The 72089-nt window shown below is 40.0% G+C and overlaps 1 protein-coding gene across 2 annotated transcripts; it reads left to right on the plus strand.

Moving 5' to 3' along the window:
• Window positions 1–11490: 11490 nt before the first annotated feature.
• LOC105035390 (uncharacterized) lies at window positions 11491–52754 on the plus strand. 2 transcript variants are annotated; one of them, XM_010910937.4, is made up of 7 exons: window positions 11491–11882; window positions 12495–12587; window positions 23066–23299; window positions 23457–23559; window positions 27805–28034; window positions 52055–52263; window positions 52378–52754. In XM_010910937.4, exons 1-7 carry the CDS (start codon window positions 11569–11571, stop codon window positions 52395–52397), a joined length of 1203 nt encoding a protein of 400 aa, XP_010909239.1. In that variant the 5' UTR covers window positions 11491–11568; the 3' UTR covers window positions 52398–52754. The 2 variants fall into 2 exon arrangements, with proteins under 2 accessions (XP_010909239.1, XP_010909240.1); XM_010910938.4 differs by having other exon boundaries at window positions 27805–28009; window positions 52055–52754.
• Window positions 52755–72089: the final 19335 nt, after the last annotated feature.

A 72089-nucleotide genomic window follows, 5' to 3' on the forward strand; every position in this document is an offset into this window, starting at 1 on the left:
CAGGTTTTGAAAACCATGCTTTTCCTAATCATGTTTTTAAATTAAATAAAGCTCTATATGGTTTGAAACAAGCACCTAGGGCTTGGTATGATAGGCTAAGCAAATTTTTACTAAATAATAATTTTTCAAGAGGTAATATAGACACAACCCTTTTCATTAAAAGAAATCAAAATGATATATTAATTATACAAATATATGTTGATGACATTATTTTTGGGTCTACTAATGAATCTCTTTGTCAAGACTTTGCTAAGCTCATGCAGGGGGAGTTCGAGATGAGCATGATGGAAGAACTTACATTCTTCCTCGGACTCCAAATCAAGCAAACAAAAGAAGGAATCTCCATCACCCAAAGCAAGTACACAAAAGAATTACTCAAAAGATTTGGAATGGAGAACTCCAAAGCAATTGGCACACCCATGAGCCCTTCATGTAAGCTTGACAAGGATGAAGAAGGTAAAAGTGTAGACTTAAAATATTATAGAGGTATGATTGGCTCTCTATTATATTTAACTGCAAGTAGACCTGATATCATATTTATTGTTTGTCTGTGTGCTAGATTTCAATCTAATCCTAAAGAATCTCACTTGAATGCTGTTAAAAGAATCCTTAGATATTTAAATGGTACTCAAACTCTAGGATTATGGTACTCTAAGGACTCATTAATTGATTTAATAGGATATTCAGATACTGACTTTGCTGGATGTAGATTAGATAGAAAAAGCACTAGTGAAACTTGCCAATTTCTTGGAGTTAACCTAATCTTCTGGTTTAGCAAGAAACAAAATTCGATAGCACTGTCTACGGCCGAGGCCGAATACATTGCAGCCAGAAATTGTTGTGCTCAAATCTTGTGGATTAAACAACAACTCGAAGATTTTGGTATCAAACTTAATGAAACACCTATAAGATGTGATAACACTAGTGCCATAAATCTTACTAAAAATCTAATTCAGCATTCTAGGTCTAAACATATTGAAATCAGACATCATTTTATAAAAGAACATGTTCAAAACAAAGATATAATTCTTGACTATATTTGTACTGAAAAATAATTAGCCGATATTTTTACAAAGGCCCTAAGTGAAGATAGATTCTGTGAAATTAGGAGAGAGCTAGGAATTCTTGATCCATCTGCTTAAATATCTCTCTAATTCCAAAGAATCAATGTCAAAAATTCTTTGAACTCAATTTCCATCATTTCTCTTGGACCTAAAAGCTCAAGATTATCATTCTCACAACTTTACATAGAGCAAAAATTCCTCTCCCAAAGTTCTGAATTTTTTCAGAATTTATTCATAATTTTTCTGAAATTTTGTGAATCATGAGTCGACCCCCTAGGGTCGACCCAATGGTATACTTGCAATTTTCGGCCAACATCCCACGGGTTCATCTCTTTTTGATTAAAAATCCCGTTCATGAGCCGACCCTCTCCATCTTCATCTTTCTCCCTCCAAAACCCATAGTCCTCTTCTTCTTTTTCTCCAAATCCAAGGTCTAAGCCCAAGATCCTTCTCCCATCACCTCTGCACCTCAAATCGTCCCTTGGGAAAGGAGCTATTCCCATTTTTCTCCCTTGATTGGAGCGATTGGAGCATGCCCTAGCTTCCACCATTCTCCTCCAAATCGGGGTTTCTCTCCTCCAAAAATCCCTTTCCATCCCCTAATAACCCTCTATCTCCTCACACATTTGATCTTCCAAGTCTCCTTGCTTGTTCTGGTGGTGAGAATGGCTCCAAAAATGAAACTCCCCAAAGAAGGAAATCGGTCCGTGAGTTGGAAGAGGGCGTGCGCAGGAAAAGGCAAGCTTCTCAGATCTCTTCTGCTTCCATTCCTGCTTCGGCATCTGCTCCAGGTTTCGCTCAGTCTCCTCTAAGCCCTAGTAAAATTTCTCTATCTGTCAGAAAGGTAGAACCCGGGAAAAATGTTGACTTCAGATTTTTTGAAAATGAGGGGTTCTCCATTGGTTCAAAGATCAAAAACCAAGGTTGGGGATTTTACTGTTTTCTTAAAGAAGTTACATATGTAGATTTGGTTAGAGAGTTTTATCTGAATCTGTGCTATGGGAATGGAACAGTAACATCTACTGTTAAGGGTGTTGATATCTGTTTAGATCCTGTTATTTTGGGAGAGATTCTTCATTTGCCCTGTGAGGGATATTCAAACATGGAACTCCCAGTGAAGGAAGAAGGGATTAATGTGATTTTAGGAGGAACCTACTCGGAAAGCCTGAATAAACTAGAAGCCAAGATCCTGTCCATTGAAATGAGGATTTTACATCAGTTGGTAACAAAGCTTTTCTTCCCAAGAAGTGGTAGACATGACCTCCTTTCAGGCCGAGACATCTGTATTATGTTTCATGTGATTACCCAAACCCCCTTAAACCTCCCAGCATTAATGATTGAGGCCATGAGAGAAACACTGAATAGATCCAAGGCTCGTCTGTCTTTTGGTATGGCCCTCACCCTGGTATTCAGGAGGTTTGGAGTTAGTTTTGAGGGAGAGGCATCTGCTAGGCTTTCTCACTCTGACACCATCAACCAACACACTTTGCACCGCATGGGATTCACTAGGACTGATGGTGGATGGATTAAGGGTGCAAAAGAGAGAGTTGAGGACAGAGCTGAGGAAGAAGGTCCTTCATCACCTCTCCATGACATCAGGGCAGCATCTCCAGACATCCAGTTTGTTTTAGATCCAGAGGCTGGCCCTTCAGAGTCCACTAGGAGGCACACCCCAGTCCAGCAGTCGGACAGCAGAGTATTTCCCTCAAAGATCAGATTGGCTGATGACCAGATTGAGCTGATTTCTCAGCGTGTGGCTTCCTTGCTTTCTCGACAGTGGGGCACTTCAGCTTTTGCACCGGGATCCACATCATTAGATGCATCTGATCAGACTTTGATCCCCCACATCTCCACTGTATTTCAGATGATCTCAGATCAGTCAGTTCGGATTCAGCAGCTCGAGGGTTACATTTTGAGACTGATTGGGAGGGTACTTGACTTACAGGGGCAAGTGTTAGCTCTGGCCCATCCACAGCCACAGGAGTGCACTACTGAGGTCTCAGACCTATCTATGGAGGCAGCCAGACTTAGAGGAGTATTGGAGAGTAGATTTGATTTCCTGAGGAGAGAGATCAGAGGCTCTAGTGAGCATGCATCCACATAGTTCACAGCACTGTTTCAGTCTGTTTCGAGAGCTCTGAACCTTCTTGACACCATCAGGCTCTCTCTTGCAGTTCAGTCTATTGCTTCTCAGCCTTCAGGATCATCTCGCCCACCTACTCGTGCCAGCACCTCCACTCGTGGCAGAGACAGATGGGGTAGAGGACGAGTTCTTGGTCGTGATCCATCATCTCCCCACCCTATCTCCGATACATCTGATTCTGATCCATCCAGTCATGAGCTCTACTAGATCCTTGTAGTTAGTCTTGTCTTTTGTCTCTTTCTAGGATCTATCTTTTGGGCCATGTAATGATGTTGACTGATTAACTTTTATATTTTGGTGTTTATATTGGAACCACTATGTGGTATCAGTCACTTTTTGATTATATATCTACTCCTTGACTTTTAATGTATGACCTTCAAATTGGGTCACTTTCAATTGTATGCATGCTTAAAATACTATGAATTGCTATTTCATATCTATGATATCCAATGGTATATTCTTTTATGATTGTTGTATTCAGGGGGAGTAAACATTAATGCTAGTAAAATTACTGTTAGTAAAAGAAGCTAAAGAAGTAATATTAGTAAAATTATTTCCATCAAAAGAAAGAAAAAGAGAAAATATATTCAAAGAAAAAGGGAGAGTAAACAATCTTTTGTTGATGATGTCAAAAAGGGGGAGAAATGCTATACCAAAATGAAAGAATCAAAAGCAAATTGATGAAAGAATCAAAAGTAGATTAATAAAAGAATTAAAAGCAAAATGAGTAAATTGATGAAAGAATCAAAAGCAGATTAATAAAAGAATTAAAAGCAAAATGAGTAAATTGTTTAAGCAAAAGCAAATGAGCAAACTTTAAAATTAATTTCTAGACATGCTCTGGTACCAAATTAAATAATCAAATGAGAATGAATAAATTTTCAAGATGCTAAGCAACTTGAAAAACAAGCAAATGAGCAAATGAGATATTTTCAAATGAGTAATTTTCAAAATCCTTAGATAAATTCTGCTTTGCTCTGATAACAAAAATAAATTTTCTGCTCTGATACCAAAATCACATAATCAGATAAGCAAATTTTTAAATTATTAAGCAATAGGCAAATTGTTATGGGAACATGTATCGCATGCCAAAAGAATCAATCTTCTTTTCAAGCAAATGCATTTATAAGTAATTTTTAAGTTGGTTGTAAATTTTCTATTTATCTTCAAACTACCTATAATGCATTTCATTCCTTTGAAATTCATGCTCATTGATTCATATATATGCTTTTGTTCAAGTATTTTATCATCATCAAAAAGGGAGAGATTGTTGCTCCTTGGATTGATTTTGATGATTACAAAGTATTTGTAGGGATACTAATGATTTTCGCTTGAAAAAGACTTATTGCTTTTCAGGAGTAAAATCGTAATTTTATCAAAACTCTGATTTGAAAGCATCAAGTGATAGTACAAAAGATTTGTGATTCATTGATAAAAATTTTATTATTTTTAGACTTGTATTTTGAAAGATATTCATGTTTGAAAATCATGAGTCGACCCATGAGTCAACTCATGGCACAATGAGCTGTTTGGCATGCAGATTTTTTGGCTTGGCACAACCTGTGAGTCGACCCATGAGTCGACCTCCAAGGCATGAGTCGACCTATAAGTCGACCCCTGCTGTTTTTTAGGCCAAAAATCACAGAACCTTGTCTTCTGGTTGTTTTATGATGTTTTTCCACAGAGATCGACCCATGAGTCGACCCCCAAGCATGAGTCGACCCCTGTGACGAGATTATTCCGCAACGGCTAGTTTTTAACCTGTTTTAAGTACTTTTAATGCTCATTTAATGTGGTCTAACGGCTCTATTTCAGTCTAGAATATTTTTCACCATTTCTTAAAGCTATAAAAGGGACAAAAAGGTGGGAATCAAAAAACAGAATCAAGAAGAGAGTTTTTGAAAAAAGAATTTCAAGCAAACTTTTCAGCCCTAAGTAAGAGCTCACTCAAAGCATTCAAGAAGCCTTTAATCCTCACCAACTCTTCAAGTGCACATTCAAGTCTCCAACCACCTTGAAAAAATTAAAAAGGATCTTCTTCTTCTTGAGTAAAGTGTATTTAAAGTCTCATACGCTCATTAAAGGAGCTTTCTTTGTACTTACTTGTGCTATTCATTGTTATACTTTGTTTGAGTTACTGTTTTTATTTTGGAAGGGTTCCAAAATAAGGAAAGGTTGATCCGAATCTTGAATCGGAGTGTATAGGATTGGCTTGTGCCCGAGAAACAAGTGGACTAGCTTGGGATAGCTAGAGTCAGAGTTTCCGACGTTTGTATTCGGGTTGAATACAAGATTAGTAGATTGGAATTCCCAAGTAGGAGCTTGGAGAGTGGATGTAGGTGCAAGGTTGGCACCGAACCACTATAAATCCTTTTGTTTGTGTTGTGCCTAATTGCTCTTCTTTAACTCTTCATTATTCTCTTGCATTCTTGATTTAGTCATTAGCCTTGAATTAACTTTACTCTCTCTATTTATTTAGCTATTGTCAAATATTTTTCATAAGACATAAGTTAAGCTTAAAATTTTTTAGAAATCCAATTCACCCCCCCTCTTGGGTTGCATAGCTGGACAACAGTTTGGATTTAATTGGATTAAGTCTAATTGATTTATTGGATAAGCCAGTTGCAAGGGAGAATAAGTCCCTATTTGACTAGGACTTGTATGCACCTAATTCTTAATTAAGTTAAAAATTAAATTAAATATAATTTAATTTGATTTAATTAAACTTCTAGATGGACTAGAATTACCATTAATTAGGTTGCATTTAATTTAAATTAGGTTCAAAGTATTTGACCTAATCTAAATAAGAATCCTAGTTAGACTAGGATTCCATCTTCTCTTGTGCCACTTAAGAAAATCAAAGCCCACGCCCACTAATTAATTTCAGATAATTTTTTTAAGATTTTTACATCTAAGAAAAGTAATCTCACACCACTTATTCTAGAGATTTGAATCAGATTTGATCTGATTCAATATGAAAATTAATTTGATTCATTGTGGAAAGTGGTTTAGCCTATTTCTCTTTTTGAAAGAGTCTCTCTTCACAAGGACTCTTCCCTCCCTCTCTTGTGCCAACTTCCCCCATGTTTATCCTCCTTTTTGTTGCCCCTTTTGTGGTTATTTTCATGCTATCCATGAAATAAATGAGATAGGGGGCATCCAAGAGTTGGACGCCCCAAGGACTCCTTGTTAGACTAGGTCTTATGACCTAGTCTGCTATATAAAAAGAGGCCGCCCCATATGCCATGATATAGGAGTCAAAAATTTATGAAAAATTGAGAGAATTACTAGAGGAGAATGAGGAAGACCTAGGAGGTTTTAGATACCAAAATTCATGGAGGAGAGTCCTTTAACAAGAGATCAAAAGTTGATGTCTTGTAGAGAAGAAAGGTAAGAGAGAAGATTGTCTTCTCTTATTGGTTTTCTTTCATATTTTTCGTCTTTGTTTTTTATGTTTTTATGTGATAAAAATATGAGAGAGAAAGAAGGATTACATGGGTGGTTTGAGGTACCAAAATTCTTGGAGAAAAGTCTTCAATCAAGAGATCAAAGGTTGATGTCTTGTAGAGAGAAAGGTAAGAGAGAAGATTGTCTTCTCCTATTATTTTTTCCTTTCATATTAATATCTTTTTGTTTTATATCTTTTTATATGATAAAAATTTGAAAGAGAAAGAGGGATGACATGGTAAATTCATACTCCAAAGAGTTGGAGCATGGTGATCTCATTTTGGACATGATATGATCATGTTCTGATGGAAGAAGAAGAAGAAAAGAAGGTCTTTTCTTAAGATTTCTTTTAGAATCTTTCTTCTCCATAAATCTTGAGACTTTTTTATGAAAAAAATCAGATATCATAAGATCTAAAAACTAAAAAAATATCAAGAGAAGAAGGTCTTCTCAAGTCCTAGCATAGAGATGTTTTCAGGATATCAATTGTTGATGTACTGAAGGAGAAGATCTATCTTCTCTTAGGATCCTTTTCTATTAAATATTAATTTTGATTTTAGGAAGGTCAAAAAGTTTGACTTCTCTCTTATTCCTTCTCATATTCTTCATCTCTTGGAATGTCCAAGAGATCCGAAGAATATTTTTAGATTAACCATCCGGAGGGATCTGCAAGAAGCTAGCACTTCGAGCGAATCTTCGTTTGACGAACCTCTGATTTTGTTGCAGCCTCGTGTGGATCACCTGTAGAGGCTGGACGTATATGCGGTTCCAAAGGTAACAAAAAAAATCAATCGTGGAGTTTTCGACCCGCATGAAGGTAAGAGATCTAAACTCTTCTTTTATCTAGATGTGATCTAGGTTTTAGATCTAAAAATATTTTAGATCTAGGGTATTGATTTGATCAATACCAAATCTTTTATTTTCTGATTTATAAATATAATATGACATGTTACAGATCCTAATTGTAGGGTTTAGAAATTTGATTACATGTATTTATAGATTAAATTATTTAATTTACATGTTCCGCTGCGTTATATTTCAAAAAGAAATTTTGAAATTCATGCATGAAACCCTGCACCTTTTCCAACACCGAGCTCTGATATCATTTGTTGCCCAGCTATGCAACCCAAGAGGGGGGGTGAATTGAGTTTTTAAAAATTTAAAATTTATCTAGAACCACAAGGATTAAGTAATAAAAGGCAAGTTGGTTGAAGTGAGCGATTTAAGCAAAGTGAAGATATTAGATGCAAGAGTGCAAGAAGAAAAAGAAAATAAGATAGAAAATAAGTAAGCACACCACAAACAATCAAAATTTATAGTAGTTCGATGTCAACCTTGCACCTACATCCACTCTCCAAGCTCCTACTTGAAAATTCAAATCCACTAAACCATATTCAACAAGATTACAACGTCGGTACCTCCGACTCTAGCTATCTCAAGCTAGAATACTTATTTTTCGGGTACAAACTAATCCAATATAATCCGATTCAGGGTTCGGATCAACCTTTCCATGTTTTGAAACCCTTCTAAAACTAAAGATCAACTCAAAAATAAAGTATAACAGTTAATCACACGAAAATACAAATGTAACTCCTTTAATGAGCAAATAAAGCTTTAAATACACTTTATACAACAATGAAGTAGCTTTTCTGATTCTCCTCAAGATTGTTGAAGACTTGAATGAGCTCTTGAGGGGTTGGTGAACTTGAAATGAAAGCTTTTTTAACTTCAAGAAAGCTCTTTGCTTAGGACTGAAATGAATGCTTGAAAAATCTTCTTTATTCCCTCCTTTAAGTACCTTTTATAGCTTCAAATGATGGTAGAGAGTGATCTGGATTGTTTTAGAGCCGTTGGAGATCATTAAATGAGCATTAAATACATCAAAACGAGCTGAAAAACTATCCGTTACGGAGTTTTTCCATCGTAGGGGTCGACTCATACACATGAGTCGACTCATGGGGTCGACTTCTGTGGTACCGAACAGAAAATGATCGTTCTGTAATTTTAACGTGCACACCAACAGGCGTCGACTCATAGGATCGACTCATGCACAGGGGTCGACTCATGGGGTCGACTTAATTGGGTGTGCCAGCCAAAAAATAGCATGCCATTCAGTCCCATTTGACATGAGTCGACTCATGGAGTCGACTTAATTTTATAAATATTATTTTCTTTCAAAATATACATCCAAAAATTATGAAATTTTCTCCAATAGATCACAAATCTTCTGTTCTTGCTCTTGAGGCTTTCGAGTTAGGACTTGATGAAATTATGATTTTGCTCCTGAAAAATAATAAATCTTTTTTCAAGTCAAAATCATTAGTAACCCCCTCAAATACTTTGTAATCATCAAAATCAATTCAAGGAGCAACAAGTATGTAGTGGCAACCCAGTAGAACTGAAATAAATCTCTAGGTGTAGTTAATGTGTAATTTAGTCCCTCTATCGTGAGTCCCGACTAGATGGCAGGTTATAGATAAATCGTCAAACCTCAACATCAGTCATATGATAGATTGATTAGCTCAAGTCCAGTTGTGACTTCTATGAAAATTCTTTTCCATCAATCACACTGCTGTGGCCACAGACTCTTGGACTTAGCCTCTCAAATTTTATAGGACTACTCCTCTCTATCAAGATCGATAGATCTTATCTTGATGCACACTCTACTTCTACAGTGGACCAACTGTCGCCAACATCTACTACAAGGACTCATTGAGACCCATATTTATATGTTAATCAAACTCCAGTAGCCTTACTATGAGTAGCAGTACCATTTCAAGTCAAAGGATCAGTCACACAACTACAGCATTGAGACAATCATTGACGATTGAATAGAAATATAAGTGATCTCTCGTATGGTCACGTTCAGTGCCAATTATTCTCTAACAACCACCCGTGCTTATCGTCCTGTATCTCTACACAGTAGATTAGAGATCCATCTATCCCGAAGGAAGTGATTTGTGCGTCAGTCTATCCGGATCTATCATCGCCCTCATGATGATCCTATGATCGGGAGCCTTTAGAAATTAAATACATGTCTCTAATTCTCAACACTTTGAGAATATTTATCGAAACTAATTCTATGGATGATTCAAAGACACATTACACTTGAATGAAAAGAACTTGCCCCTTTTATTGATCATATCAATATATTAAGTATAAATTTGTGCCCTAGATATATTACAATATGTTAGCCATATTGGCTTCTAGGACATACATCTAACAGGTCTAGGATTTTTGATAGCTCTAGTTTTATGAGAGAAATACATAAGAGAGTCTTGTCTTCTTTCTTTCACACCATCTCCTCCTCGAAAAGCTCCATCTTCTGATCCGGAGGTGTCTGGGTGATCTGAAGAAAGGTGTCTTTATTAGCCATTCAGAGCCTTCTACGCGAGCTAGCACTCTCGGGAAGGAAGATCTGTTCGGGGCTTCAAGTGGACTACCTGTAGAGGCCGAATGCGCTGTGCGGCTGTCTGGCATTAGAAAAGATCTCGTACCATATTCATCAGCTGTGGTGATTATCGACCCACGATAACATATGAGTTTTGAACTCATCTGATCAGATCTAATTGTTAGATCTTATTCAGAGCATCGATATGATTGATGCAGTCTTTTCTATTAAATCAGATTTTATGTATTATTTTCATGTCATAGATCTTTAGAAAGGTAGTTTAGATATGATCTAAAGCACATGTAGGAGATTAAATTATTTAATCTACTATTTCTATTGTAATTTTTTTTTTAAAAATGCATGCTTTGAACTGCCTGTTTCTTCCTTCACGTGGAGCACGGTGATTGTGCTTGGATGGCACTATGTGCACCGCCGGCTCCTCTGCCATTTATTGCTGTTGTTGCCGTATCTGTTGCTGTTGGAGATTATGCACCGCCTCCGTCAGCATTTTTATTTACTGCACTAAAGCAATGATTTGGACATCCGCAGTGATAACAGGACACGAAGAATTGGGTTTTGCCATTGGAGGTAGAGGAGGGAGGTCCTCCCAATGGGAAGATTGCCTGGAGAAGCTAGTGGAGTTATTTTGAGCTCTTGTTTTTGGCATAATTTTTTGTTTCACTAGTCCTTCCTCTACCTGGTGCGTTAATCTGTTGCGGCTAATCCCCTGTTGCACCTAGCTTTAGTGAAGAGCAACCTGCAAAAGAAATCCATAGATCCGAATTGTGTCTGACGGAGATCCTCCGATGCTTAAGTCAGTGAGAAGTGGTGAACAGCACATAGAATATTCAAAGTAACAATGTGTTAGCCCAGAAGTGTCTTATTCAAACTGTTCGTTTACCTCCCTTTTATAGATAATTTGTTGATAATATTTTGTAACGGTTAGACACGTGGATCCCGCTTATTCCAGATAGTTAAGGCCTTCTGATGATCATGGTATTTGCCCGTTATGTGTTTTTTGTGTTGGTGATTTTTAATATACCGATTGTATGTTGGTAATCTTGACGTACCGATTGTATGTTGGTATACATGGTACATCAGCTGATCGTCGATTGATTATTCTAATGTATCCTGGTTGATTCGGTTTCGAAAAGAAATTGATCGAAAATCTTTGACTATGTGTCGGTGTAATCGATTGATAGTTAGAGGTTCTATTTGTTTCATCGACTGAGAGTCGGATTCATCGACTATAAATCGAAAGGCGTACGTCCAATTGCCCCCCCCTCCCCACGCCCCCCCCCCCCCGCCCCCCCAACAAATAGTTATTAAACTTAATTTAAATATTTTAAACATATTTAACGAATCGAACACGAGTCAAATGCGAACGTTTCATTTTCTTAGCGAGCCAAGCTCGAACAAAATGTCTAATTATTTGTCGAACGCGAGTCTTATGTGTTCGAGACCACCTCCCGTGAAAGAAAGTAGAGCCGAGACCACCTCTGTTCCCTACTCTTCGCCGCTCCATGGCGATTTATCGGATACCCAAGAGTAAGCAGAGGCCCAGATCCCCCATTCTTCTGCTTGCGATCTGCGCCGTAGCCCTTGTTCTCTTCTTTGTCCTCTTCTCGTCCTCGATCCCCACCTTAGGGCTTTCCTTCTACTCTCCCGGTGCGTCGGATGCGGCGGAGAGGGAGAGCACGAATGGGCTGGAGAGGAAGTATTTATACTGGGGGAGCCGGATCGACTGCCCCGGGAAGCATTGTGACTCGTGCGCCGGCTTGGGACATCAGGAGTCCAGCCTCAGATGCGCCCTCGAAGAGGCCCTCTTCCTTCAAAGGTGAAATCTTTTTCGTTTTTGACTCTTACAGTTAGATGGTTTTTCGGCATTGTTAAGGTTGTCAGTTCTTGCGGTTGATTTCCTCACACATATTGATCATCTTTTTTGCTTTTCTTTTTCCTCTTTTTTTTGAGAAAAATTCTTTTTTGCTTTCTAAATTCAAATTCACTTTTTTCTTTTTATTGCTTATGATTTCTTCTGCCATTTTCTTTGTTACTGTTATATTCTGGAGCTAATTCTGTTCTGTTCTTGTTTAATTACTTCAATTCATTAACCAATTTTTTTTTGGTACCTTTAGGAAAAAACGACATCTTTGTCTCCCGTTGCAAATTTTTTCTTCCGGTTTACCTGAAAGCTTCTGCTCGTTCAGCATTTAAAATCTGGTCCTTTTTTCTTTCTTAATTTGCTTAATCGAATTCAAGTTTTGAGCTTTATATTGGAAGATCTCCTTCCAACTGTGGCAATGCCGTTTGACTGATGAGTGTATCTCAAATTGCTTTGAGCTTATTATGTTAGTTACTTTAATGTCATTGTCTGGTGCTGAAAACTTCTATATCTGATGATCTGTTTAGATTGGGCAATGGTATAAGATAATAGTTTCCTTTTTTCCAGAGTTTTCGTGATGCCTTCAAGGATGTGCATTAACCCGACACATAATAAGAAGGGGATACTCCACCACTCTAGCAATGAAAGTTCAGAGGACAGGTATTCACAGCTAATTGACCTGTACAAGTATGGATACTGAATAAACTCTGTTTTTTGGGGTCATTTGGGATCACCCAAGTTGGCTATCCATTTTCTAGAAGATGTGCTCTCTGTTGGTTAATGATTTGGCTCCTGGAGTCTTAAATTACTACTTCCTTTTATAGTAATCTCTCAATTGCTTCTATAAAATTCCTTTTAGTACCTTAATTGCAGTCACCATGATCATTCCTATTCTTTTCTGGTTATTAATCAGATGGAAGAACCTGATACTTTGTTTTGGTGCAATCATCTCAAGCATTATGTATATGTTTAATTTCGTTTCACTTATTTAAGCTAATGTTGTGAATAAATTTGAAGCCAAGGACTACACCATTGGATAAGTTGAACAAGCTTATAAACTTGTTGAGATCATCTCTATAGAGTTTGAACTATAGTTGTATGGCTTTAATCACTGCAAGCTGTCAGTGCTGAGTGCTGACATTTTTCTGTTGCTTTATGTTTTTGGTAATTGGCCATGGAGAATATTAGTTTTTGTTCACGGGAGCCCACATTACTTGTTGGTCTTATGATATATCCAGCTTGGTACAAGGTGGGATGTGCTATTTTAAGCAAGAGTCAAGCTTTTAAGCATTCAGTTGTCATAGTCAAGCTTTTAAGCATTCAGTTGTCATTCTGTTTATTTCAATTATCGCAATTGAGAGATTGGAACAAACTAGTTCTTGTTAATTTCCCTTGTTTCTTGTAATATTCTTTTCTCTACCTATTTGGCCTTGCTTCACTTCAGTTAATCATAAGATAATCTTGAACTAACCACCATATTCTATCCTGACATTGTTGGTTTTTACATATCCTACCATGTCATTGTCCCCTATGAATTTTCGATTTATTATCATGCAAAGTATCTTTGATGTCTGTTTTATACATAATGAAGCAAAACAAAATTATATATTTCCAGCTTTATTGATTCATTGTATAAGTCCATCATCATCATTCATGTTACTTGCTAAAAATTCCATTTGATATTCTTTTCTTTCCTCCTCCAACTGTGACAATATCCATCAAAGTATTGTCAGATCTTTACTCCTTGTGTTATTAGGCCTGGCATTATCTTCATGCAAATGACCAAATATATTATTTCTTCTTTATACAAACTCACATCCCTATTATCATCCATAGTACAACTTTTCATCTTTTCTTATTATGTTCTCTTTCAACACCATCCTTCCAAGTTGCCTACCTACTTGTGCACACTTGAATTCATGCACTATGTTTTTCTGCCAATATATCATTGTTGTAACCATTATGGAATTATTACTGTCTTGTGAAACTTCATCTTAAAGCTGGGGTCTCTCTAGCAAACAACAATTAGGAAAAACTTGAAAAGCATATCCTTAACTCATTTTCTTTCTCTTATTTTACTGGAGCATATCCATATGCCTTTTCTTTTCTGGTAATAATAGATTAGAAATAACAAAAATATGACCAACATAAAGAAAAATTTCTATCATTCAAAATTTCAGATCTTCTCTTTGTACTTCTAGCTTAGCATTGATGCAATTTTCAGTCCCATTAGATACCATTTCATCGAGGGTGAGCCTTGGCACAACAGGAGGGTCTCTCCATTGTGAGTTGGTGGTAAAACACAAAAACAGGCTCTAGATACAAGGGTAAGGCAGTGTATATCTGACTCTCCCTAGACTCTGCAATGGCAAGAGCCTTGTGCATTGGGCTACTCTTTTAATCATATAGTATCTGATCACCCACAAATATATATGATGGAGCTTCGAACTGAATATTAGTAGTTCATGGTTTGTAAAAGGAGACTATGTTTGTGGGTGACAGAGCACTCATCACCCACATATACATGTGATGGACCTTAGGTTGATTGGTGTAATTTTTAGTGATAGAGACCCTGCTGATTTAAGAGACTGCTAGGAAAGCAAGTCATAGTGTTACGGTTGTTACCAAAAACTTGAGCACAGACATATATACACAAACCTAATCATTTTGCTTAAAGGGGATCAAGATTTTAGACTTGCAATATGCTCATGAAAGCCATTTGTAATGTTTGTTTTTAACTTCTGTGAAATTTCTCAAGTAGTCATAAAATTTGATTATGTGCCATGCATTGACCTTAGAAAGGGATAGTGTTGAAATGCATTTTATTCTCTATAGCATCAAATCTACTGGGGTCTCATGTAGTTATAATAATATTCTCTAGAGTATAGAGCATTGATCCATTTTAATTACACCTTTGAGGAGGGAGCTCTGTGGAAGGGAGTCTTATCTTAAAGCTCAAGTCAGGAATAGTCCATCTAGTCGGAGGAAAGAAGAGATTCTCCCTTGTCAAATTTTTGATGGTCGTAGGACATCTAAGAGAGAGCTAGAAAGTAGGGGTAGAAAGACAGTTAAAGAGAGAGACTGCTGGCAGTTCAGCACCCATCGTCTCAATTGTTTGAGTTGTAGAGGTGGAGACAGAGAGAGGTAATGCTAGTGACTTGCAGATGGCTGCCTGGTTCATAATTAGACTCAAAGTGAGGACAAGATGACCAAAAGGGCACATTCTTGAGAGAGATAAGATACTGATATTGTGGTGCAAGGACGACATTTCATGAGATTTGGAGAATTCTGCACAACTGTAAGTTCCATCACTTTTCCTTGTTCTTTTTTTTTTCCTCAGTTTTTGGTTGATTCATGAGTGGGCTAAGAAGGCATGATGGAATAGCTTGGGGTTTGATAGTTTGTTCAACAGGTCGAGCACATTTAGAGGATGAGAAAATGAGAAGAATTTGATCTTTTAGTGATAGTGGGAAGCTTTTATAAGAGTTACCCGGTGCATGCGTAAACATAGGGTAGCTCTTTTAGGCCTTCATGGCGGTAAGAGGCATGTGCCCACTCTAGCACCCCTAGCCTCCTTCGCTGGACCTAGAGCACATAATGGCTATCTCCATCTTGGTGTTATAATGCAGCATTGGATGAAGGATCTATGGTCACAACATTTTTATAAGCTTTAACAGTTCCTTGATGTCCACGGTCATAGCTTGAGGTTTTTTTGTTTATCACTATTCCAAAATCTCAGTTCAACATCCAAGAAAGAAGACTTTGCTCTATAGTTGAATATATGTTGTTCCTAGGTGTTGATGACTATGTATGATGCAGTGGAATGATAGACTGCTAGGTTTCAAGAAAGAGTTGTATTATATTTTTGTGTGTTTTAATGGTTTAAGTTGGGCCTTAGGCTTGGAAAAGCTTGGAGAGTGAGGTACTTAGCTTGAGTCGTACTCGAGACTAGGTGGCCAATACCAGCACATTGATAACCATACTTGTAGGTGCTCTAATGATAGCTGTCTTGAAATCTGTTTGTAGATAGATTTGGACCAAGGTTTTACATATGGGACCATGGTTATCTATACCAGGCATATCCTACTATATGAATAGTGGACCAATACGATATAGAGGCTTGATATGGTAACATACTAACCAAGATTTTAAATCTTGTGGGATGGTGGTGTCCCTGTATCTCCATGGAATGAAACGTCCCGCTGTCCCGTCCTATCTCGATAGCCGTTCCGATCATGCATCTCGATAGATATCCTCAATCTCTCTCCCTTCTTTTTTTCTTTCTTTCCTTTTTTTTCCTTTCTTTTTGTCATTCCTTCCTTTCTTTCTTTTTTTCCTTTTTTTTCTTCTTTCTCTTTTCTTTTTCTTTTTTCCTTCTTTCCTTCTTTCCTTTTTCCTTCTTGCCTTCCTTTCTTTTTCTTCTCTCTTCCCTTCTTTCGTTTTTCTTCTTCTTCTTTTCTTTTACTTTTTTCTATTTTCATCTTCCTTTCTTTCTTTCCTCTTTCTTCTTTTTTCTTTGTATGGATGGATTTCAGAGTCCCGACCCTATTCTGATCCCATTTTCTCATCGAAAAGGGATGGGGCAGTTGGACGCCCCCCTTCCTGCTGGGATGTAAAACCTTGATACTAACCCATGCTATGGTTGATGTTTTGACTTGGCACCTTTACCATATGTTGGTACAGGAGCTTACCATACTAGGCCTTATTGTACCAATAAGGTGTCACATGGAACTTGGTGCTTAGATGTAAAATCTTGATTCGGAAAACTTACAGCTTTTGTTTTAAGAGCAAGAACATCTATATTGTTTAATTATGGGTCATGGTGGATAACAAGTGGAACTAAAGTTTCCAGATTTTCTTATATAGGTGTTGGGAAGTGTTTGTTTCTAGATTAGATCCTAGTTTGGCAAATTAGTGATATCATGACTAGTATCTTAAGATAGGATAAGCTGGAAGAGGGGAACAAGTACAAGAATAGAGGAAGAAAAGTCAAATGGAGAGGAGATGACAAATAGTCAAGCCAAATGTCAAAGACAACATTGTGCTAAATCCAAATATGCTTACATGATAGCTAGTCTTGCCTTACCTTTATATTTAAAAGGTACATACTCCTTATGACGAGGACTTGCAAAAAGTGTTATTTGTCAATCTCTTCTAAATCTAACTAAAGATGGAAAAACAGAGAGAAGATCACACATTATTTGACGCAGACGTCATAGCCATCAGATACTTGGATCTAAGGGATAGGACTCGAAAGGGTGCGATTCGACTTGACAACCATTATATGTGCCAGGATATTGACTAATTCGAGGTATTCATGGTGCATCCGGGGTATACATTGAGCTATTTGAGGTATACACTGAGGTATTTGAGGTATACACTGAGCTATTCGAGGTATATACTGAAGTATCCGAGGTATATCTAAGGTACCACTGATTTCTGCAGAGTTTTGACACAGTCTCAGTAAAAAGATTATAACTTTGTCATCTGATGTCAGAATACCTCAGTTGATCCCATTTCGGAAAGCTCTTTTCAAGCTCTACAAGACTGACGCTTTGCCGCCACTGCGAATTTTGAAGCCTAATTCAATCATCTGATAAGTCTACGGGAGCGCACAAGAGTCCTAGTCCGATATGGAGTCTGTGTTTTGATTTGTTTAGTATCTTATTTTCTTTCAAATTCCTTTTTTTAGTTGAGTTAGGACTTTTACACTATATATAAGGCCCTTGGCTATTATTATAATCAGTTTTATTTTGGAGATTATTGGGTATAAAATATCCCCCGACCGAAGTTTGTAAAAGACCGACCCTTCTAGGGCTTCTCCGGCTTCCGATCTTGTGTGGTGTCTCTCTGACCCCCCCCGACCGTCCGAGCTTTCGGACTTCTCCGACAATGAGCTTCTCCATCTGTCTACCGTGCCGCTCCAAAGGCTCTCTAGGCCTCACTGTCAGCCGACCTTCTATGGTGCTCAACTGTTCTCCGAACTCCTTCCGGACTTCGTCAATATCCGAGCTTCTTCGACAACGAGGTTTCTACAGTAATCGGACTCCGTCCGAGTTTCTACGGTGGTCGACTGCCTTCAGGATTCTAACCGGGCTCCTGTGAGAGCCGAACTTCTACTACGAGCGGTCTACTCCGGATCTCTACTGTATGCAAATTCCATTTGAACCCCTACTGTAAACACGTCTCTTCCGAACTTCCATTACAGGTAGACTTCAGCCGAGCTTCTTCGTAGCCGGATCCCAGACTAGCTTCTACAGCGGGACAGGACCCACCGGCCAGATCGCTACGTCGAGCTCCCACGACAACCGATCTTCGATCGAGCTTCTACAATAAGCGGTCTCCTTTCAGTCTTCTGCAAGAACCAGACCTCGACCGAACTTCCATAGCGGATGGATATTGGACGAGCTTCTACGATGGATGAACTTCGGCAGCTGGATTCTTACAACGACCGATCACCTCCGACGTTTGTCGAACCTCCCCAGCGCCATCCGAAGTCCATCGCTGGTCGACCCTCCGCTAGATTCTTCATGAAACCGAACTTCTCCGGCGGATCATCTTCAGACGAGCTTCCACATCAGGCGAATCCCAGACGGACTTCTCTAGTAATCGGACTCCTACCGGGCTTCACTAATGGAAAGTCTCCATTCGAGCTTCTACAGCAGATGACTCCCACCTGTAGTATCAGCGCCTAAGGTATCCGACAACAGTAGACTCGTCAGCAGCTTCGGAGATATCCGAGCTTCTCCCAGATCGACGGGATAGAGAGCCATTCCGCTCCATCAGATGTCCCAGCCGAGCTCCAGCCAACAGATCCGAACTCTCTGGCAAGTCACGACAATGGCCACTACCCTGCTCCACTCTCTGTAACGAATTTCGCGTGGCTCCATTACTCCCTGGCAAGTCACGACAACGGCCACTACCCTGCTCCACTCTCTGCAACGAATTCCGTGAGGCTTCACTATTCTCTGGCAAGTCGCGACAATGGACACCACTCTACTCTCCGTAATAAACTTCACGTGGCCCTGAACGACCCCTGACGCCACTACTCTCCGTAACAAACTCCGGGCGGCTCTGAACAGCCCACTACTAGGCGGTTACAAACGTCGCTGTCAATTAATTACACACTCCGTCTATAAAAAGGGATCCCAGATACGTTCTTCTCTAAGCTCAAAAAACTCTATCTCAAAACTCTGCTAAAATTTTTACTCGAGCACTCCATTTCTGTTGAAGCAGAGTACTGACTTGAGCGTCAGAGGGTCTTATCGGAGCATCCCCAACTCCGGTTTAGACTTCCCTTGCAGGTCCCGACGGCGGCCACGGTCATCTCGACTCCAGCAACTCCGGCTTTGGCGGAATTCTGCACCAACAGAGATTATTGAATCAAAACTAGTAAGAAGAGAGTTTCTTCTTCTTTTCACTGTCTTTCTTTGTTTCATGCGTCTTCCATCATTCTTTTCCAACGATCGCCGTGCTATAGGCTGCATCAGTTGGTATCAGAGCCCTTTTAGATCTGCGAGTGTTGATTCTTTCCTGCAGTTCAGATAACGGGTGGTGGTCGTAAGAAGAACCAACCTGTGAATTAAGCAGTAGCCCATGAAGAAATCACGCAAGGGAAACGGGATCTGATGTTGGAGTGCGAAAATTTGAGACAAGTGGTGGATCTGACTGCGCGTCTTATGCAGTTAGAAACCTGGGATGTGAGATCTGGCGGAACCTGATGATCATAGATTGGAAGGGAAGTTTTCAGATTTCAAAAACCCTTTTCATGGGGGTCTTCCCACAAGCCGATGAGAGTGTCGCAGAGAATTGTTTGAGCGATCAATCCATTGGTTCGACTCTATCAGAGTAGACTTATCTGAATATTCAGACAGTCTACAAATGGGGGTGTTCCTTGATTGGTCGGATTAGATCGAATGCATCTTCGAATACAAGGAGGTACCTGATGATAAAAAGATAAAACTTGTTGCCTTAAAATTGACAGGTTGAGCTTCTGCATGGTGGCAACAGTTGAAGAAAACTAGGGAGCGCAGAGGCAAACCAAAGATCCAGGATTGGGAGAAGATAAAGAAAGCGTTAAGAGAACAGTTTTTACCCTTCAATTATATGCAATCTTTGTACCAGCATTTACAGAACCTGCGACAAGGTTCTAGATCCGTGGATGATTACACGAAAGAGTTTTACCAACTCGTGGCTAGGAATGATCTGGCAGAGAGCGAGGAGCAGATGGTTGTGCGATACCTTGGAGGTCTACGATAGCAGATCCAAGACATCCTAAGGCTTCACACCATGTGGACAGTCAAAGAGGCATATCATCGAGCTGTTGTGGCTGAGGATCAGCTACGGTGCAGACCTATACCCAGATCTGATCCGTCCCAATGAAGCAATCTAGCAACGAGAAATCAGGGTGATATGCAATGCAATACTACTAACCCTTCTGTTCGTATTGCTAATACAAGATCCTCAAATCCAATTTCGGCTGGTTCATCAAATCTGCGGTGTTATAATTATGGTGAGATTGGACACACGCAGAACAATTGTAAAAAGTCCGTGGATCGTCTTGGGAAACAATTGTTGATTGAAGAAGGAGAACCATCTGAAGAAGAACAAGAGCTTGTTTATGATGAAACGGCTAACGAAGAGGACGACTTCTTACTAGGCAATAGCGGGGCGGCTCTAGTTATTTGAAAGAGCTTGCTTGCTCCCAAAAGAGAGGAAAAAGAGGACTGGAGGTGGACCAATATTTTTCATACCTGTTACACCATTGAGAAGGTCTGCAAGGTCATCATAGATGGTGAAAGTTGTGAAAACATCATCTTCCAAGAAGCTGTTACAAAATTGAATCTAGCCATTGAAAAGCATCCGCAACCATACAAGAAGTCTTGATTTCAAACAAGGAGTGAGGTGATTGTTGACAGTCGCTATCTTGTTTCGTTCTCTATTGGGCAGAAGTACTATGACAAGGTATGGTGTGATGTTGTTGCAATGGACATTTGTTATCTACTTTTTGAAAGGCCGTGGCAGTGTGACTGTGGTGTTATTCATGATGGCCGTTGGAATACCTATACCTTCTGGAAGGATAATCAAAAGATCACTTTGGCGTCGATAAAAGAAGAGGACTTACCCAAACCTAAAGTAGAGACCAGCATTAACCTTCTGATAAAGCACACTTGTTTAAAGGAGGCAATGAAGGCTGACTACCTGCTGGCGGTGATGGAGAAGGGCGAGTCAGCTAAGCATGACATTCCACCTCTAGTACGTTCTATACTTCAAAAATTTGGTGATGTATTTCCTAAAGACTTGCCTGCAAGATTACTATCAGAAAGGAACATACAACACATCGATTTTGTTCCTGGGGCGAGTTTACCAAACAAACCGGCATACCGTATGAGTCTAACTGAACATAAGGAGTTGTAACGGCAGGTCTAGGAGTTGTTGGACAAATGATACATCCGTCTGAGCATGAGTCCGTGTGCAGTACCTTCTCTGCTAGTTCCAAGGACGGTTTGTGGTGCATGTGCATAGACCGTCGAGCCATCAATTGGATCACCATCAAATATCGATTTTCGAATTCGAGATTGGACGACATGCTTGATCAACTTGCTGGGCCAAGGTGTTCACCAAATTTGACTTGAAGAGTGGCTACCATCAGTTGTGTATCAGATCTGGAGATGAGTGGAAGACAGCCTTCAAGATGAGGGAGTGATGTGGGACGATTCAGATCTAGAGGAAGCAAGCATTCAAATTTATTAACAATTAATAGATAGCCAGCAAATTAAAGACTAAGAAAATGATTATGCTAAAATCGGAAAAAGATCATTGATGTGCATGCATGTTGATTTGTCCCTAGACTTAGATTCGGACCACAGACGATTGAGAAACCGTCTAAGATTAGGGCATCAGATCATGATTAAAAGAATTCAGATCTAATTAATAAAGAAACAAAGAATTAATTCTCTACAATAACGATCTACTCAGAAATCTATTTAGAAGCAAGAGATCTCACAACATGCTGATGAAGACTTCTAGATGAGGGAGGATTCGAACATTGAATCAGATTGTGGTTGTCGGCAAATCTTTCCGTTATCCAAGGTCGTGGGATTCGATCCGAAGTTGCAAAGAACTGTCCTACAATAATGAAGGTAAGTTTCAATTTCAACAATCTTAAAAGGGTTGAATCTATCAAAGGATGATAGTAATATGGGAGAATAGAAAATAAGGGGTGCTGAAATTGGATCCTTGGAGGGCTGATGGCGGCATAGGGAGGATGTAACCGTAGGGAAGGGAGATGTTGGTTGGAATCCTGCGGGTTTTGATGGGATTCGTCGAGAAGTCGTCGTTCTTCACCTTCAAACCTTGGAGGCTGTAGCCCTTTCTCCGGCCGTCACTGGCCTACACGCCCTTTCTCCGGCCTTCACCGGCCTTGGCAAGGGTGTAGTGGCCTTGCCAGACCTTTGGAGGCTTGCGGCAGCATCCTCCCTCTCCCTCTGCCTCTCCTTCCCTCCTGCCCTCCTTTGGCTTCGACCAAGCTCGGCAGCAACACAATGAGTTCGGCTGCCTTTCGATGGCCTCTGAAGGCCCTCTCTCCTTTTCCCTCTCCTCCCTCCCCTCTTTCTCTTTCTCTCTTTCCGTCTCCCTTTTCGCTAGTTTCTCATTTCGAATGTCAGAACCATCTTGGTCAGCCACCAGTACAGTTCGGCATATCCCGAATCGAGTAGTTCGGGATGGTTTGGCGAACCCTGGTTGTTATTATATTTTCTATTTTTTGTTCTTTGGCTTTACTTTATAGCTGGCTCATCAATTCAGTTACTATGATATTAATTGTGATTTGTTCATTATCTTGCAATTTGAACAAAACCAATATCAACTACTATAACTATCAATTTATTTGTAGATATCTCATATATCTCATATTTATTTATTCGAGCTAAATTAAATTGGCAAAGTTCTATACGATTATGTGTTATTTTCTTTTTCTTATTTGCTTTTCAATGATAACCAAATTATATTATCCTGACTTTTGGAGCTCATAAAGCATCTTGGTATATTTAACTGATTTTCATATAGTGTTTCATCCTGTTGAAACAGACATTTTTTGTTAAAATTTGTAATCTGAAGTTCTTTCAAATCTTCAATAGATGGGCAGCAAATTCTTGTCAGATGGACTCTTTGTATGACTTGGATCTCATTTCAAACACAATACCAGTTATTATGGACAATTCAAAGATGTGGCACAGGATACTGTCAACAAGCATGAAGTTAGGTGTGAGGGGGCTGGCCCATGTTCATGGAGTAAGCAGGGTTGATCTCAGAGAAAATAGTCTTTACTCAAATGCCTTGCTAATAAACCGCACTGCTAGTCCTCTTTCATGGTAAATTTATCATGTTTCCCTTGAGGGTCCATGTATCTTTGTTCTATCTGAGCTTGTGTGGAACTTTTGTTTCATGATGTTGCAATGGAAAAAAATGCAGAATTTTACTAGGTGTTGTTTGAATTGAAGCGCTAGTCTTGATGTGATAAACATCCAGGTTTATGGAGTGCAAGGCTCGAACCAATCGCAGCTCTGTTATGCTGCCATATTCATTTCTCCCAGTGATGGCAGCCAGAAAATTAAGAGATGCAGCAGATATGGTATTGTTTCTCTAAACTTGTGTCTCAGTTCAAACTGGAAAACGAAAATAGAAACTCAGTTTTACCTGTCCTATAGCATGCGGGACCTGATTCTGATTATTGTGTCATTTTACAATTGGTTGCTGAATTTGATGATTTTATCTGTGGATTATCAAGTGAACTGAAGCTGAATATTCTCATTGTCTAGGACATTGTTATAACGACAGCAACATTGCTGTTTTGGATTCCCTGAGTGACTTTTGATTTAGAACAACACTCAACAGTTAATACTTCTCATGCTTCAGAATCTTTCTCACTGCAGGATGGCTTTGTTCCTGGTTTTTCCTGACTTCCACTATAAAAACCATCACAGCAAATTATTGCCCATGTAAAGCAGTACATGACAAATAACTGGCAAGTACCAACTATGAATGATTAACGTCCTGCATGATATACATGTCTGGAGGTCGGAAAAATATCATTGTGCTTTTAAGAATGACAAACACTGGGAAATATGAGGGGGTTGCTTGTTCTTTATTATTGCAATCATGCATACTTACCTGGTTACTTATTTCTCAATGGGCCTATTGCTTTAAGGTCATCCAGGTCACAAGCTCAAAATACAAGAATTGTTTTCCAGGAAGTGAACTGGAGAAATGCAACATGCCTGGAAGCAGCACTTCCAATCATGTATTGAAGTCATATTGCAAGCTTTCAGAAGCTGCTGATTCTGGATGAAACCAAATGTGTTAAGCTTTGGCATATATACCCTGAAGATATCCTTATTATTTGATTGGATATTTCTAAAATTAGACACTATTGGGAGGTCAAAATGCTTGTTCCTCAAGATTTTGTCGAATGAAGATTCATGACAAATGATGATCCTTTTAAAAGATAATTACTTTTATGTAAAGGTAAAAAGATAATTTCTTTGATGTGGAGTATTATATTACATGTTATTGAATTCTACGTCATGTCCCATAAAAGTAGAGCTTAGTTGTTTAGTTGTGAGTTATTGTAAGTTTATTACAAAAGCAATTACAAAAGAAGCACTTGTTGCTTTGTGTTCAGAATATGAGTAGTTGGATACTTGGAATTACACATTATCAATGGTGGATGTGATGCATTTGCTGTTAACTTAGTCAATGATCACTTGATCTGTTTCATGTGAAAGATCAATTGAAGGAACAAAAGAGTTTGATGGTTGATTAGGACTTGAGAGTCAGTTTTGATTTGGCTGATGCAAATGAAGCAATTGATCTCACAAATTTGATGATGTAATGCTGACATGACTTGATATGGTGAAACATGCAATAGAATATTTGGAGAGAATCCGACAGCAGAATAAGTCAAAGATGCCATCAAATCCCCATGATTGCTGACTCATATCATGAAGGATTTTCTTACAATTCCCTTTTCAGATTGTTAGATATTGTTCTATTTAGATATGGATGAGTATAAACATGTTCAAGAGTGGGTTCATAATGGCTCTACATCCATAAATAGAGGTGCCTGGAAAATGTAAAAGCCATTCTGTGTTGAATTAAGTTCTAAGTTCCTTTTGCTATCTCTCTGTGATCTGTTAATTAATCTCTTCCTTGTTCCTCCTATAATGCTACTCTGACATAGTTGGGTAGATCTTCTTCCTCTACTGGGAGTTTGCTGCGAGCAGTTTTTTGGTATCAAAATGAAAAATATTGCAGGCTTATACTGAAATGTATTTGGGAATGAAAGATTTTCATCAATGTGATGAATTCCAAGTTTGACCCTATAGCAGAAGTGTTTACAGCAGTATTGGTATCATCAGAAGTCAGGTTCCATCTAAATATTCAGTTCAGTTATCTTTTGAACTTTCTCCCCTTACAGTTGTGAGAAGCCGCGTGCTGCAAGGATTTTTTTTTTTTTTTTTTAAACCTGAGATAACACTTGAATCGCTCAATTATATTTCTTCTTTTTTATTTAAAGATGAAAAGGAATCTAGTCCTTCTAAAATTAGAGATTCATTCTTTTTCAAAATTTTTTGATTTAGCTTTTAGAGTTGATTTTGTTTCTAAAGATGCAAATAAAAACATGATTCATAAAGTTGGAAAATTTTCATTTGTAACAGTACTTGAAAGTAATCATGTTTCAAATGAAAAATGTGCAAACTCTAATAGTGGTTCAGTGTGCAATTATAATTTTGAGACTTGAGAAAGCTGTGGTAGAAGTTATGTTATACAATTGTTGATAAGGGAATTACTATGAGTAAAGTTTTAACCAAAGTGATTAAGAAACACATTTTGAAGACTGCTGAATTTGCCATAACAGCTAACGTTCCCCCGTGAAGATGAAAAGATCATAATGTAACATTACTGTCTTGTTTCTTGCTCCATCAGATATAAAGTGCATCCCAGTGCATGAGGTTCTCATGACTGTAGGTCTGGAAGGGTTTTATGTATGTAACCTTACCCCAGCATGTAGAAAAGCTGTTACATGTTTCGAACCAATGGAGCAACCTTACTGTTGCTCATGAAAGTAAAAAAAGGTTAGATAACGTGGGATCTTTTTCCAATGTCTTTTGTTCATTTTATTTTTTGCAACTAGGGTTAGTTGACATGAAGTCACAATGGATGACTTCATATTTATTCAAATATGAAGGACAGAAAATTATACTTGCACCAGGGACATTTGATGAAGATGATACTTGAAGAATTTTAGGTATAACGAGAAGACTAGTATGCATGAATCATCTTAAATAATTCTTGGTTCATATGAAGATTCGAATGAAGAGCAGCAATACAAATCATCTATGAACTCAACAACAAGTTCTCAACAAAGAGAGAGTCTAATGTAGCATGGATCTGAAGTTCAGCCAAATCAAACATCCAAAACCTGCTGCAGTTTATATTGAACTAGCAAGCTTTCAGAATTCAGAAGCATAACATTTTGCACATATACTGGACTCCAGTGATCTTGGACTTGTCAGAAGGGACTCTTTGAGATCTATGATAATTCACTGTCCTTGGCAAAATTCTAATGTTTTCTGGCTCAAAAAGTGACCAAAGACTTCAACTGTAATTTAGTGATGATTTTCATCTGATTTGAATTTTTGTTATATTAGGAATCCTTTATGTAGATGCATGTCTGCATTAGTTGTCTAATGTTAGTATGGGTCTATTGTGGTTCTATTTTGCATTGCTTGCAAACAGTTGTGATAGAGGCTTTTACATTTGATAGTAATGAGGTATTATATTTATTGCGGTGGATTTGACAACTTTCCTTCTCTTCTTCTTTTTTTGAATCTCTCTTCACATTATCTTTGACCTTGATGCCTTATCACCTGGAGGGTTTTTAACTCGTTTTGTTTTCTAAAGAGAATCAATTCAGAGATATTATATGTCCATGCTCCACAACTGAAGTCAGTTTAGAGGTTCCCTTACTTTGTCTTAAACAATCTGAAATACCTCGACTTTTTCAGACATGTTTGAGTCAAAAATAAGAATTTTTTAGAAAACTTCTTTTCACATTACACTTTTTTGAAGACCTAAGGATGCTGCAGACTGTGAAGTTTTCAGGCTTTCCATCAGAGACAAGTAATGGTTTTGTTCTGTCTAGGGTTGTTTCCAGATCAATGGCCTACTAAAGCCAACAATAATCATTTCTTTTTTCATGCGCACTGACCTATTGCTATTCTAACTCTGTAGATGGTTCAAATAAGATGAATTAGTAAGCTTCTGTCCCATATCAGGTTTCGTCGCAATATTGTAGCCAATGTTACATATGAAATAAAGGAGATGGGCAACTCCCTAATGGTTTGGAATCATGCGGACATATAGGAGCTCTTGCTACTAGTGTAATGAAATAGTTAAAAGAGAATGTGATGATAAAATATTTCTTGAATAGATGCTCCATGACAACCATGTCATATACAGGAGATGTCTTATGAAATGTGGATTTAGGTTTAGCTATAGACTATATTGAGGTTGAATTTCTGACTGATTAGAATGATGCATCTTTAATCAAAGGGAAGCTGAAGCATAAAACCATCACTGTAGAAGGCTTTTTGAAGGTGTGCATCAGCATCAGACAAATTATGACTATATTATTTCTTTTTTCTTGTTTCTTTATGTGAGATGTTTTCCTATAATTGGTTCCGATTTCTGATGCAAATATGATAAAATTTCTTAAAAGGGTTGATCTTTTGATATTGTATATACATTTTAAATGTGAGATTATCTTGGTTATGAATTGCGTTTTGTAATTATTTAAGCAAAATTCTCTATACAGATTAAAGGGCTACTTGGTGACTATGATGCTATTCATGTGCGCCGAGGGGATAAGATAAAGACCAGAAAAGACAGACATGGAGTGGAGCGAAGCCTTCATCCACATCTTGACAGAGACACTCGCCCTGAATTTATTCAACAGAGAATTGCAGAATGGATTCCACCAGGACACACTCTCTTCATTGCTTCAAATGAGAGATTACCTGGTTTCTTTTCGCCTCTTTCTACCAAGTATAACTTACAAAATACTAAATTCTCATTTGATACTTTTCAAAACATCTGTTAAAGGCCAAGAATAGCATAACTTTTAACTGGCTGTCAATTTAAGCTAATTTTTAAAATATTCTTCCATTTCTGAAATAAGGAATATTAGTTTCTAATTGCTAAATTAGTTTGTGAAGGAAAATATTTCGACAACCTAAACAGTTGTTTTCTTTGAACTGTACAGTTATATCATTTATTGCATGCGATATGTATCTTGGCTCTATTTTAAATGTTAGTGTTTGCATGGTTGGTTCGAAGGCTCAGTTCTACTGATGCAAAATCAATCATTGGCTTTTTTAATTAGAGGAACTGTTCCATTAATTGTGATCGTTATTTAAATCCATAGTTTGGCTGAGGATTCTAGATTGTTTTAATGGTGCTAAAATTCACTTTTTTGAGTATTCAGCACGTCTACTTCTCACTGAATGCAGCTGTGGTTTACTAGTTTGCTATCTCTTCGAAAATGTCTTGTATGTCATTACGCTAGTATGCAGTGTGTATGCTAGTATGCAGTGTGTTCACTTGGTATCATCCAATATGTTTGCCTTGTCCACCCCTCAACAATAATAGAAACAAATTATACTCAATCTTTCCACTGAGTTTGCAATGCAAAGTAGGCTGACGATCTCAAGAATAAAATCATCTTATGCAATCTAGTATGAGGCAGCGGACAGAATTTTCTGCATCTTGTTGAGCATTAGTATTAGCAGCACATGGTGTTTTCAGAGATGTAATTCCTGAATCAACAGTTTCTTTGAATTTATTGGCACCAAAAGTTTCCTTAATCATGTTAGTAGTTTAATGCAAGGTAACCTTAGGAAAGCTTCATGTGGCTGTATGTGCTAAATGTGTAGGTTGGATAGGGGTAAGAAATAGGGTTTATAGTAATGTAACTATTGTTGGATAATTCCATAAATATAAATATAGTTTTGAGTTTGGCATGAAGCAATGTGTACACTTCTAGTCTACCACCATACTATTCATATGCCTATTGATTCTGGGGATTGATGTTAGTTTCTGAGGACCAAAGTAAATGGATTTCTCCTGGATGACCATACCTTTCACAAATGAAAGCCTGCATATACAAGGCAGGGATCGGCCCTGAGTTGGCACTTTGCTACTCCTTGGAAGTGGTTGTGTTTGAGGTGCATTATGCATATTTTATTGGTGGCTTAACTATCTAGTACTTGTGGAAAAGCAAAATGCATACAGTGGTATGGATATGTGATGCAGCATAAGGTCGACCAATAGATACTATGATCAACTAGACCCTGCCAAGCATCAAAGGATCGAGCAGATTTGTGGATGAAAACTACAATAAGCAAAAATTTGATTTATTTCTATTCTGTGAGCAAGCAAGCAAGTGAATGAGATTTAGAGGTTTTCAACAGATTTTCTTATAAAATTTCCATTAGGGATAGTATCAAATTTGTCACGTTTCCATATTTGTAATAGAGTAATTCTAGTATGATTTTGCATTGGGTTTAGAGCCTGAATTAGGGTTAAGATATCATGTCCTATGAATATGCGTGTAATACATTATAAGGGATGGCCTTTGAGATATTAATAAAATTTGTTTTGAGATAATGTCCTCCACCAAGTGAAGAATTCTTCAATCCAGTTTTCTTCTATTTGCATGTTGATGTTCGGAGAATAAACTCATCGATCAAATCACCCTTCTTTTTTTCTTGCTGCATCAATGTGACATTTGTTGGGTTCGAATAGTGTAACGGAATAGTGGACTTAAAAAATTTATGATCATGAAATCCATAACATCCGAAACCCTAGACCCAAGATTCCTTGACTAATTGCAATTAATGAACAACTAATAAAGTAATTAAGTAGTTTAGATAAATACCTCTTATGCTAAATTCCTAAATCTCCACAGACACACAAGCATATGCCCTCCACAGGTGATCCACATGGAAATTGCTCCAAGAACAGGACTCTTTGTGCCAAAACCTTGTTGATGAGTTCTAACCAATAGAACTCGGTTTGACCCAATCTGATCAAACCCATGTCTTAGACTTGGACTTGGCCTCTCTTTGACTTGGATTTGGACTCCTAAATCCTCTCTTCCTTCCTTTAATTTCCTTCTAATTCTCTTCCTAAACTCTTGTCTTAAAGTGGGGCAGACTTGTCTTAATTTTAAGACAATGACTTAACAAGACAAGGAAGAGGACTATCGGAAAGAGTTGGGAATGTCTTGAACTGATCTGCCGCCTCCTATTTATAGCAACAGAAGGGGTGTAGAAGGGGTCTAGATACATTTTCACGGAGTCCCTTAATCAGCGTATTAGAAATTAAGAGTCTTATTTGAGAAGGACTTTTAATTATAAGATACGATGATTCAGCCTTCTCTCACATCCCTTGCACGTACCAGCAATTGGGAGACACCATATGCACCTCAAACCATCTCAGAAAATTCTGAAATTTTGCCGTGTGGTAGCCACTTGAATCAGGATTCTAATGGCACAAAAATCAAAGCATGACAATATCCCAATCGTGAGAAAGAAATGCGTGAAGTGGCGACTCTTCGCATTTCTCACTACTGCGAGTGCGCAGATCTTTGGGGCATCTCACACCCCATCTGGCCATGGCACATTTTAAACTTTATGCCTTGCAGATAGAGGGTTGAGAGGGCTTCATCATAGGCATGGAGATCAGATAAGAAGATTTAAAACCCCTTCATCGATCAAAATAAATGCAGCCTTATCATTTTGTGCGCTTGACTTGATAGAGTCCTAACCGACTTGGACTCTATATATGGCGCCCCAAATGGCTGAAAAATATCCAATAAAATCTAGATAAATCTGGTCCAAGTCAGAACCTAACCCAATTTAATTAATAGACCAATTGGGTTAGCCAATTCAATAAGATTTTGACCAAACCAGCTCGATTTAGGAGCTAGAGTTTGTGTCATATGTGCTAGCATGTTTTTTGACAACCCTAGTTGGTTTTTTTGGTCCAACCAACCTACCAAAATCGGTTCTTAAATAATTTTCTAATGTGTGTGATCTTATGGGTTCTACATCTAGCCAGCAGTAGGTCCGGATGCATGTTGACCTGATTAGATTAGATTCCATCTAATCGATTTAGGTCAAATCTATGTCAACTCGAGTTGTCAAATTAGAACTTTTTCTAATTGACTCATAAATTAATCACTTCAATTCATGAAATCTACAAGACATAATTGACGTCTAGCAACGTGTCATGCCTACCCAGAAGATGTGAAATTTGGTAAAAATTATTAAAATATCCTTCATTGGTAAGTTACCGTATAATTCAATCTTTCGATCATCCTGCATCTCGAATATATTCATGAGTATAGAATTATGTCAAACTCAAATATATATTCCTATTGATTCATCGTCAATCAATGATAACTCTAATGAAGAAGTAGAAATCATTTCTAATCTTCATACTGCTTTGGTCAAAGATTTCTTGAGTTATCTAGAGATGAGAATACATAGGATGTCTTCTCTTACTCGGAGCGATCGATTCTTTATTGATTTACTCACAACCTTCATACATAATCCATCAAATCCAGAATATCTCATTTATGACTTTGGTCATGATTGAGTATGAACCAAAATATGGATTCACGTGCATAAGATTTCATGGTGATCTCAGATTTAAGGATCACTTACACAACTCCTATTTAAAGAACTATTTTTTGACATGTAAGGCTTTCATAAGATATTTTCTCGATGGATCAAATTAGTGTACTCATATCCTAATGAGCATCCATATCCTTGTATTAGTATTCCTACATAAGTGGTTGTGAAATCAACCACCCTCTCCATCGAGCATACATAGGATGTGCTAGTCTTTTTGGATTCATTGATCTCCGACTCAATGATCCAACGACTAGGATTATTTTAGATTAGAATTTTAGGATTTTAGATCTCACTGACATGAACCCTACATGTCCATAAAATCATTGCTCTAATCTATGGGATTCATCATAATCTTAAAAATTATTAAGACACAGCAAATGATGAATCAAAAAAATATCTCTTTATTATTGATTAATAATAAATATCATACATGAGTTGGGAGTAATTATAAAAAAAATCCTATCACATATCAAATGCGATTGGCTTGCAGGATAATTTTTTCAGTCTCCCATTTGCACTAAAGCCAATCACCCTTGTATTTAACATCCATACAATCAAGGTGGCGATCAAGTTGCTGTTGAGAAAGTGCTTTAGTGAATGGGTCTGTTGTGTTCTTCGTATCTACTCGTTCGATGACTACGTCTTGTCTTTCAACAATCTCACGAACGAGGTGGAAGCGCCTTAGGATGTGTTTGGACTTTTGGTAAGATCTTGGTTCCTTAGCTTGTGCAACAGCTCTAGTGTTATTACAAAATAATGGTATCGCATGTTGAATCTCAAGAACTACGCCCAATTCGGTGATGTATTTTTTCATCCAGAAAGCTTTCTTAGCTGCTTTACTAACGACAATATATTCTGTCTCAGTGACCGAGTTAGCTACAGTTTGCTGTTTGGTACTTTTTCAACTCACTGCACCACCATTCAAAATAAATACATATCTTGATATGGATTTACAATCATCTGGATCTGATTGAAAACTAGAGTTAGTAAAGCCTTCTAGTTTCAACTCTAATCCTTCATAAACTAGAAAAACATCTTTAGTTCTTCTAAGATACTTTAGAATATTTTTCACAGCTTTCCAATGATCCTCCTTCGGATTAGTCTGAAACCTACTTACTATGCCTATGGTATAAGCAATATCAGGTCTGGTACATAATATGGTATACATGATAGATTCTACAGCCGAAGCATAAAGAATTCTACTCATCATTTGTCTCTCTTCAGGTTTCTCTCTTCAGGTGTCTTAAGAGACATCTTCTTAAAGAGATGTATGCCTTGACTCATAGGCAAGTAACTTCTTTTACTTACATCCATGTTGAATCTTTTCAACACCAAGTCAATATACCTAGATTGGGATAAGCTAAGCAATCTCTTAGATCTATCTCTATAGATCTTTATATCTAATATATAGGATGCTTCTCCTAAATCTATCATGAAAAATTTTTTAGATAGCCAAACTTTGATCGATTGTAACATCGGGATATCATTCCCAATGATAAGTATGCCATCAATATACAAGACTAAGAAGACTGTGGTATTTTCACTTATCTTCTTATATACACATGACTCATAAATATTTTTGATAAAATCAAACTCCTTTATGGTTTCATTAAAATGGATGTTCCCACTCCTTGAGACTTGCTTCAATCTATAAATGGATCTCTTTAGCTTGCATACTTGATTTGATCTCCCACTTGAGACAAACCCCTCTGACCGTGATATATAAACTTCTTCCTCAAGATTCTCATTGAGAAAAGTAGTTTTTATCTCTATTTGTCAGATTTCATAATCATAATATGCAGCTATAGCAAGCATAATTCGAATGACTTGAGCATTGCTGCTGGTGAAAAAATTTCATCATAGTCAATTTTCTGTCTTTGCTTGCCATCAGCCTAGCCTTGTAGGTTTCTACTTGACCATCTGCTCCAATCTTCTTCTTGAAGACCCATTTGCACCCTATTGGGGTTACACCCTCAGGTGCATCAATCAAAGTCTATACTTGGTTGGAGTACATGGAGTCCATCTCAGATTTCATGGCTTCATGCCATTTATTAGAGTCCCTACTCTGGATAGCATCCGTATAGGTCACAGGATCATCATCCTGAATGATATGGGCTTCATTGTCATTTCCAATGACAAAACTATATCTTAAAGGTACATTCCATATTCTTTCTGATCTTCGGAGAGGTGTGTTTTGTGGATGTTCTTGATCAACAAGTTCAATTGGTTTAGGAATTTCATATTGAGGATCAGATGAGGTAGATTGTAGGTTTTGAAATTCACTTAGTTCAATCATCCTCCCACTTTCCTTTTGTTGGACAAATTTTTTTTCAAGAAAATAATGTCTACTGACAACAATTTTTTGTTTAGTAGGATGATAAAAGAGGTATCTAATACCTTCTTGAGGATAACCTATAAATCTACATTTGTCAGCCCTAGCATTTATGTTCAAAAGTATTTTTGACATAAGCAAAATATCCCTAAATCTTAAAATATTTATGATTTGACTTTTTTTTATTTTCATAACTCATATGGAGTGCTGGTTACTAACTTAGATGGTACTCTATTCAAGATGTAAGCAGCTGTTTCTAGGGCATATCATTAGAAAGATACGAAAAGATCCGTGAAGCACATTATGGACTGCACCATATCTAATAAAATGCGATTTCTCCTTTCTGCTTCACCATTTAACTATGGCGTATAAGGAAGTGTCCATTCAGAGAGATTTTATATCCTTTAAGATGATCAAAAAATTTATTGGATAAGTATTCGCCACCTCGATCAGATTGAAGGATTTTAATACTTTTTTCAATTTGATTTTCGACCATCTTTTGATATTCTTTAAACTTATCAAAGACCTCGGATTTTGTTTCATGAGATACACATATCCATATTTTGATAAGTCATCTGTAAAAGTTATAAAATAAGAATATCCATCTCTAGCTTGAGTTGTCATAGATCCATAAATATTTGAATGTATAAGACCTAACAATTCATTTGTCCTTTCTCCATGTCCTGTGAATGGAGTTTTGGTTATCTTATCCATGAGATAAGATTTATAAGTTTCAAATGATTCAAAATCATTAGAATCAAATAATTCTTTTTTGTACAACTAGTGTAATTTTGACTCACTAATATGATCCAATCGGCAATGCTAGAGATATGAATTATTCTCATCATCTCTCTTTCTTTTTTTATTATTATCAATAAGAAAAATATTATAATTGAGCAGAAGAGTAAAGAGACCATTATCCATATATGCATTGCCCAAAAATTCATTAAAATAGAAAATAAAGCAACAATTACTCTTAGCCTTTATTTTATATCCATATTCTAATAATAAGGGTACAGAAATAATATTTCTAATGACATTGGGTATGTAATAATAGTCTTGTAACTCCAATGTCTTGCCAGATGGCAATGACCATATACAGGTGCCCACAGCTTCTGCCTTAATGGGTTCACCATTCGCGTCATAAAGCTTGAAGTCATCTTTGTTTAAACTTCTAATTTTTTGTAGTTCTTGTAATGATTTGTATATTTGAGACCCACATGCAGTATCCAATATCCATGAATTAAAAGTTGAAGCACTCAATGATAAACTAATTTGTATCATGTACAAACCTTTCGATGCTCCACTTGCATCATGCTTCAAACTTGCAAGGTAGCTCTTGCAATTCATCTTCCAGTGCCCCTGCTTATCGCAGTGATAATAGGCATCATTTGTGAAGTCTTTCTTCACTTTCTTCTTCTTCTGCATGCTACTTTTAGGGTTTTGCTCTCTTAGAATCCTTTCTATCTACCATCATCCTCTTCTTCTCAATTAGAAGAAGAGGAGCTTTTTCTGATTTGAAATGGCTCTCAACTGTTTTCAATATGTTTAACAACTCTGGTAGGGTAGTATTTAGTTTGTTCATATGGTAATTTATGACAAACTGAGAGAACAAATCAGGGAGTGACTGCAGGATCAAGTTCTGATTCAGCTCTCCATTCATGACAAACCTCAATTGACTTAAGCGGGTGATTAAGTCAATAATCTTTAGAACATGGGTCTGCATAGATGAGCTCTCACTCATTCTGACTCATATCTCATATTGAGCAGTCCTGCTTTGCTCTCCATATAACTCTTTAAGATTGAGTAATATGGACTGAGGTTTCAGTCCTTATGTTGCTTCTGCAACTCATTGCTTATTGAGGCCAATATGATACATTTGACAGTCAAACTGTCATTTTGTCACATCTTATATGTGGCCCTTTCTTCTGTAGCATCTTCTCCGATTGGCTCGGGATCCAGAGAGTTGAGGATGTAGGAGACTTTCTCCTGAGTTAACACGATCCTTAAATTCCTTAATCAATCCACATAATTAGGACCGATCAATTTGTTGGTATCTAAAATGCCCTGCAGTGATAGTGAAGAAGCCATTGAAATTAATCTACATTAAATAAAGAACAACATATAAGCAGATCACTCAAAATGACAAACACAACTAAATGAGGACTTCATAAATCTAATTGTATCTCTCACTATTTTATTACGAATACCATTGCCCTCACCTATGGTAAATGAGAAACCCTACCTTAATTTCTTTAGTAGGGTTGAGATCTCAATTCCTGGCAAATGTCTTGTGTTACACAACAAATATTCATGAGTTCAAGGGTAGAAAATTTCTTTTTCCAATTGCAACCAATGTAATTCTCAACATAACTCCTACTTCTAAGACACTTGTAGTCTTGTGTTACACAATAAACTATGATGTCTTAGTTGAGTCAGATCCTTCATTTTTTTATATAGCCATATTTGAATAATATTGCCTTTGTGTGACACAACAAAGCAACATCATCAAACATGCCATAAAGCATTATTTGCACTAAGACAATCTCACATCAATCCCTATAGTAAGTCTTGTGTTACACAACAAACCTACCATAGTTTTTGATATGATTTTGACCTAGCATGAAGGAAGACATTAGTAGTGTCCTGATCATTAAGCATTTTCAATTCAAGATTTAAATAAATCGAATTGGCCAAGTGGAAGAGAGGTGGGAGGCCCTCTGTTCTTGCCTTAGATACCAAAAGATTTGACCAAGTAAGAAATGAACTTAATTAAAAACCACCAGTTCTTTATCTTCTTAGAACCACTTTTCTAGACACCAATTAATCACTCATTTTTTAAATGGATTTGCTTTTGATTTTCAACACTACAACTAAATATAATTTTTAAGAGGACTTTAATGGTCTCAAATACACATCCTATCTTACTTTATCAAATTATATCTCATACTATATCATATTATGAAAAACATAACATGATAATTATAACAATAGCATGCTGTGCCAGATGTGTAGTATTTACATCATTATTATAGACAATCTAATTTCAGAATGATGACTAACTTATGCTAAACATATCACTAATATTGATTAGGGTTTATGTGAAACACCTAATCAGTGAGAATCAACAATACATAATGTATTACTAGTATGCTACTTATATGAACATGACTTGCATATCATATATCATAACGTCAAATTGACTATTAATTGAATCAATCAAGGTTGCTTTGATACCACTGTTGGGTTCAGATAGCGCAACGGAATAGTGGAGTTCAAAATTTATGGTCATGAAATCCATAACACCCGAAACTCTAGACCCAAGATCTCTTGACTAATTGCAATTAATGAACAACTAATAAAGCAATTAAGAAATAGTTTAGATAAATACCTCTTATGCTAAATTCCCAAATCTCCACAGACACACAAGCGTGTATGCCCTCCACAGGTGATCCATAAGGAAATTGCTCCAAGAACAGGACTCTTTGCGCTAAAACTTTGTTGATGAGTTCTAACCAATAGAACTCGGTTGGACCCAATTTGATCAAACCCACATTTTGACTTAGACTTGACCTCTCTTTGACTTGGATTTGGACTCCTAAACCCTCTCTTTCTTCCTTTAATTTCTTTCTACTTCTCTTCCTAAACTCTTGTCTTAAAATGGGACAGATTTGTCTTAATTCTAAGATAATGTCTTAACAAGACAAAGAAAAGAACTATCGGAAAGAGTTGGGCATGCCTTGAATTGATCTGCCGCCCTCTATTTATAGCAACAGAAGGGGCATAGAAGGGGTCCAGATATACTCTTTCATGGAGTTCCTTGATCAGCGTATCAGAAATTAAGAGTCTTATTGAGGACTCTTAATTCTAAGATATGGTGATTCAGCCTTCTCTCGCGTCCCCTGCGCATACCAGTAATTAGGAGATGCCATATGCACCTCAAACCATCTCAGAAAATTTTGAGATTTTGCCACATGGTAGCCACTTGAATCAGGATTCTAATGGCACAAAAATTAAAGCATGACAATATCCCAATCGTGAGAAAGAAATGCGTGAAGTCGCGACTCTTCGCGTTTTTCACTGCTGTGTGCGTGCACATCTTTAGGGCATCTCACGCCCCATCTGGCCATGGCACACTTTAAACTTTGTACCATGCAGATAGAGGGTTGAGAGGGCTTCATCATAGGCATGGAGATCAGATAAGAAGAAGATTTAAAACCCCTTCACCGATCAAAAAAAATTCAGTCTTATCATTTTATGTGCCTGACTTGATAGAGTCCTAACCAACTTGGATTTTATATATGGCGCCCCAAATGGTTGAAAAATATCCAATAAAATCCAGATAGATCTGGTCCAAGTCCGAACCTAACCTAATTTAATTAATAGCCCAATTGGGTTAGCCAATTCAACAAGATTTTGATCAAATCAGCTCGATTAAGGAGCTAGGGTTTGTGCCACATGGGCTAGCATGTTTTTTGGCAACTTCAGTTGGTTTCTTTGGTCCAACCAACCAACGAAAATCTATTCTTGGTTAATTTATTAATGTGTGTGACCCTATGGACTCCACATCTAGCCAGCAGTAGGTCCGGATGCATGTTGACCTGATTAGATTAGACTTCATCTAATTGATTTAGGTCAAATCCATATCAACTCGAGTTGTCAAATTAGAATTCTTTCTAATTGACTCATAAATTAATCACTTCAATTCATGAAAACCCACAAGACATGATTGACATCTAGCAATATGTCATGTCTATCCAGAAGATGTGAAATTTGGTGAAAATTATCAAAATATTCTTCAGTGGTAAGTTACCATACAATTCAATCCTTCGATCATCCTGCACCCCAAATATGTTCATGAGTATGGAATTATGTCAAACTCAAACACATTCCTATTGACTCATCATCAATCAATGATAACTCTAATGAAGAATTAAAAATCCTTTCTAATCTTCATACTGCTTTGGCCAAAGACTTCTTGAGTTATCTAGAGATGAGAGTACATAGCATGTCATCTTCTCTTACTCGGAGTGATCGATTCTTTGTTGATCTACTTACAACCTTCATACACAATCCATCAAATCCAGAACACTCCGTTCATGACTTTGGTCATGATTGAATATGAACCAAAATATGGATTCATGTGCACAAGATTCCATAGTGATCTCAGGTGTAAAGATCACTTGCACAACTCCTACTTAGAGAACTATCTTTTGACATGCGAGTAAGGCTTCCATGAGATGTTCTCTCGACGGATCAAATCAATGTACTCGTACCTTAATGAGCATCCACATCTTTGTATTAGTATTCCTACACAAGTGATTGTGAGATCCACCACCCTCTCCATCGAGCATGTATAGAATGTGCTAGTCTTTTCGGATTCATTGATCTCTGACTGAATGATCCAATGACTAGGATTATTTTAGATTAGGATTTTAGATCTCACAACATGAATCCTACATACCCATAAAATTATTATCCTAATCTATGGGATTCATCATAATCTTAAAAATTATTAACACAGCAAATGATGAATCATAAAAATACCTCTTTATTATTGATTAATAATAAATGTCATATATGAGTTGAGAGTAATTACAGAAAAGATCGTATCATATATCAAATGCGATTGGTTTGCAGGACACAATTCTTTTAATCTCCCACTTGCATTAAAGCTAATCACCTTTGTATTTAACACCCATTGCTTCACTATTTAGGCATGGCTAATGCATTGGGTTTGCTAGTGTTGGGTATAAAATATCCTCAGCCGAAGTTCTCAGCAGGATTGACCCTTGCGGACTTCGCGCCTGACTCCAGCTGTAGGAAGACCCCGCCCGGGCTCCTACGGGAGCCGGGCTCCGTCCCCGACTCCAACTGCAGGAAGACTCCGCCCGGACTCCTACGGGAGCCGGGCTCCGTCCCCGACTCCAACTGCAGGAAGACTCCGCCTGGACTCCTACGGGAGCCGGGCTCCGTCACCGACTTCAACTGCTGGTGAGCTCCGTTCGGACTCCTACGGGAGCCGGACTTCGCACCCGATTTCAACTGCAGGAAGACTCCGCCCGGACTCCTACGGGAGCCGGGCTCCGTCACCGACTTCAACTGCTGGTGAGCTCCGTCCGGACTCCTACGGGAGCCGGACTTCGCACCTGACTCCAGCTGCAGGAAGACTCCGCCCGGACTCCTACGGGAGCCGGGCTCCGTCACCGATTTCAACTGCTGGTAAGCTCCGTCCGGACTCCTACGGGAGCCGGACTTCGCACCCGACTTCAACTGCAGGAAGACTCCGTCCGGACTCCTACGGGAGCCGGGCTCCGTCACCAACTTCAACTGCTGGTAAGCTCCGTCCGGACTCCTACGGGAGCCGGACTTCGCACCCGACTTCAACTGCAGGAAGACTCTGCCCGGACTCCTACGGGAGCCGGGCTCCGTCACCAACTTCAACCGTGGGTAAGCTCCGTCCGGACTCCTACGGGAGCCGGACTTCGCACCTGACTTTAATTGCAGGAAGACTTCGCCCGGGCTCCTACGGGAGCCGAGCCTCGTCCTCGATTTCAACTGTCGGTGAGCTCCGCCCAGACCCCTACGGGAGCCGGACTCCACCCCCGGCTGTGACTGAAGGAAGACTCCATCCGAACTCTTGCGAAAGCTGGATTTCGAGCTCCTCTTGGACAGGTGGCTAACTACCTCTCTCCGCCAGACACTCCAGTCGGGCTTCAGCCGGCAGACCTTCGCCCCTTGGCACGCTGCAGTAACAGCCGCGATTCTGCTCCATTCCCTGCGGCAGATTCCACGCGACTCAATCACCCCACGACCCTGCTCCACCTCCTGCGACGGATTCCACGCGGCTCCATCACTCCCTGGCAGGCCGTAATAATGGCCACGGCCCTGCTCCACTTCCTGTGACGGATACTGTGCGATTCTTCTATCCTCTGGCAAGTCGCGACAACGGACGCCGCTTCGCTTCTCGTGGCAGACTCCACGTGGCACGCCCCGGTAATGGCCACGGGTCCACCCCACTACTCTCCGCAACAAACTTTTTCTGACCATGGGCGGCCCACTACCAGACGGTTACAGGCGTCACCATCAGTTTGTTGCCCCCTCCGCCTATAAAAGGGGGAACCCCAGATACGTTATTCGATAAGCTCTCGTTTTTTACCTAGAAACTCTGCTAAAATTTTCGTTCGAGCACTCCATTCTTGTTGAGGCAGAGAACTGACTTGAGCGTCGGAGGGTCTTACCGGAGCAACCCCACCTCCGGTTTAGACTTCTTTTGCAGGTCCCGGCGGCGACCGCGACTCCCTCGACTCCAGCTTCTCCGGCGCAAGCGGATTTTTGCACCAACAGGATTGGCGCTAGAGGAAGGGGCCTGTGTCTTCGCAGTATCCTTGTTCTTAAAGGAGCGCTCAACGGGACCGCCCCGGGGCATTTCTTCCGGCGTCCCCTCCTTTCTCCACTCGGTCCTTGCTCGATGCCTCCCCGTAAGGCGTCCACGCGACGATCCACGGCCTCCGCGGCCAGATCTCAGGCTCCGGCCTCACCTCCTGTTTCCCAACCTCCCCCTCCTCCGACGACGGCGGTCGGCACGGAGCAGTTTGATCTGCTAGCACAGCAGGTCAGAGGCCTCACTGAAGCTGTGCAGGCTATGCAGCAGCAGCAGCAGCAGCAGCCGCAGGCATCAGTGCGCTTGGAAAGGATGTCGTCGGAACACCAGAATCTGACGGCGGGGCAGGCCACTTGGGCCAACCGTCCCGTCTTTTCTGGGAAAACGAACCCGAGGGTGGAGAGCCCTCAATCGGATCACGACTCCACCCCTGGAAGATCCCTGCCCCCATTCTGTCAGAGGACCCTCGAGACTCGAAGTCGAGAGGATTTCCTAGATCGGAGACTCCAAGAGATGAACCGGTGGATTGAAGAACTCCGCCATGCTCCCCCCGCTTATGGTGATGATATTTGCACTGACCCTCCCTTTTCTCAAATGATCATGCAGGAACCGATCCCGCCAAACTTCAGGCTCCTCCAGTTCGAAAGCTACGACGGGACTTCGGACCCGGTTGATCATCTGGAAGCCTTCCGGACGATGATGCTGCTTCATGGCGCTCCCGACGCCATTTATGCCGAGCCTTCCCGTCCACCTTGAAGGGAGCGGCGAGAAACTGGTACTCGACTCTGAAGTCGGGTACCATCTTTTTCTTCGATCAGATGAGCCACCAATTCGTGGCCCATTTTGTCAGCAGCCGGTGCCCCCGGAAGGGTTCGGAGTCCCTCATCAATATCAAGCAGAGGGAAGGGGAGTCCATTCGGGCCTACATCGATCGTTTCAACGTTGCGGCGCTGGAGGTCCGGAACTTGGACCAATCAGTCGCAATGGCCGCTCTGAAGGGCGGCCTTCAGAAGAATGACCTTTTGTTCTCTCTGGAGAAGAAGTACCCCAGGGATTTTGCTGATTTGTTGGCTCGGGCTGAAGGGTACGCCCGAGCGGAAGAAGCCTTCAAAATGAAGGATGAGGAGACCGCGAGAGAGCGGCAGGCGGGAGACTCGAGTAAGCCCGCAGTCAAAAAAAGGTCGAGGGAAGCTCGGCCGCATTCTCGATCCCCTTCTGGGCACAAGCGTGCCCATACTCCGCCTCGGGTACGCAGGCAGAGGAGTCCGGATCGCGGGGTTTGGTGGGGTTCTCCACCGGGAAGGTTCCGCAACTACGCCCCCCTCAATGCCTCGAAGACTCAGGTACTGATGGAGGTCAGGGAGCAGCTCCCTAGGCAAGAGAGGATGCACACACACCCCGGGAAGCGCAACCCCAACAAGTTCTGTCTCTACCACCGCGACCACGGCCACGACACGGAGGAATGCATCCAGCTCCGAGACGAGATCGAGGAGCTCATCCGGTGAGGTCGACTCAACAGGTTCATCCGACGCCGGCCCGAGGGTAGAGAAGATCGGCCAAGGGCCCTGCCGCAACCTGAGCCGCCGAGGGAGGAGCAGTCCGGAGATCGGTCTCCAATCGGGACCATCGACTCCATCGCCGGAGGGCCTCAAGGAGGAGCAGACCTTCCACAACCATGGAACCCAAGAAACCTGTAAATGTATCGCTTACGATTTCGTCTTGAATCTAAATTTCTTTCGACTTGGCATGCTCCTCCCATTTGGCATGGATTTGTCACGACTGGGTATAACCCCTTCAAACAATTAAAGCAAAGTTACGTTAGGAACGGGAGGAGAACCTCATCCTAACATAATTAAAATGAAAGTCCGATTATCTTGAGATCGGATTGGGGGAGAGGCCTTACAACGCCCTAATGTGCCCCCACAGCCATGTCAGGAACAGGAGGAGAACCTCGTCCTGACATGAGCAAAGTCAAAGGTCCGGTTCTTTTAGACCGGATGGGGGGAGAGGCCTTACAACGTTCTAATGTGCCCCCACAGCCATGTCAGGAACAGGAGGAGAACCTCGTCCTGACATGAGCAAAGTCAAAGGCCCGGTTCTTTTAGACTGGATGGGGGGAGAGGCCTTACAATGCCCTAATGTGCCCCCACAGCCATGTCAGGAACAGGAGGAGAACCTCGTCCTGACATGAGCAAAGTCGAAGGCCCGGTTCTTTTAGACCGGATGGGGGGAGAGACCCTTGCAATGGCCCTTATGTGCCCCCGCGGCCCCGTTGGGAACAGGAGGAGAACCTCGCCCTGACGGTGACGAAGCCCGGCCGCCCGACAAGATCGGATAAAGGGGAAAGGCTCCTCAGCGGCACCTTCGCACTCCTACGCAGCCCCGCAAAAAGCGGGGGGGGGGCCCTCACTCTGAAAAGAGGAGAGAAATTAAAGAGGAAGAGCGACGAGCAACGTCGGAAACAGATGAAGGACAAACCACACCAAAGACCTAAGGAATCTCGTCTCAACAAAGACGGGAAGTTCCTACCAAACACTCCCGGCCTCTAAGAAGGCTCTCGACACAGGTCAAGAAGATAGCGACGTCTCCGAAGTAATGCAGAGTTCGGACCACCAAGCTCGAGCCTGTGGCCGTGAACGACGAGGAAAGCAAACCAGTGCATCGACGACTGGGCACCCCCCAACGACGTCAACGTCGGACAAGTCGAATGACAAGAGAAGTTCGGCGGACGACAATTTAATACAATATGCGGGCGAGGTAACACAAAATCCCCTTTTCATTCCATTTGCGAAATATACACCACAAAGCCCAGAAGGCCAAAGGAAGAAAAGCAAAATGACAAAAGCGGGACAAAACAACAAAAGGGAAAATGTATACATGAAAAGACAGAAGGACAAAAAGAGCCCTAGGGAAGTCCTGCTCCTTCCGACCTAGAATTATCTGCTCCACCCCTCATCCAGGACTGCCTTAGATTCTCAATTTCTTCTTCTAGCTCTCTCCTTTTCAGCAGCGCGTCCTGGAGCGCCCGACGAAGTCGCTGGCTCTCGGTCTCCGCCTCTCGACGCCTCTTTCTCAGGATCTCAGATTCCGCCTCCGCGTCCGTGACGGCCTGCTGCTCGTATGCCAGCTGGATCTTCAATTGCTGCAGCTCAGCCGTCCTTTCCCCAAGGGCGACAGAAAGCCCTTCGACGGTTCCTCTCAGGGACTGGAGTTCATTGGAATCCCGGGCAGAAGTCAGCTGAGCCCTGTCGGCCAGCTGCCTCTGAAGACGGGCGACTTCGTCGGTCGCCACCCTAAGTCTCCCTTTATATTCCTCTACCTGCCTGCGCCAACCGGTCCGATGCACGTCGTAGCTCACCTCGGCGTCCTGAAGCTGCTGCTGAAGGTCGGAGATCTTCTTCGACCACTTCCGATCGCCGTCGGCCCGAGCCAAGAGTTGGGACGAACTTCCTCCCAGCTGGCCGATCTTCTCCATCGCAGCCGACAGTTCCACCCTGAGAGCGCTAATCTTGGCAGCTTGAGCCCAAATTCGGCCGCTGGCGCTCTTCTTGCATTCCTCAAGCTCCTTCGCGAAGTCCGCCTTCCTCCGGCTATACTCCATGATCCCCTTCACGTGGAGATTCCGAAAGCGGGTGGCCTCCGCGGTGGCTTCAGAATGACCCTCTCTCAATCTGCGAAGCTCGCCTTCCATCTTCTTTGACTTTTTTGTCAAGTGAAGGACTTCCTTCTTCAGCCGCTGGATCGTCGACTTCAGTGGAATCCCCAGGGACAGGGGAAGTGCTTCAGCAGGGCACTGCCATCGGAAGGCAAAAGCGTCAAGACACGCCTCATCGCAGAAAGAAAAGCAGAGAGAAGAAAGGAAGGAGGGAGAGGCCACCTACGACAAGAAATTTAACTTTATTGATTGGATGATTCTTGAAGACAAAAAGGAAAAGAAAAATTGCGGTAAAATAAAAATACAAGGTCGGAGGTCTCAGACCTCAGGGGCAGGAGTTGGAGAGCTCGGCGTTCCTGGAAGGGGGGCTGCGGCAGCAGTGGTAGCGGGAGAGGGACCGGCCTCGTCTTCAGACTCCTCACCCAGGAAGCTGAGGTCGAGCTCCGAAAATTTCCTGGCCACCTTCTCCTGGCAGAGCTCGAACCCCTTGATGAACACCTCCTGGCCGAATTGGACATTCAGGTCCCTCATCTCCGCGGAGGTCTTGAATTCCTCTACCGCAAGAACCCTGGCCTCCGAGACCAGGACTGAAATCTGCTCAGCCAAGTTGGCGACCTCGACCTCCGCCTTTCTCACCGTCTCCTCCAAGGTCTGCTTCTCCTCCTCCAGGACTTGTTTCTCTCTTTCCAGGGCCTCTTGGAGGACGACTACTTCGGCTGCCTTTTCTTTGAGGCGAGCGACCTCGGTCCGACAACGCTCCTCCACCTGGACGGCATCCCTCCTCGCCCGGTTCGTCGCCTCGATATTGGCGAGGAGCTGGTGCCCAATCTGCAAGGGCGATAAGGGGATCAGAACAAGGACCGAATAGCCGGTTAAATGAAGATTTGTTTACCTCGAGGAAGGACCCTAGGGAGTCCCAAATTCGCTGCTCGGGATCGGCGCGGTCGATCCTCTCGACGACTTCGGGCAAGATGCAGCCGTCGATCAACCGCCTGATCAAGTCCCTGTCATTGAAGGGTTTCTCCGGCTCCTCTTCGGAACAGAGGGACTCGTTAGCGGTGGCTCGACGGCTACTCACCTTGCGGGCCACCGACTTCCTCTTCCCCCTCTCGACTACGGGCGCCTCCATGGGGCGGACCCCCGAAACGGGAGCCCCAGTCGGTGGACTCCTCGAAGAAGCCCGGGGGGCCGTAGGTTCGGCGTCCGAGGGAATGTCGATCGCTGGAGCCGCCTAGACGGGCGCGGCCAAGCTCGACTCCTCCGCCCTGGCCCTCTTCGCCGATCCGGAGGCCGCGGCATCCTTTCTTTTGTGGGCCTTGAGGCCCCTAGCAAGCATCCGTGCTGCTTCGGCGTCCATTCCTTAAAAAAAAAAAAAAAAAGAAAAGAAGAAAGGGGAGAGAGGTCAGAAATCAATAATGAAAAAAAAAAAGAGAGAAAGAAGAAGGACAGAAGAAAAGAGGAGAAAGGAAGAGATGAAGTACTCGCAGGATCCTGGGGGCTCAGGCCAATGTTGAACAAAAATTGCTTCCTCAGAAGGTTGGGAAGGGAAGGAGCGGAATAGGCGAGAAGCTTCCGGGCAGCCTGGAGGTCGTCCTCCCCCAGGTTGGGGGTCCGGCGGACAGAATCCCTCAGAGAGCCCCAAGGGGGCAGGTCTAGCCTCAGGGTCGGGCAGTGGACGAAGAGGTATTTCCCCTTCCAGTTATGGATCGAAGAGGGGGCACCTTTCAGCAACCCCTTCTTGCCGAACTGAGGGGAGAAATACCACCAGTCCTTCGCCGAAGGATGACACTTAAAGGTATAGAAGTGCCTAAACAGAGAGAGGGACGGTTGGACCTCGACTACGTGGCAAAGGGAGAGAAATCCTATCAAAAACCTAAAAGAATTCGGAGCAACAGAAGCCAAAGAGATGTCTAAGAAACGGAAGAGGATGACAACAAAGGACGGAAGCGGAAGCCGGAGTCCGGCACGGAATGCCTCCTGATACAGGTAAAAACGACCGGGTGGGGGAGTGCTAGCCCGGTCGGAGGGGCCAGGCAGCTCCAGGTCGTACTCCGGAGGAATTCCATACTGAACCCTTATAAGAAGGAGTTCATCCGGAGTCAGGGAGCATGGAATGGCGCCCGGCGCAAAAATCGGGCGAAGCCCAGCCCCAGATGCGGGTTCGTCCACAGAACGAGGGACCTGGGGGGTCGAGGCGGAAGAACTCCCGGAATCGCTGGGAGCGGAAGAGCCGGAAGACATTTCGAATAACTTCGAATGAAGACTCTGAAGATTTCGAAGAAGACGGACAGGACAAAGGGCGAGAGGCCACAGGAGACTAACTCAGAGGAATACAACAGAGAAAAAAAATGGCAAAGAAAAAGCCCCTAAGTGGCGGGAAGAAAGATGAAGGTTCTGGGACTAACCTAGATCGCTCTGAGGGATGCAGAGGGGCGAGGACAGGGATGACTCGAAGGGCGCCTATGGCTCGAGAAGACGCCAACAGAAACAGGGCTCTCGAAGGAACAGGGCTCTCGAAGGAAGGGCAGATACTGGTAGAACTCTGGAGCGGAATAGGGCCCCTGAAGGTGGAAGGACGGGTTTAAATAGACCCTGGGATCCGGCGCCATAATGATCGCGAATCCCCCCAGGCAGGCCCGCGCTCGACACGTGTCCCACTCGCCACGGCAGGCGGCTAAAAGCGGCTGACGGTAGGCAGGGCCATTATTGCGCCGTACCTGGGCCAGTGTACCAGCGGGAATTTCGAAGGGTCCCTTCGTATCGCCCCGATTCGAAAAGACTCCAGCACGCGCACATTTAATGCCAAAATATCTGGGGACGGTCGTGCGCAGGATTTGAGGGGACAACTTCGGCTATGCCAATCTCTCTGTACTTTCTTCATTTGAAATTCAAACTCGGAAGTAGGGGGACTGGTGTTGGGTATAAAATACCCTCAGCCGAAGTTCTCAGCAGGATTGACCCTTGCGGACTTCGCGTCTGACTCCAGCTGCAGGAAGACCCCGCCCGGGCTCCTACGGGAGTTGGGCTCCGTCCCCGACTCCAACTGCAGGAAGACTCCGCCCGGACTCCTACGGGAGCCGGGCTCCGTCACCGACTTCAACTACTGGTGAGCTCCATCCGGACTCCTACGGGAGCCGGACTTCGCACTCGACTTCAACTGCAGGAAGACTCCGTCCGGACTCCTACGGGAGCCGGGCTCCGTCACCGACTTCAACTGCTGGTGAGCTCCGTCCGGACTCCTACGGGAGCCGGACTTCGCACTTGACTCCAGCTGCAGGAAGACTCTGCCTGGACTCCTACGGGAGCCGGGCTCCGTCACCGACTTCAACTGCTGGTAAGCTCCGTCCGGACTCCTACGGGAGCCGGGCTTCGCACCCGACTTCAACTGCAGGAAGACTCCGCCCGGACTCCTACGGGAGCCGGGCTCCGTCACCAACTTCAACTGCTGGTAAGCTCCGTCCGGACTCCTACGGGAGCCGGACTTCGCACCCGACTTCAACTGCAGGAAGACTCCGCCCGGACTCCTACGGGAGCCGGGCTCCGTCACCAACTTCAACTGCTGGTAAGCTCCGTCCGGACTCCTACGGGAGCCGGACTTTGCACCCGACTTCAACTGCAGGAAGACTCCGCCCGGACTCCTACGGGAGCCGGGCTCCGTCACCAACTTCAACCGCGGGTAAGCTCCGTTCGGACTCTTACGGGAGTCGGACTTCGCACCTGACTTTAATTGCAGGAAGACTCCGCCCGGGCTCGTACGGGAGCCGGGCCTCGTCCTCGATTTCAACTGCCGGTGAGCTCCGCCCAGACCCCTATGGGAGCCGGACTCCACCCCCGGCTGTGACTGAAGGAAGACTCCATCCGAACTCTTGCGAAAGCCGGATTCCGAGCTCCTCTTGGACAGGTGGCTAACTACCTCTCTCCGCCAGACACTCCAGCCGGGCTTCAGCCGGCAGACCTTCGCCCCTTGGTGCGCTGCAGTAACGGCCGCGATTCTGCTCCATTCCCTGCGGCAGATTCCACGCGACTCCATCACCCCACGACCCTGCTCCACCTCCTGCGACGGATTCCACGCGGCTCCATCACTTCCTGGCAGGCCGTAATAATGGCCACGGCCCTGCTCCACTTTCTGTGATGGATACCGTGCGATTCTTCTATCCTCTGGCAAGTCGCGACAACGGACGCCGCTCCGCTTCTCGTGGCAGACTCCACGTGGCACGCCCCGGTAATGGCCACGGGTCCACCCCACTACTCTCTGCAACAAACTTTTCCTGACCATGGGCAGCCCACTACCAGACGGTTACAGACGTCACCATCAGTTTGTTGCCCCCTCCGTCTATAAAAGGGGGAACCCCAGATACGTTATTCGATAAGCTCTCGTTTTTTACTTAGAAACTCTGCTAAAATTTTCGTTCGAGCACTCCATTCTTGTTGAGGCAGAGAACTGACTTGAGCGTCGGAGGGTCTTGCCGGAGCAACCCCACCTCCGGTTTAGACTTCTTTTGCAGGTCCCGACGGCAACCGCGACTCCCTCGACTCCAGCTTCTCCGGTGCAAGCGGATTTTTGCACCAACAGCTAGCATGAGTGACATGAACATAGGCTGTATATCGATGAATTTGCTTGGAAAGGGCTACCTTCATCATGAAGCCTACTTCTAATTTGTGGGTTGATCTACCCAAAGGGAAAAAGGGGACTATATATCCTGAAAATGTGATCAATTACAGTATCTGAAGCCTCTTCTTTGAATACCTTGAAGTTTTTTGTTCTTCACCTAAAGAAGGTCATTAGGACTGACAAATTGAAAGAAATAATTGGCCACAGTATATTAGATATATTATTGTTCTTGTGGTGGACAGTCACGGTCTCATGATCTCTAAATCAAGCAATTATTAGATATAGCCTTGTTTTAAGAAGCTAATGTCATGGGGGATCTTAAAAGTTTTATGTTCATATAAAATTATGTGAAGGAGAGATCAGGTTTTAAAAGGATTATGCAAAGGTTTTGCTACTTTCTTCCTGAATATCTATGATGAGGAAAAGGGTTGTCCATAGAAAGCAGTCAAAGTCAACTAATGAGAAGAAAATAATTTCTAGGGATCGGAGTGCTAGTTTCTGACCTGATGGAGCATGCTAAAACATGAGGCCTGGTGGGTAGTTTTAAATCATTTGTTTGTTGAATATAAGCTTAGCATAAATCGCAAATTAAATGACTTGGAGTCTATGTAAGCTTGGTAGCTAGAATCTTCTGCCCAGGATAATGCATTTTCTTTGGAATCTTTCTAGGATCTTGAGCCCATATCAGCTACATAAATGCTTTTAGAATTGTTTCTAAAGTATCTAATTGTGGCAACTAAAACCTTGAGCTACATGTTGGAATATTATGACGAAGTTAAGGACCTCACATACTTTATGTATCTCTATATTCTTGGAATTTTTTATGCATGACTAGATTTTCATTCACATACCTATATGGTCTTAGAGGAAGCTAATGGAGGTGCTTCAAATCAAAATTGGTTAAGCAAGCTAGGTAGGTTAGGTAAAAGATTTGAAGTTGCATGGTTAAATAAAAGTACTGCAGTTCCATGAGTTTGAACTGCTGGTGGGTATAGTAAAAATACAACTAGCAGCCAAAATGTTCAACCTAGGGCAACATGCCTGCTTCAGAATCTTTCTAGAATCTCAAGCTTGCACCAGCTTCCTAAGTGCTTCTTTGTTTTGAAATATCTGCCTCCCCACAACCGTGCCTTTACCCACTCCTACACCTCTTGGTTCTAGAAACTAAGGTCAAGACCATGAATCTGACCACTTAAGCTCTTTAGGTCCCTAATTGAGAATGAAGGAATGGGATATTTTGACTTTCGGTATGGATATTTGGTAACTTTATCCACTTTTTCCATTTGCTATTAACTTATTTATCAATTAAACTTACTAGCTGCAAAAACTTATTCTTGTTATTCTTAGATCTTTTCATTTGTTAAATGTACTTTCTAGATTTGATATTTAGATTTATATCTTCAATGCGATTTTAGGGAATGTTTGATGTCTCAAAAGTTAATTGATGTAAAATAGAACCTGGACCTGAATCAGGATTTCCAGATGATGTAGACTTCTCAAGTTGTCAGTCTACTTCAAGGTAGACAAGTTGAATTCTCATTTTGGTGTTTTGGCATCTCTTCAGTCAAATGTTGTCCCAACTATTTGGGGTAGGTTTTGCAAATCCTAATATGCTAATTGTCATTGTTAATAACAACCTCAAGTTTTAGAAGTGTTTAGTGTTGCTTTTACTTTTAATATAATAGATTGTTTCTGATTCCAACTTTTCATAGTTTTACCACATCCACCTCTAACATTCTTATATCCACTATAGTCATCTTGTTTGGTTCTAATATCCAATGCTGAAAACCATGCAGCATTGTGAACTTTACCGTCATCTTATAAAATTTCTCTATAGTTGCCAAGGCAGACATTTTATTGATAACAATGCAGAGGCACCTTTCAAGTCCGCTTACTGAGTCAAATTTTATTAGATAGGTCATCACCTATCATTCCTCTATTTCTTAAAACAGATCCAAGATATGAAAATTGATTACACTGTAATATATCTTAGTCATCAATTTTGTTTGAAACATCAAATTCATTGTTATTTGTATAGAAATTACATTCTGTATAGTATGTACTGATTTTCAAACTCTTGCATGCTAACATGGTTTGCCAAAACTTTTGCAGTGTATAGGCTTTTTGATTTTGTTTTGCTATCGGATGACTTAAGATTGTTTCTGTTTTGTATAATGGCTTTTTTATGTGATGGGTACTAAAATGTTCTGTATTACATTTTTATGAACTATTTGAGGTTGCTAACTCTTCTTGCATCTGAAATTTCCTCCATCCCTTTCATCTTGTTATTATAGTACTACTTGCTCTGCCATTGCCAGATTTCCTTTTTTCAATCGACATCCTCAACTAATATTTGTGCTTCATGTTGTCAAACTGTTCCACAGATACAAGTTGGCATACTCATCAAACTTTAGTAGCATTTTGGACCCTGTGATCCAGAATAATTATCAGTTGTTTATGGTAGAAAGGTTGATTTTGGTGGGTGCAAAAACCTTTGTCAAGACATTTAAGGAAGATGAGAATGATCTTAGCCTTACAGATGATCCCAAGAAGAATACCAAGAACTGGCAAATTCCCGTTTATACAATGGATGGTAAGGGAAGCTAAAGTTTCAGCACAAGATGGTTTATTTCCAATTCTTTTTCTACTGTGGAAAAGCAATTTATCAAAAGGCCTTCTAACTCATACACTTCACATTGCAAACCAGTGAAAGGTACACATGGTTGAGCTTGTCTGGAAGAAGCTATATATATATATATATATATTTGTCTGATGGACTAGAAAAGAAAAAAGAAGAGTTAGAAAAGCAATTGGAGTGGTTTGTGGCCGATGGGGCTATTATGATTGAATCAGGGCATGGGAGAGTATGCGAGGCAGATTTGTTCTATAATACTGTATTAGTGATATATTGAAAATGAGGATCGTGGTGTGCTTTTGTGTTTACAGAATCACATTCCTCCCGTTTTTAGATGCATTGTTGAATGTGCTTGATTCTTCCTCAGCAACAAATTTAGCATGTGCATTTCATGGTGCAGATACAATAAAATGCTTCTTGAAATCAAGAATATCTCAACTTAGGTTTTATCTCTTTCACCTTGGCTTTATGACATGTCTAAGAATATCTCAGAAGCTACTCTCTCCAATGGTGTAGCTGATAAATTTGCCAGTACAGCTATATAGGCCAGGCATATATCAGGATGATATATTGGGCTTAACGGGACCATTGAATATGTTGAACATCTGATCCAACACAAATTCCACCTTGTCAAACATAAGAATCATTGGAGGTTTTATAATGGGCAACGCATGATTCAAATGTGATAGGTTCCTCAGTGATCCACTACTTAATGATGGGTTGTAACCCAGAATTGCATGTATTCCTTGTACCAGGTGTCACCCACTGAAGGGGAGTGCGGTGTTTCAGGTCTCTAATATGCATCCTAACATAGGCCATCATTAAATCTTCTTGGGTCTAGAGTTGGATATTCTCAGTCCAATCTGTAGTTTAGAATGGCGAGAAATTCTATCCACCATATTTGATGGAGAAAAGGTGGGATCATGTAATACAATTAATAATGAGATAAATATTTAATCTAGATTTATTTTTTTTTTCAAATTTTTTTTTGACAAATATTTTTTTCCTTCAAAATATTATTTTTTATTCTATTTTATTCATGCTTTGCCGGTAAGGATGTCATTGATAATAACAAAATATCGTAACAATCAACAAGATATCATAAAAAATAATAGACCATCATAATAATGATATGATATTTTTTTATATTTTATAAATAATTATTAGAAAGTAATATTACTGATATAGGATATCATATCAAGAACAGAATGTCATAATATTATTCGGGATGTTATAGGATTTACAGAAAGTCAAATAAGACATCAAGAAATAATAATAATTTTTTTTTATTTTATAATATTTTAAATAATATATATGATTTTCGTGTGTCTTTGTATGATATCATGTTGGTTATTATGACTTCTTGTGTTTTAAAAAAAAAATATTTTCATCAGAAAAAATTTTAAAAAAAATAATCCAGCTGTATTAAATATCTGTCTCGTTATTAATTATGCCATATGGTGTGATGAAGCGGTGTGTTTTTTTCCATCGGCGGCGGTGGACAAAAAATTTCTCTTTGAATGGGTGGAGGCAAGCATCTCTCGATAATTGGGTTGGGTTAGACTTGAGTGTATAAAAATTACACAAAAATATAAAATAATAAAAGATGTTATGCTTTCCTCGAGAGGAGAGGATATCTACTTATGATTTTAGAATTAATAATATTAGCCTTAAAAATAATTTTAATCATATCAAAAGTGTTTGAGTATAAACTATGTGTACTAATGATGTTTTGAGAGTGGTTGTAGGATTTTTTAATGTACTCAATCAATTTTCTCAAAAAGAAGACCTCTCAAGGATATGTATGTTTCCAAATTAAAAATCTTCACTTGGAAACAAAAAAACTAAAATTTTTAAGGGAATGATTAGTCTAGAAGTACCTCTCAATAATCTCATACTTGCACAAATTAAGTTTGAGAAAGTAAGTCTAGCCTAAAATAAGATTGGTTAAAGAAAGCTATCTAAAACATTTTATAGTATGCTTGGCATGTCACTGAGTCCAAGTAGGAAGCTTAATCGATCCAGTTTCAGTTTAAAAAAAAGATAGAAATAAAAGAAAATTAGAACAAATCTCCTAACCAACCTTGTTTTTATCTTAGTCAACCAAGACACGATCTTAGCTGACTCAAGTTTTTGAATAGCTGACCAAGTTTCAGACTCAGGATGAAAATAGAAAGATGTAAATTTAAAGCTTTTTTTTGAGCTAATCCTATGATCAAGATAGTCGACCAAGTCTAGAACTTAGCCAATTTAAAAAAGAAAGATAGCAAACTCAGTCTTAGAAGAAGATAAACATTGAAAGCCACATAAATCAGCAAGTCTTCTGAGCCGATCTAAAAAATCAGTTAGCTGATCAAGCAATCAAGTTAGCCGACTAAGATAAGATCTGAGCTGATCCAGTCTTAGGTAGATATAATAAATAGAATAATAAAATTTTGGCATCTGCTATTGAGCCATCTTAGAGTTTTTATTTAGCCAACTCAATGTTGAAGATTAGTCGATTAAGAGCTTGCGTGAGCCGACTCAGAATTCTGACAGAATAATAGGTAGTTTTTCAGAATTTTCAAAATGCATCTAAATTATTTCTAATGGCTATATTCAAGCTTCCAATAGCTGGAGCATTAATTACAGCTATTTTTGAGGCCATAAATGTGAAAGATTTATAGAGGAAACTAACTTTTGAAAAGGAGTTTATTGAGTTATCTCCTTAAAAATAGTATGAGGAACTGGGAAGGAAGAAAAAAAGAATTAAAGAGTGTCTTAAATTCAGTCTTTTCTATATTCATTCAGTCTGAAAGAGAGGAAGAAAGCATTGATCCAAATCAACTACTCTAGATAAAATGCATCGAAAGCTACTTCAATCCTTTCAAGTATTCAAGGAAGAAGTCGAAGCATTGTAAGTTTACTTACCTTGACTTCTTCAGAGGTTAAAAGAGTTTTGTTATTTCTAAACTCTATTCTTTATATATTTCTTATTTATTTTATTATGATAAATTTTTTATGTATAGAAACTTGGAGTTGGTCCAAGCACAAAAGTTGGACGGTATAAGATTTTGATTGGTATCTCCACAAAAATCAATCGAGGTTGATTATGAGTGTGGGATAAAACAATCAATTGTAAAGTTATGGTTGATGATCTAGATAAAACCAACTAGATAGGATTATAAGCCCATAAAAATAATTCGGACTATAATCTTGAAAGGTTATAGTAGGAATTTTCAAGTGGATTTATTTGGAGAGTGGATATAGATACTAAGTTTGATATTGAACTAATATAAATCTTTATGTATTTGTGATTGTTTTACTTTACTTACATTATTATTTCTACTATCTTTATTTATTATCTAGTAAGCATTCCACAAATCCTTCTAAGATTGTTATTAGGCACAAAAAATAAAGTTAATTTTTAAGAAACCTAATTCACCCCTTCTCTTGGGTTGTTGTCTTTAAAAAATAAATAATGAAGCTATTGATCATGATCTGTAACATTAAAGAGGCCTAGGAACCAAAAATCATGACCTATATATGTTACGCTCCAAATTTGGGACATAATATGGTCATGCTATCAAAGAATACCATCCTTAATAGCACAAAACTTAATAATCATAATCAGCTAAAATCCATCATAAATAAAATATAATAGAGGTTCAATTCCATCATTCATCAAGTAATTAAATCAATATTGATTCAGAGAATTTAAATTCAAAATCAAATATCAAATTCATATCTTATAATTTATAAATAATTGACTACAGATCTATTATAATCCAATAAAGTAAGTTCAACAATAAAATTTCTCAAGCTTACCATGCAGATCCTTAAGGTTGGATCTTTCGTCATTCCTAATATTATTCCTCTATAAAAAAAAAATTAAAGACATATGTGCTACACTAACTTAGTAAATAAAGCCTACATTTTTTTACTGGATTTAGCAAAAGTTTTCTCATAATAATATAATATTTAAAAAATAATAGATATTATAGAATTAAGTATTTCATAGAGCATATAATAAAATGAGTCATAAAGATAATCATGTATGCATAAATTCATGAATATTTTGTAAACATGATTTGCAAATCATTCTTGTCATATATTCATATCATGTTGTAAAATCTTACTTATAGATATTTATGCTATGGTCGCTTTGTATCCGTGATAGGACCAGTATGCTTAATCGATAAAGTTCTTATTTTGTATGCCAACTTTATATCCATTGATAGGGCTTGTGTTCTGATGGATGCTAATTCCGAGTGTCAACTTTCTCATAGGAATTCATTCGTAGCTACCTGAGAGCCTTTGAAATCTTTATATCTTTTTCTTAAAACATACATATATGTAGGTGAAAAAATAATAAAATTCATGCTTCATAAACATGCTACCTTCATAAAATATATTTATGAAACCAATGGTCATAATAAAATATAATTTTTTATATCATAAATGATGATCTTTATTTTATAAAAAAAATAATTTCATCAATAAGCGGTCATATGTATGGAAAATATGAAAATTTAAAAATAAATAAAGAGCATAAGATTCACTTACCTCGTTTGTTCTATATCTTCATATTTTGTTAGAAGAATCAAATAATCTTATTTAAAAGAAGGTTGATCAGATGATTGGTTTGATAGACCACTGGGGTCTCGAATTGATTCGAGATTATCTTATCAGAGTCAATATGGATCCCTAGAAGAGGAAGATGTGACTCTATCCTAAGTTGCATATCTGATGCGGGACAATCCTAAAAAAGAAAATCAATCCTAATAATCAAGCTCTCTTCTGTTCATCAACAACAAATCATGTCCGGCCAGGGGTTTATTATTCCCAGGACAGACAGTATAGTTGCCTATACTTTGCTCAGGAGGCATGATTGATTGATACGAGACTAAAGCGAGATCAATCTAAATGATACAGACGAATGCCATTCGAGAGATCAGTAAACAATTAGCAATAGAAAATTTCATAAACAGATAGCAGAAATTAAACAAGCTCATGAGTAAATGCAAAAAAAGAAATAAGAATGAAACGAGAGAAAATAAAACATTAAACCTGTGAGAAAATCCAAAAAGATGATAAGAATCCGGATCGTGGTAGTTAAAAAACTACTCTGATTAGGGCTCTTAATCTTTTAACTAAATAGATCAATTGATAAAGAACTAGGTCTTTATCAACATCGGAAAAAAAAATTAAAGATCAACTGTTAAGGAACGAAGGTCCTTGACAGCATATGATCTGTAGAATAAAAAATCACTCCTTCTCTCAGCACGACAGATGAAAATTCTGGAGGAGACAGATCTTCTCTTGACGGAATAGGCTTGCGTGGATAGATGGTGGAGTCGATCAGAGTCGCAGGAACACTGAATCTTAAGTAGAAGGAATAGGATAGAAAGTGGGCCTCACACCCTCCCCTTATGGGACGATTTTGGGTCTCACACCCTCTCCCTCTCGGAGCGATTGACACAAGTATTTGTAGAGTTTGTAAAATCATTCATCATTTTTTTTCATGAAAGATATAAGGATTTATATAGGACTCTAAGGGTCTTATTTGTTTAGGAATCTCTTATCTTTACAAGGAAGAAATCAGCCCTCCACAAAAAAGTAAAGCATTATAATCTACCATAGGAAAGAAATCAGCCTTCAACAAAATAAGTAAGTAGCCAAGAACTTTTAAAGAATTCTAAGGAAGAAATGGAACTCCATGTGGGTGCTTGATGCTTGACACAACTTGGCATGAGCACGGCACATGCTGGCATGCATATTTCTTCTCTTGGCATGTGGAGAGTGGTGGCTCCAAAGGTGACGTGGACAAATCCAAGTATGGCCCTATGGACCCAAAGCCAAATGCATTAAAATTTATTGATTGAAAATAAATAACTGAAGTAGAATCAATTTAATGAGGCTTCTTCGATCCAAATCGAACTTAAATTATGTTGCCGATTTTTGATGGCTCTGGTGTCCGCACCAATTCTCCCGGGGTGGAAAAAACTCGACCCTGTCGAGTGTGGATCGATTCCGCTCTGGTGACGCTCAAGTAGATCGGGATCAATGCGTTGCAGCTCTTCTCGAGTGATCCAGTTATCTTCAGACTCCGATCGACCTCACCATCTGACCAGATACCGCTGATAGCCTCGACTCCGGGTGGAAAGGATCTGCTCATCCAAAATTCTCTCAATCTGATCATGTTTTGCTGACATTTTGGCTGGTGGACACTCAGGGATAGGTTCGCTCTCAAAGGTTGGTTCAGGCTCAAATGGCTCACTAGGTATTCGAGTTGATTTTTTATAGGCGACAAGATCTGTAATGTTAAAAGTAGAGCTAATTCCAAAATCAGAAGGTAGGTCCACAACATACGCATTTGATTCGATTTTCTTTATGATCTTAAACGGACCTGCTCCTCGGGCATGTAACTTCTTCACGGTTCTGGGGGAAAACCGTTCAGGCCTCAATCGAACCATCACATAGTCTCATTCTGCAAACTCTTGAACACGTCGTTGAGAATCTGCATTCTGTTTATAAACTTTATTACTCATACTAATTTTTTTACTGATCTCTTTATGCAGACTCTTGACATGCTGTGCAAATGACTCTGCAGATTCGAAAATCCTAGCATGCATGGGTAGTGGGATGAGGTCTATTGGTTTTCTAGGTTGATATCCATGAACTACTTCAAAAGGACTCATGCCAATGGACCTATTAACAGAGCTATTATATGCAAATTCGGCTCGGGGCAGCAAAAGATCCCAGTTACCCATATGTTCCCCAATCAAGCAACGCAAAAGATTTTCAAGACTCCTATTAACCACTTCGGTCTGACCGTCTGTTTGTGGATGATAGGCAGAAGAAAACTTTAGTTTTGTGCCTAAAAGATGCCATAGGGTTTTTCAAAAGTAGCTTATGAATCTAACATCCCTATCAGAAATAATGATTTTAGGCAATCCATGTAGTCTAACAATCTCATCAAAGTATATCCTTGCAACTTTCGACGCATCAGACGTTTGGCAACAGGGCAAGAAATGGGCCATTTTTGAAAATCTATCTACAACCACTAGAATAGAATCATGCTTCCTAGCTGTCTTAGGTAATCCCAAAATAAAATCTATACTAATATCTTGCCAAGGACAGTCTGGTATAGGTAAGGGTGTATATAAGCCGGTGTTTTATTTTCTCTGCTTGGCCACGGCACATGTTCTATATTGGGCAACAATTCGGGCGACATCTTTTTTCAAGCTTGGCCAAAAGAACTGGGCTTCTACAAACTCTATAGTTTTATTCCTACCAAAGTGTCCAGCTAATCCTCCAGCATGTAATTCCCAAACTAAAAAATCTCTTAAAGATATATGGGGGATACACAGCCTAGTTTCTCTAAATAGGTAACCATCTTGAAGGGTATATTCACTACGTTCTCTAGATGGCCCCTTACGTAAAGCGGTAAGTATGTCACCAAAATCTGGACACTCCTCATAATTTTCTTTAACCTTATCAAAACCAACCACTTCTATACTAACGGTGGACAGCAAAGTATGATGACGACTCAGGGCATCGCAGCACGATTCTTTACACCTGCACGGTGTTTCAAAATAAAAGTATAGGCTTTCAAAAACTTGACCCACCTACCGTGTCTATGATTCAATTTCTTTTGAGAATTCAGGAATCTAAGGGCCTCATGGTCAGAGTACAAAATAAATTCTTGCGGTAGTAGGTAATGCCTCCAATATCTTAAAGCTTGAATTACCGCATAAAACTCCTTATCATAGGTAGAATACTTGAGTTTAGAATCGTTAAGTTTCTCGCTAAAGTATGCTATCGGATGACCTTCTTGACTAAGGACACCACCAATCCCAACTCCTGATGCATCGCACGCTACTTCAAAAACCTTAGAAAAATCAGGGAGACGTAAGATTGGGGCATGAGTCATCTTGTCCTTAATGTCTAGAAAGGCTCTATTGGCTGCCCTAGTCCATTCAAAATTTTCCTTTCTAATGCAGTCAGTGATGAGAGCGACTATGGTGCTAAACCCTTTTATGAACCTACGATAAAAGGTTGCTAATCCATGAAAACTCTGCACGTCATGCACACTCTTGGGCACCGGCCACTCAACTATTGCTCTAATCTTTTCAGGATCAGCAGATACACCATTGGGGATAACAACAAAACCTAAAAAGATGATATGGTCTATCATAAAAGCGCACTTCTTAGGATTAGCATACAAGCTTTCTGTTTTAAGAACTTGACACACTCTTTGGAGGTGATCTAAATGGTCTTTCCTAGTTCGACTATAGATCAAAATATCATCAAAATATACGACTACAAATACTCCTATAAATGGTCGTAGTACTTGGGTCATCAATCTCATGAAGGTACTAGAGGCATTAGATAATCCAAATGGCATCACCATCCACTCATATAAACCATTTTTTGTCTTGAAAGCAGTTTTCCACTCATCTCCCGGTCTAATCCTTACTTGATGGTAACCACTCTTAAGATCGATCTTAGAAAAGATAGTGGATCCGGCCATCATATCTAACATGTCATCTAACCTAGGGATGGGAAAGCGGTACTTAATGGTGATCTTATTAATGGCACGGCTATCTATGCACATCCTCCATGTACCATCCTTCTTTGGAGTCAGTAGTGCAGGAACCGCACAAGGACTCAAATTCTTCCTCACAAATCTTTTTTTTATCAGCTCTCCAACTTGTTTTTGTAGCTCGGCATGCTCATTAGGGTTCAACCTATAGTGGGGCAAGTTGGGTAAGGTAGATCCAGAAACTAAATCAATGGCATGTTGAATGTTTCTCATAGGTGATAAGTAATCTGGAAGATCCTCAGGAAAGACATCATGAAACTCAATAAGAATGCTAGCTACTTAGGATAATCCACCTTAGAATCCTCACGAACTTCTCTAGCAACAAGCATCCAAACTGGTGATCCTTCACTCATGATCGTCTCTAATTCTTTAGCACCTATCAGATTGAGGTTTTTCTTCTTAAGATTTTTTTTTGGTCCATTGCCTATCTTTCTATTAGTAGCCTTAGGTGGGGAAGGATTAATCGTGATCTTCTTACCCTGATGAGTAAAGCTACAGAAGTTGGTACGGCCATAAATCGTAACATCATTGTCGAATAGCCAAGGCCGACCTAATATGATACTTCCGACTTCCATGGGTAAGACATCACACCACACATGATCCTGATAGGAATGAAGCTGGATGGGCACACGGTATCTAAATTTGATGGGAATAGAGGAGGAATCAATCCAAGACACACGGTATGGACTGGGATGATCTACAGGAGTTAATCCTAATCGCTTAACCGTGTCGGTGGAGATGGCGTTGATACAGCTACCGCTATCAATGATCACCTTACAAATTTTATCACCAAATTTTATGAAGGTATGAAAAATAGAGGTCCTACGTCAGTCTTCACTTTCCTTAGTTTGGGCTAGGACATACCTAACGACTCCAAGCCTAAGGTCTGACTCAGGTGTGGCATAACCTAGGATGTCCTCAGTACTCTCAAATTGCTCGGCTAAATTTAGATCAGCTTCATAAACTTCCTCAATATTTTCTAGAGTTTCTCCTTCTAATTCTTCTACAAATAATGATCGGTTGGGGCATTGTGCAGCAAAGTGACCGTAACCATGGCACTTGAAGCAATGAGATCGAGAACTACTTCCTTTTGATAACTCTCCTATAGCTCCTTTTCCTTTATCTTCTTTTCTCTCAATAGGATTTATAAGTGGAGGTCCATTACTAGGAGTTTGATTAATATTAGGTCTCGATCCAGAAGGGATTACTCGGTTGGGTTCAGGATGACGGGGAGTCGAATATCTAAAAAATCTTTTAAAATCTAAGGCAAGTTGATAAGCTTGTTCCAACATGGTTACCTCTCGCAGAAAGAGCTCACGCTGAATAGCCTCTCATAATCCAGCTCTAAATCTTGATAAGGTAACAACTCTATCTTCGGCTACTCCACATCTCACGAGGTATTCATCAAATCTCGTGATATACTCGATGACTGATCTATTCTCTTGAGTAAGTCTCTGCCATTGATCTAAAAGTCTTTGTTGGTAAGAGGTGGGGAGGTACTTCTCTCTAAGTTTTTCTTTCATCTTATCTCAGGTTTCTATCAGATCTTGTCTTCTCTGATTGAGAAGACGCTCAACACTTTCTCAATAAAATCGGGCTTGCCTCACCAATTTCATCCTAGTAAATCTAACTCTCCTTGCTTCAGACATTTCATACCATCCAAAATAGTGGTCCATATCTGATTCCCAATTTAGGTACTCTCTCGGATCTAGACAACCATCAAAACTTAGAGCTTCGACTTTCACATTCCTAAGAATATGCTCATCTTGATCGAACTGGTTATGGTGCGGGCGTGCCCCTATAGGTCGATCAAGTTCTAGATTCCTATCTCTTTGTTCATAGATAGTCGAGGAGACTCAGGTTCAGGTTGTTTCTGCCTAGCTTCTTCTAATACCACTATTCTCTAATCCATGGCTTTTATAAAATTTTTCATATCATCAAACTTTTCAGTCATAGCATTAATGATGGCTGCTATATTGGGATCCATATTGGTGTTGGGTGGGAAAGTAGGATGTTGGTACCAGGTGCCTGATCTAGTGGTCATGCAACTCTAAGATGTAAAAATAAGGTGCAATAAAAATTAAAATGCTTGAAAGTAAAGTATGAAATTTAGAGTGCGAAAATTTAACTTGCAAAAATTTAAATTACTGAATTTAAACTAAAGCCCTAATCAACCTGATCTGATACCAAATTGATGCGGGACAATCCTAAAAAAGAAAATCAATCCTAATAATCAAGCTCTTTTCTGTTCATCAACAACAAATCATGTCCGGTCAGGGACTCATTATTCCCAGGATAGACAGTATAGTTGCCTATACTCTACTCAGGAGGCGTGATTAATTGATACGAGACTAAAGCGAGATCAATCTAAATAATACAGACGAATGCCATTCGAGAGATCAGTAAATAATTAGCAATAGAAAATTTCATAAACAGATAGCAAAAATTAAACATGCTCACGAGTAAATGCAAAAAAAGAAATAAGAATGGAACGAGAGAAAATAAAACATTAAACCCGTGAGAAAATCCAAGAAGATGATAAGAATCTGGATCGTGGTAGTTAAGAAACTACTCTGATTAGGGCTCTTAATCTTTTAACCAAACAGATCCATTGATAAAGAACTAGGTCTTTACCAACATCGGAAAAAAAAAAAAATCAAAGATCAACTGTTAAGGAACGAAGGTCCTTGACAGCATATGATCTGTAGAATAAGAAATCACTCCTCTCAGCACGACAGATGAAAATTCTGGAGGAGACAGATCTTCTCTTGACAGAATAGGCTTGCATGGATAGATGGTGGAGTCGATCAGAGTCGCAGGAACACTGAATCTTAAGTAGAAGGAATAGGATAGAAAGTGGGCCTCACACCCTCCCCTTGTGGGGTAATTTTGGGTCTCACACCCTCTCCCTCTCGGAGTGATTGACACAAGTATTTATGAAGTTTGTAAAATCATTCATTATTTTTTTTTATGAAAGATACAAGGATTTATATAGGACTCTAAGGGTCCTATTTGTTTAGAAATCTCTTATCTTTACAAGGAAGAAATCAACCCTCCACAAAAAAGTAAAGCATTATAATCTACCATAGGAAAGAAATCAGTCTTCAACAAAATAAGTAAGTAGCCAAGAACTCTTAAGAAATTCTAAGGAAGAAATGAAACTCCATGTGGGTGCTTGATGCTTGACACAACTTGGCATGAGTACGGCACATGCTGGCATGCATATTTCTTCTCTTGGCATGTGAAGAGTGGTGGCTCCAAAGGTGACATGGACAAATCCAAGTATGGCCCTATGGACCCAAAGCCAAATGCATTAAAATTTATTGACTGAAAATAAATAACTGAAGTAGAATCAATTTAATGAGGCTTCTTCGATCTAAATCGAACTTAAATTATGTTGCCGATTTTTGATGGCTCTGGTGTCCGCACCAATATCTTTCTAGAGAGAGAAAGTAGAGAAAGTGGAAAGAGTCTTTGTATCACTTAAAAGAGGAATCCATGATCAAGATCATTAGAGATCATGTCAGGATGACTCAATAGGGGTTAACAGTGATCAGATGCTATGAGTTTCTAGCAAGGGCCCGATTGGGATCCAACCTAGTGCATGGATATCAAAGCAACTCTGGATCTCTTTGAAAGGATAATTTTAGATTCATGAATTAGATAGAGAGAGAAAGAGAGATGATAAAGAGAGACATAAGAGAGAAAGAGAGAGAGAGAGAAGAGGGAGGAAAGCCATTTTCTCTTTTTCTTTGTTTTCCTTCTTTTCTTTTTCTTTTCTTCTCTTTTTCTTTTCTTTTCTTCTTTCTTTTCTTGGCCAAATAGGGGAGAACACTGGGGGCTGGTGGCTCGTGCTCTGGTGGGGTGTGGTGGCATGGCCAGAGGTCCAGCAATCGTGGCTAACAGTGGTGGGGTAAGAGATAGCCAACGGCGAGGATCAACCGACGATAAATCAAGAAAGGGGCATGGAAAAATAGGGCACCCAAGGTTTTTCTTGGATTTTCTTCAATGGCCATTCATCGATAGCCATAACATTCATCGAGAAGCATTGTTAGGAGGTCGGGCAACCTGATCGAGGGTCCGGCAACAAGTGATGGCAGTGTCGGTGGCTGGAAAAGGAAGAAATCAAGGGCCAAAAAATAGGAAAAGCATTCATGATGGATTTCTGATGAAGTCAGTGGTCGACAGTGGCCCCCAAAGCCATGAAAAGAAGGGAAATAGAGAGCGGAGGTGGGATCAGGACTTACCTTGCACTCTGATAGCATCTTCGATCTTAAATATTGGCAAGCATGGTGAAAGGGATGTTATAGCTTCAATGGAAGAAAAAATAGGGGGAAAGATGAGGAAGGATGGCCGACTACTTGTGGTGGGATCCTTTGGAGGGAGAGGGGGAACTTATAGAGCAGAGGGGAGGCCGAATATGTTGAAATTTCGTTAAGAAGCATGCATGTATATTTCAAAATTTTTTTTTAAACAATATAGCAGAATGAAAGATTAAAATATTTTTTAATCTACATTATGTATGCATAAAATATAGAACACTAGGATCTACTTCATATGCTGAAATTGATATATACTGAATTTCATACTGAAATTGAATATATGATCAAATCACATATCTGTTTCACAAATTTTTTCTTCAAATCTGGATTTGAAAGAAAGTAGGTTCTTCCTTAGCCATGCAAGGGTCCGGTCAGTCTAGAATAGCCCTCTTTGGTGTTGATCCTTCTTTTCTAAGAACAATCAATCTGCGAATCTGAACAAAGTCTGGATAGCGATCAACTTTTTGATCCTTCTCTTGATCTTCTTCTTCTCTACTTCTTTTGCTTTTCTTCTTTTGATTATGAAGCAATCAAGGATAGAAAAATCAGCAAGGAAAGAGACACCCAAGCTCCTCTTGGGTGTGGAGAAGTGGGACGCCCAACACCTTGGGTGTTGGACTTTAAGGGGAGAAGAGAGGGAGAAGAGAGAGGGGGAGTGGGGAGCATCTAAGGGAGGCATGGGCTGCTGAAATTCTATTGTTAGGAGCCTTAAAGAAGGCCCCTTTAAATAGGTATAAGGTTTGAATCCTATTCAAAACCAAACAATTACTTAATACAAGTCCTACTTACATTAGGAATCTTTATTTCTTTAGTTATTTGACTCCCTTTAGGAGATCCTTTAAGTGCCAACTTTTAAAACCCTTGCACACACAAATACACATGCCATATGGCTACCATTGGACACCCTAATCAGGTCCACATGTCCTCTCTAGTGTGTGCATGCCCAACTTGATCAAATCAAGTGGCTCCCCATCAAAACTATCAAGAAAATTGATTAAGGGTTTGATCCCTTAATTTATATGATCTAAAACCCTAAGCACCCAACGATTGAAGCCCAATGAATCTAATTCATTTAGGTTATTAGCAGATAATTAAACTTGAATTAATCTTATCAAATAAGAAATTCAAACATAAAAAAAAGTTGGGTTCAATTATGTGCTAACAAGGTTACTTTGAATCTAATAGAATTTTTCTAAATCCAATTGAGATTTTATAAGTCCAATTACTTATTCCAGATCTAATCTCTTTATTGTGTGACTCCATAGGTTCAATTCTATCTAGTAGTGAGATATACAATGATTTTTATTATAGTATCATTGAAACTCCTTTTAATGGATCAAAATAATTTCACTCTAACTCATCAAGGATTGTCGACCCTGAGCAACCCTAGTGAGCTCTCACAATCCACCAGTGACACCTAGCAGTATGTAGTGGCAACCCAGTAGAACTAAAAAAGAACCTCAAGGTATAGTTCACATGTAATTCAGTCTCTCTATCGTGAGTCCCGACTAGATGGCAGGTCATAGATAAATCGTCTAACCTCATCATTAGTCATGTGATAGATTCGATTAGCTCAAGTCTAATTACGATCCTCGTAAAATTTTTTTTTTATCAATCACACTACTGTGGCTACAGACTCTCGGACTTAGCTTCTCAAATCTCATAGGACTACTCTGTAGGTACTCGATCTAGGGTTTCAGAGTTAGATCTTGAAACTTTTTCAAGATCATGCAGTGGAAGACTAAAATAAATCAAAATTTATTTTTTAAAATCAGAGAATCCCTAGATCTAAGATCCTATTACATGATTATTACATAGCATTAAATCAAAAATTAAAATATATAGAGCATGAACTACATGTTGATCATATCAACATGTTTCTATACTACATCTAATGTATGTATTAAACAATAGATCAGATCTATTACCTTGTAAGTTAGACGTTCTAACCTCGCTGATCTGGGCTTAAGGATGATGTTGTAACCTGCACACGCATCCAGCCTCTAGGAGTCATCCACACGAGCCCACGAATCTCGACCAGAAATTCTGTTTCAGAAAATCAGCACAGTATGCTAGTACTGCATTGATCCTTCTTTGATGGTTGATCAGGTGCCTCCTTCTTCTTGATTTGGGCTCTTCCAAAGATGAGAAGTAGGAGGAGGAGTTTCAGATCTGAGATGCTCTCAGAAAACTCAAGATGGAGGAAGGGAAGAGATGAAAACAAATAACCCTAGAAGAAGACCCTCTTCTTCTTCTCGTTTCACTCTCTAAACATCCTAACTTGTGTCTATTATATCTCCACGACCCAAAGGTCTTTCTCTCTGATTTTTGGATGGCCCAAAGATATCTCAACTATCTATCTTCTTCAAAAATTTCATGAAGAAACTCATTTTATAGAGAGAGATATGATAGAGTCCTTGTCTAGGTCAAACACCTAGTTAAGGCTTATCCAAACATGGCAAGATAAGGGGCGCCCAACTCTTGAGCACCTCCTCCTTATTTTCATGTATGGACCATTAGAAAAGGGTGCATAATATGTACCCTAAAAGCCATAAAAATTCTAAAAAAAATTTGGATAAATTCGGTGCAAAATTGAAAGAGTTTTGGATTTTTAAAACTCTATCTCATAGAATTCGAAATCCAAACTTATTCCTCTTTGATTTGATCCAAACCATCTTCCATGTAAGAAAGAAGAGAAAAAACCTTTTGTGGATGTGGGAGAGACCTGGGAGAGGGCTTTTGTAGCATAAAATAAGAGGGGATTGGCGTGGAATAAGAGAGAGGACGTGGGGGGGGGGCTTATGTGGCGCAAGGTGGAATCTTAGTCTTACTAGGATTCTATCTTATGACTTGTTTTAATTTGGTTTCTCAAACCAAATCAAATCAAAATTAGATCAACCCAATTAAAATAGGTCTTAACCCAATTAAGAATTTAATTTAATCAGATTAAATTAGATTTAAATCTGATTTAATTTTTTAATCAAATTAAAAATTAGGTTGACCCAAGTCCTAATTGAACTAGGATTAGTTTTTTCTTGCAATTGGCTTATCTAATAAACCAATTGGACTTGATCCAATCAAATCCAAACCAAAACTAATTAAATCAAATTTAATTAGACTTAATCTCAACCCATTGGATTAATCAAATTAAGTCAATTAGCAATCAAATTGCTAATCGATCCTCCTGCAACACTTACACTGGGTTAAATGTCAATCGTATTGATCATTTAACCCTAGAATGATTCTTAATCATTGATCAACCATCCGATCGGATCATGAACTCTAATGTGTATGATCTCATAGGTCCGAACCTAAGTCAGTAGCACAGAAATAAATTTCTGTACCAATCAAAGTGACCATCTAGCAATGGTATCCAACGACCGGATAGGTCGAATGTGTAGAACAACATTTTTAGAACCCATGTGGATATAGTTTTCATATAATTCATCTCCTTGACCAAAATGATCATAGGACACCCCAGAGTTCAACTATCAACTCTGATCAGGTTGTCCACATTGTATTTTAAAATATCAAATCCATCTGATGGATTACCCTGGCCAAGGTTTTGCTAAATTGAAATACAGCGACTCATTCTTTTCTAACTCTTGGAGTGGTCAATCCCATCTCGATCACACTCTGACTTCGCAAGTACTTGACTGTGCCCAAAAGCCTTCCATTCCTGAATTAAAAATTCAGTTAGTCTAGTACCAAAGTACAGTGAGTTGCTTGCAAGTCATTGAGGTGATGTTAGGTCTAAGGGACACTTATACCTATATCCCATCAGAGACATTCTTGACAGCAGAATACTCTGGAGTTGGTCACGTTCAATGATCATGTACCTTTACATCTCACCTGTATGCCATACCAGTATCTCCACACTCCTTGATTAAGAGGACAACCAACCCATATGGCCTACAGCGATCTATACTCGATAGAGGTTGTCGTCCTTATTAACAGCTTATCATTTGGTCGCGAACAGTTTTAAGGACTAATCGATAAATCCTTTTTTTATCGAACTTAAATAGCCCTAAGGACTTCATCATAACAACAGAGTTCATTAGAAGATGAAAGATTATGATGAAGATGCCAAATATATTTTATTTATTAACAAATCAATTACAATACTTGGTTGCTCAACCGTCAACAGCTTGACGATTGAATTTTGGGACATATTTTCCAACAACTCCTACTTGTCCTAAAGCCACTCGACATAGTATCTAATACCCATCTTCGACTTGTGGTTGTCGAACTCCTTTATCGCCAGGGCTTTAGTGAAGGAGTCGGTCAGGTTCTCCTTTCCATCGATCTTCTGAAGGTCAACGTCACCTCGATCCATGATCTTTCGGACCAAGTGGAAGCGGCGCAAGATGTGCTTCGTCTGTTGGTGTGCTTTGGGTTCCTTCGCTTGAGCTATGGCACCAGTGCTGTTGCAGTAGAGCAAGATCGGACCATCGAGGGAGGGTGCTACTCCGAGCTCGTTGATGAATTTTCTCAGCCACACAGCTTCCTTTGCGACATCCGATGCTGCGATGTACTCCGCTTCACAAACAGAGTCTACCACAGTATGATGCTTGGAACTCTTCCAGCAGATAGCTCCACCATTCAGAGTAAAGATATAATCCGACACACTTCTGCTGTCATCATGGTCAGATTGAAAGCTGGAGTCTGTGAACCCCACAAGTTTCAGATCTGACTCGCCATAAACCAACCATTGGTCCTTAGTATTTCTCAAATACTTAAGGATGGCTTTAACCACTTTTCAGTGGTTTTCTCCAGGATCAGATTGGTATCTACTCACTACTCCTAGTGAGTATGCCACATCTGGTCTTGTACATGTCATGGCGTACATGATAGAACCCACGGTCGAAGCATATGGGACTCTACTCATACGCTCTCTCTCTTCAGGACTTGTTGGACAATCTTTCTTAGAGAGAGAAATTGCATGGCCTATCGGTAGATAGCCCTTCTTGAAATTCTCCATGCTGAACCTCTTCAGCATAGTATCTATGTACGTGGACTGGGATAACCCAAGCATCTTTTTAGATCTATCCCTATAGATCTTCATCCCTAGGATATAGGATACTTCACCCAAGTCCTTCATGGAGAACTGTGATGACAACCAAACTTTTATTCCTTGTAGTGCAGGAATGTCATTCCCGATTAAGAGAATGTCATCCACGTACAAGATAAAGAATACCACAACTGGACCATTTGCCCATTTATAGATGCAGAGCTTTTCTCCATTTTTAATGAAGCCATACGTTTTGATCACCTTATCAAAATGCATGTTCCAACTCTGAGAAGCTTGCTTCAATCCATAAATGAATCTCTGAAGCTTGAACACCTTGGACACATCTGTGGATATAAACCCCTCAGGTTGTATCATATACACCTCTTCAGTCAGCTCTCCATTCAGGAAAGCTGTCTTTACATCCATCTGTCAGATCTTATAATCCAGATGGGCAGCTATTGTAAGCATTATTCGAATGGATTTGAGCATTGCCACAGGAGAAAATATCTCGTCATAGTCAATACCATAACGTTGACGATATCCCTTGGCAACCAGACGGGCTTTATAGGTCTCCACCTTTTCGTCTGTGCCCCTCTTCCTTTTGAAGACCCATTTACACCCATTGGGTTTAACCCCTTCAGGTGGATCAACCAATGTCCATACATCGTTGACTTTCATGGACTCCATTTCGGATTTCATGGCTTCAAGCTATTTCTCAGAATCAGGTCTCTACATTGCATCCATATAGGTAATCGGATCCTCATCGTTCTCATTGAGTTCGATGGGATCACCGTACCGGACCAAGAAATCATAGTATCTGTCCGGCTGATGCGGTACTCTATCGGATCATCTTAATGGTGCAGGTACATTGGGCACCGAATCTGATCCAATCAAATCCGACACAGGTTTAGCTATTGGTGTCGGTCCTTCTACCTGTTGAACTTCATCAAGTTCAACCTTAGAGGCAATGGTTCCTTCACCAAGGAATTTTTTTTCTAAAAAGATTGCCTTAAGGCTGATGAACACCTTTTGTTCATCAGCATGATAGAAAAAATATCCTTTCGTCTCTTTGGGATACCCAATGAATGTGCATTTGTTAGACTTAGGTCTAAGTTTGTCTGTGACTAATCATTTGACATAGACCGGGCACCCCCAGACCCTAAGGTGTGAAAGTGCTGGCTTACGCCCTATCCATATCTCATATGGAGTCTTAATTACAGACTTACTTGAAATCCTATTTAACAGATAACAGGTCGATTCGAGTGCATATCCCTAGAAGGATATCGGCAAGCTAGCAAAACCCATCATGGATCGAACCATGTCTAACAGAGTCCGATTCCTCCTTTCAGACACTTCATTATGCTGAGGTGTTCCTGGAGGAGTCCATTGAGAGATAATCCCATTCTCTCCTAGATATGTGAGAAACTCACTAGAAAGGTATTCTCTTCCTCAGTCAAATCGAAGAAGTTTAATACTCTTTCCAGTTTATTTTTCTACTTCACTTCGGAATCGTTTGAACATTTCAAATGAATCCAACTTATGTTTCATCAGATAGACATATCCATATCTGGATAGGTCATCCGTGAAAGTTATGAAGTAGAAATATCTACCTCTAGCACTTGTGCTCATGGGCCCGCATACATCAGTATGTATTAGGCTCAAGAGCTAAGTAGCTCTCTCACCTTTTTCAGTAAAAGGTGACTTGGTCATTTTATCAAGAAGACAGAACTCACAGGTTGGAAGTGATTCACAATCACTAACTTCGAGGATTTCCTCTTGAGTCAACCTGTTTATTCTGTTCTTGTCTATATGACCTAGCCTACAGTGCTATAAGTAGATATCTAACACACTATCTAATCAAGGG

The sequence above is a fragment of the Elaeis guineensis genome, chromosome 1 (genome assembly GCF_000442705.2).
Source record: "Elaeis guineensis isolate ETL-2024a chromosome 1, EG11, whole genome shotgun sequence".
NCBI classification, from domain to species: Eukaryota; Viridiplantae; Streptophyta; class Magnoliopsida; order Arecales; family Arecaceae; genus Elaeis; species Elaeis guineensis.

Coding starts and splice junctions, on each gene's coding strand:
- LOC105035390 (XM_010910937.4), top strand. CDS start 11,569: ATGGCGATTTATCGGATACCCAAGAGTAAGCAGAGGCCCAGATCCCCC. Junction 12,588..23,065: donor AATGAAAGTTCAGAGGACAG/GTATTCACAGCT, acceptor AATCTTCAATAG/ATGGGCAGCAAATTCTTGTC. Junction 52,264..52,377: donor TCCCGTTTATACAATGGATG/GTAAGGGAAGCT, acceptor ATTGCAAACCAG/TGAAAGGTACACATGGTTGA.